Here is a 71,188-nt window from a genome sequence, read left to right as displayed (position 1 = left end):
GGTGGTGTTTCCAAAAGCGTGGCTCCGTGTTGCACTGATTCACCACTGCCCTGCTCCCAAATGCACACAGGCATCTGCGGGAGAGGGGAGACATCCCTCCGGCGCAGGCATCGGCCGGCCGGCTCGCGTGCCTTTGACCAGGGGGAAAGGGATGGAGCATCTCGTGGTGACCGAGAAAGCTTGGGTGGTTCTGCACATAGGAAGCTCCTTTAAATGTGTTTCCTCCCACCGCCTGGCCTTTTGTTTTTCAGCCATGCTCGATGCTGGCGTTGGAAAGCTGAACTCCCCAAAAGCCAACTTCCTTTCCTACTATAAACTGACCCTGGGGAGTTGCTATAGTGACTGCAGAGCAGCTAGTGAGCTGAGTAAACACTCCCTCCCGCTTCCCATCGCCCCGCGCCCCAGAGGAGAGGCCGAGCCACGGGATGTGCGCGGCAACCTGGATTATGCCGGCAGTTGTGAAACGCAAACCCGACCATTTCTCTGCTTCCTCGCCGTTTTCCCCCGCGGGGAGGCAAAGGCAGGAGGCTGGTAGCAGGCACGAACACGCCCGTCCCTGACGAATTCGGGCACACGGCGCGGTACCGCAGAAACCAAACCCAGATGCTCACCTGGGGAGCTTGAGCAAGATGGGGAAATGTATGGTGCAACTGGATCCTCTGCAACACCTGATTCCCGGGGCCTCGCTCGCTGTCGAGCTTCCAGCTGTGCTGGGGGGAGCAGTTTGGTACACACACATTCACAGCTCCTTCCGTGTAATTAACTCAAACCATCAACCCAGAGTGAAATCCGGTGGTGTCTGGGTCCTCTGTTGCTCACTTTGATGTCAGCTCTTCCTCTTTTGTTTTCTTCTTCTTTTTTTTTTTAAAAATGCATTTCATTAAAGTCTGTAGCTGACTCTCTGAGTCACTTTCCAAACGCTGATGCTTGTGTATGACTGTGTCCATCCCTGTGAAACTGGGCAACACACTGAAGCACACAGGGAGGTGTTTCCCGGGTGGAGAGGGGTATGCATCCCCTAGGGCCACTGCAGGTGTTCTTCCAAAACGGCAGGTACTGCTTAGCCAGGGATTTTGTGGGAAGTGAGCAAAAACATCCTGGCAGGAGGAGGTAATCAGCTCTGCTCCAGCCATCTCTCATTTCCAGCACCACCAGACCTTCAGACTGACGCAATCATCAACCTCATCTCATTAACGAGGCCTCCCCTTCACTGCTTTCCCACCATAGAGCTCTGCAGTGCCTGTTCCCCTGCTCTCTGCCTTGGCATTGCCTGGCTGTGGCTCACCTGGAGCCCACTCCGCTCCCTCTCCCCACGCCTGCAGCCAGCTCTGGCATAGGCTGGCAGAAGGAACCTGGCTCCCAGCTGCTGCGCCAAGATGCATCTTGTTGGGTTTATTCGGTGCGAGTGGTGTCTTCAAGAAGTAAGGTTGCTGATCGATGGGTACCTTTGATCGGACACCTGGATATGCAGTCGCAGGCTGTCCTGGGGTTCCCTGAATTTCCATCCTTTCTGCCATGCCTGAGAGCGTACACAACCTCTGTTAGCAAAGATACCGGCAGAGGTGGGAGAGAAGGAGGTTTCTGGAAGAATGCTTGTCTGTAATCCTAAACATGTCCCTGTAATCCCAGCCTGTGACTCAGAGCTGGGGGGATGCAGGGGATCCCTGCATAAGAATAAGTGAGCTGAGTTAGTCGGCGTGAGTACATGGTCTTTCCTGCTCTCGTCAAAGATGCTGCTGGACTCTCCACTGCTGACTCTGAGCATCCCAGCGTCGAGCTGTGCTGCGAGCCTGCCTGTGCTCGATGCGGGCAGTGTGGTGAAACCGGTGACGTGATAATGACACCAATGCTCCCGTTTTCCCTGGAATTAATGTCACAAGAATAAACAGCTTCACATAGGGGCTTAGAAAGTGTAAAGTGGGCCACACGCATTTGTGAGTAGCTGGAGAGGAGACAACAGTGTGGAGAACTGGAGGAAGGGAGGCAGGAGGAAGAACAGGCAAAGCAGATCTGCTTTGGCAATTCTAGGAGCTGAAAGATGGCCAGTCAGGCAAGTTTATCAGTTTTTTTCACAAGAGATCTTAAGCCAGCTTGGCCCTGATGAGAGATGGGACAGCCTCAAAGGATGCGGCATCTGAATTATGTCCATAGTAGCAGTTAACAACCTGGATGCTTTACAAATTATCGAAACCTCTGCAAACCTCAAGAGGCTGGGGCTCTTTTGTGTCATTTTTGGTAGTTCTGCTTGGGAGGCCAAATTTGGGGTCCCCATAGAAAATGGCACTGGTTAGTTCTCCAAGCTCAGCTCCCCAGTGCCAGGGCTGCATCTCGGCCGAACGCCTGGTGTGGCACAGGGGACATGAGCAGGCGCACACTAAGGAAGCCTGAAGGAAGACAGTGCAAGGGAACTTTCGAGCCTTTCCCACATCTGGCTCTGATCCAGCCGCAAACGGTCCAGGGATGCCCTTTCCAGATGTGGACTGACACCGTGGCTGTCCAGGGAAGCTGGAAAGTGCTGGGAGAGGAGGTGTTAATAGCATGGTTCAGCTTAAAAAGAAGAGGAAGTTTGGGAGGCTTCTGCAAGGTCTCCCTGCTGCAGGGAGCATGTTTTCCGAGGCGCCTCCGGCTGCGGATTGCGAGCGGTCCGTCGGCGCTGCGGTCGGCTGCTGCTGCCTCCCAAAGCCGCAGCAGCATTGTCAAGCTGCAGACGTGCAGAACAGCTCACACCAAGGCTGCGCGCTCGCAGGTGATCCTTTGCTCTGTACATTTTCCAGCGGAGCTGGCAGCCGCTCGTGTGGTGTGCACGCTCCGCTGGCTCTCCAAAGAAGGAACTGGGCGGGCGTTGATCCAGTCGAGGCGGTTGCGAGGAGCGAAGGCAGGAAGGAAAATTACCAACTTTGACATATGTTGCTCCCTGCAGGTCTCTCTTATTATAGCCTGGCGGGATGTCAAGGTGCACAGACGCGACCCAGAGCTGTAACACCCGATGGCTGCTTCACCTCCTGTCCCACCCCTTTCACATAGTCAGGAGCAGCAAACCCGTTTCTGGCATACCAGGAAATCCTGGTTCTCACTGTTATCAAGGAGGGAGCGCACACTTGTACAACCTCAGGCTGCCATCAGCAGGACCCACGGGAGGGAGGGGAGGAATAGTTCACTTGGAAAGGAATGCTGCAGTGTAGGGCAGTGGTTTTGACATGCTGGAGTGAAACTTGGCATGGGGGAACAGAGGGAATTCGTTTGCCCGGTAGACGTGGCACTTGAATAAGAGATTAAATGAAATGGCAGTGGAAATCTTGAGAGATGTGAAGAGGCAGCTAGTTAGCATGGGGGATGTGTCTGCAGCCCTTAATGCAGGCTTCATCGTGCTGGGTGTCTGTAGCTTTCTAACAAATATTATTTATCTGACTCTCTAGCACTTTTGTCCTGCCAGCACACATGAGAAGCCAGCTGTGTGCACAGTCCTACCCGGGGCAGGGCCTCCAACTTGACAAGAGGAAATGAAGAGCCAGGGTTCAGCGGCCTGAAGTGTTTGTCAACCTTTTGCGATGATGGCAGAGATCTACTTACTCTTCTGAGAATATTTATCCACTCTAGTGTGCCAGGAATAACGTAGTGTGGCATAGCAGTCATCCAGAATGACGGTGAATATTTGTTCCTGGTAAAAATCTTCTTGCTGCATATCTTAATTTGCAGCGTATCTCCTGTCTTGGAGCAGATGAGGGGGTCTGGGGTGTCCTTCGGTAGTGTCACTCATTAAGGACTGAGTATAAAGACTGCACTTATGTGGGAAGGCTGGGAGAAATACATGTGTGCATCAAGAAACATTAGGTGTGTGTTGGATTAACACCTTTCATCCTCTTTCCTGACAACTGCCTCCCAAGGGCTTGACATCTAAACAAAACATGTTAAACCTTCCTCTTCATGAATTGTATCTTCTGGGGCAAGTTCCCCATCGCTTGCTTTCACGCTGTGCTTTCAGCCGTTGTTTTCATAGTCTGTCAGCACAACCTTGAGAGAAAGGACTTTGGCTGGGAGCTGAACACACAGTACCAGCTGTACTGATTTCCATGTCCTGGTATGTAGCAGTGGACTTTCGCACTGTGCCTTCTTCGCCTCTCCCAGCTAGGCTGAAATCTCTCACCAAAGTTTTTGTTCTCCTGCGCGGCTGAATTGGTTCTGCCACGAGAAACAGTGGGTTTAGGCTCCTGCAGCTCCAGTGCCAGGATGAGAGCCCCTTGGCAGGGCGCAGGCAGCCACGTGGGGTGAGGGGCTGAAGGCATCGGAGGAATGCTGGTGTTCCAACAAACTTCGGGATGAGCGAGGGAAGCTGGAATGCAGGAGTGGATCAGAGAAGTGGAGGAAGCGAGTGGGAAAGGGAGATACCATGTGATAGATGGGAAGGAGAGCAGAAGGGCAGTGTAAAATCATGCAGAAGATGGGCAGGATTTGAAGAATAAGGGTAGCAAAAGATGAGGGGGTGTTATAAGCGCCTAACTCTTTGGGGAGCTGGTAAGAAACTGGACTCCCCTCTCTCCCATCTCTGAGGGGGACCATATTTTGAGAAGAAAAAAAAACCCAAAAGATATTTTAGTGACTGTCTTTTTTTTCATTGTGAAATAGTCAGGTTCTTGCACTATGATTTTATTTCTTCCTCTGATCACGGCAGGGAAGTACACTAAAAAGAAAAGCACTATATTTTGCACTTTTTCACATGCTTCGCTGCCCTGTCCTTTCCTCCTTTCTGTGACTCTGGCAAGGAGAGCCGCAAAGCACAGACTTCTCCTCCTCCTTAGCGGGGGTTTTACACTGACCTCGTCACCGACGTAATGCAATCTTGTTACCTGGCAGTTATGATGCTTTTAAACAAAGGTTCATATGAAACACAGGCTCTTTGTGTGAATAGAGGGAAATAGGGTGAAGAAATCGGGTAATGCCGGAATAGCAGCATGCCTGGAACAAAGGCTCGGAAGGGTGATGTGGGAAGGGGGATGCTCCAGCCTCCTCCACAAACATTCTCAGGGCACTGGGACATGATCCGCAAAGTCCTCATTGTCCTAGTGTCACTCAGCTGTAAGGTCTCTTCATCCTGTCGTGTGGCCTGTGGATACTGGTGACCGCTGACTCCTTTCACCTGCTTCCCATTTGTGTGCCTCAGAAAAGGGTATGAAACCATATTTCTACCCTGGCTTCTCTCTTGCTGCTGATTGTCCTTCCAAAGCTTACCTAGCACACCTATTTTCTCTGGCAGTGCATTGATGAAGTTTTATTTGTATCTCAGGGGACTTGTAAGAACCAGGGTCGGCTTGACTTGAGTGGAGTACTGTACAGAGATGTTTACAGCTGTTTGCGACTCTTGTGTTGAGGACGAGATCAGCAGCAATTAGGATCCAGGCCAGCGCCTTCAGTGAATAATGGTCGTGGTTACTTGGAAATATCAGATGGCTTCAGCTTTATGCAGTTGCTATGAGGAAAAAAAGTTAAGTAAACAAAGAAAAAGAATAAGAGGAGGGAGTTTTTTTATTGGCGTAGTCAAGAAGGGCAGTCAAAAAGAGAGAAAAAAACTGGAAAACAATGCCCTGGATCTTCTCTTGCATCCCATAGCACAGAACAGACATTTTTCTCATGCATCTTGATGTTCAAAATCCTTCTCCATGAGCACTGTTGGTTCCGGTCCCTCAGAGACCTTCCTTGGACATCAATTTCATTATTTGGGTGCCCCACAGTTAAGTTTTTTTCTAATGCCTAACGTACAGTCTTCATCACAACACAGCGCTGAGACCTCAACCCTGTGAAACACCCTCACATCTCATGGCCTCCACAGCAGCTGGTGCTACTCAGCACATCCCAGGGGCCAGCACTTGAAGGTTCTTTTAGGTTGTCCCTCTTCCATGAGGCATGCCTGGCTTCCTCTGGGGTTTGAAGATGGGAGATCTTGAGATGGGAGACAGAGAGATTGTTTCTGGAGGTTTTCCAGAGCTGCTATGTTGCATAGATGCTTTCCTCTCCCATAGATAAGAGAAATGCTTACAGATTCCTTGAAATATTTTACTTTTGTCTTTCCTCAGATAAATAAGATAACCTGAGGGAACTGATTATGTCGTATTTCTTGGTGTCTAGCTGTGGAAACAGGCACTCAGCCACCTTTGCCAGGGTAGTCTTTTATGCATCTTCTGCTGGCTGGCAGTGTAAGTCCTGCCCGGAACCAGGAGTGGTGCAGGTCGCTCCTGTGAGTCCAGGGGCTCCATTTGGGCTCATCTCTCTTTCCTGGTGCAGACTAGCCCTGAGCACAGAGGCAGGCACAAGCCTTCCTCAGCATGCCGCTGTTTAGAAATAAAGTGAGCCCGTTTTTCCACCCTGCAAGAAACCCCCTGAGGACTCTGAGGTGAGGTAGGATTTCTCCTTCTTGCAGCAGGAGCTGCCTACTCTCGTGGCATTTCCCGCGGTGGCCCACATTTCTCCCTGGAGATGCAGCCTGTAATGAGATCAAGATAGAGCAGCAGCCTTTTAGCAACCCTCCGGCCTTCTCTAGCCGTGGAGGAGGGCTGCCAGTGCACCCATCAGCAGGACGAGACACGGGTACTCTTGCCTTCTAGCAACGACGGAGCCGGTCCTCCCAGGGTAGTGTACTCTCGCTTGCGATGACACCAAAAAAGCCTTGGCTCCTTGCAGGCTGCTGGCACGCATGGCTTGCTAGAGACTGGCGAGTTTTTAAGGTTTTGTCAGATGGGAACAGTGGTGGAGAAAAGAAAAGTGAAAGCAGATGTTTTTCCTTACAGTTGCTTCATATTTGTATGCGGGGGGAGAAGACAGGGCATAAAAATGTCATAACCCTTGATCCCTGAGGCTCAGCGTTAAACTCCGCAAAAGCCAGCGCCATAAATCTGCACCTCCACCTCGGCAGCCACGGGTCCTGATGGGGCGAGACCGTTGCGATATGTAGGGGAGGAGAGCTTTTGCATTTGTCAGCATAAACTGGTGGAAAAAGCCTTTTGGAAGTTAACACCGATTGGCCACTTTTATGGAATCAACTATTTTTTCAGATTCCTCTGGGGATGCCTCAGCGCCGAGTCCTGAAGCTGACCGGCAGGCTTAGAAATTTGGGATGTGTCTGTGCTGAAATCAATCTACCCTGCAGGCTGTGCCGACGGAGCGGAGTTAACTTTATCCTCACCAGAGGATATCCTCAGCAGAGCCGGGGCAGTGCAGAGCTTGGGGTGAGGACTCACCACCAAAGTGTTCACCTGACTCTACCGGTGGGGTTTTGCAGCCCTCACTGCACCTTGGGCACCCAGCCTGGGTACCGCCACACCGCAGCACAGCCCTGGCAGCTGTGTAGAAGCAGCCCTGGTCAGAGGGTCTGGCTGGCACCAGAGAAGAGCCACCAGGAAAAGTCTTACTCTTTTTTTCATGTTGGAGAGGCTGCTTGCTGTAGTCAGAAAACAACCGTGAGGAGTGCCAGGAAGCCCACTTCCAGGAAAAGGTGTGCTGTGTGAGCACAGGGACAGAGGAGAGGAATGAAGGCTGGGTACACACGTGGCTCAAGCCAAACAAGGATTTGAACAGGAAGCAGCTAGGCTTTTACTGCCCTGTACAACAAGGACTGTGATTACCGGGTATTTTTCTGGATATTTCTTGATATTTCCATGCTTGGTTTCTGCCTACATGCCAGGAGGAAGGAAAGGCTTTCCCTAATCTGATACAGACTGTATGGATGTGCATCTATCCGCCTTGCAGGGGTTGGGGTGGGAGCCAACCAGCCACCAGCTCGGATTCTTAATCCCAATTTCCCTGCAAAGTCAAAGGTGACTAGGTTTAGCCCTATTTTGGGGCGATAAGCTGTGTTACTTCCAACAGGGTGCGGGTAGGTTGCTGTGCAATGCATAGTTACCGTGCTACTCGTCCTAAAGGGTGAATGGGAACAGGAACAGCATGAATGGTGGGGAGCGTGTGTAGGTTCTGAAGGAGAAGGCAGTGGGCCTGAACTCAGATTTTGGTTTAGATCTCAATTCAGCCAGACTCCTGTGGTTTCTGTGGTCAAATCACATAAACTAGATTTTGAAGCCTTCTGCCCTTTTGCAGAAGAAGTGAGCTGCCCTCCGTAGTCTCACGCTGCTCAGGTATTACAACAGCGTGGCCCAATTGGTTAGAATAATTTTAAAAAGTATTTTTGTATGTGGGATAGTCATCTTGTAAAATAATTTCATGGAATGACTACAGTTTTCTTTGACTTTGCAACACGTTTTACTCATGAAATGACTAAAAGTTTAGATGCGTTGTGACAGGAATTACAGATGTTTTACCTCACTGCTTGATTTCTCTTCTCAATTGACACAACAAGTGATGGAAAGTGGGAGACATTTGCAAGCTGCCTGGCATTGTCATCGCACTACTTGTGTGAAGGCACTCTGGGTATCCTGGTGCACTGTGGCCGCCAAGAAAGGGCTTTTCTGTGGGCGACTGAGCTTCCAGCAACTTTGTATTGACTGGGATGTTCTTGAACAGATGCAGTTCTTCTGGTCCTTCATCACCGACCATGTTTTCTAGACTTCTGGTCTATCTCATTGCTCTCTCTGGACTCTTTCCAGTTGATTGGTGTTGAAGTGTTGTATCCAAAACTGGACGGCAGTCCAGCTCTGGCCTGGCTGGTCCTGGGTGGAAGGATTACTTCACTTGTCCCGAGGGCTTTTCTCCTGTTTATACATCCAGCATGTTGTTTGCCTTTTTCCTAATGGTGTTGCATTGTTGACTGATGTTTGGCATATGACCCTGATCCTCCCCTGCAGAACACGTACCGAGATGGTGGCATCTCCATCCTGGATCTGGGAACTGGTGTATTTCTCCTGGCATATAGTTCCTTGTGCTTGGGCCACTTGAAATGCACTCCCTTTCTCTCTGACCATTTCTTCAGTTTTCCTGTGGTTAATGGAAAGAAACTTTTATGATTGATTCAGACAGTTGATCAATGTTCATTTGGGTGAGGCCAGCTTGGGTGATGGAGTTGTGGCGGGCCAGAGCACCAGGAGACAGAGGCAGATGTTACAGGCAAGACCAAAATGTAATGCCTCATGTTACAACGGTCAGTTGTGAAAATACTAGTTAGTTCTGTCAGGGGATGGGTGTTGCTGACCAGCTTTAGAAGTAATGACAAAAGATTGCCTGGTTGTAGAAACGAACATAAGAATAGTTTTGCATCTCTGAGTTAGGGAGTTAGTAATAGCCAGAGGGTGAGGATTTCATGTGCATACCTATTATCTCCTGGCATTTTGCAAAATGACTGAAAACTTCAGCCGGTTTGTGAAATGACTGGTTTCACAATACGAGAACGTAACGAATGTGCCTTAAAAGGCTCCTGTAACTGAAATGGAGCAGTAACTCAACAGCACCTTTGAGTCTTTGGTGAGGGATGAAATTTGTCTGAGGAGAGAGGAGTCTGCTCCCTCTATCAGATATTCTCCCTGTCCCTGTTACAGCTGAGCACTTTGAGGCCATTAGAAAGGAAAGAATGGCCTTTAGAATTGTTAGCCCAGAAACTCCCCTAGTACTGAATTTTTTTTGCTGTTGTCGAAAAACTCTTCCCCTCGCACCCAGCTGCTTCTCCCTGCTCCTTTTCCTTTAGTTCTGCGCAGCACAACTTCCCTGGGATTAAAAACTGCTGCTTCTGCTGTGCAAGTGTTGGGAGAGGAGAGTGATTGCTGGGCAACTGATGAGCTGGGGTGAAACAGTGTTGGGAAAGAGAGCACAATGTTCTTTTCTTTTTATGGAAAGTGATATATTACTATAGACCACAGTAATCCAAGGTCTTCTCTTAGCTACTTCACGATTAGCGAACAGGCCCCGCTTGTGCTGTACCGACCATTTGTGCAGCTGTGGTAGGCACGAGGGTGTCAATTAATCTTGATTTGTACTATAGGATTACTTCATATGAGAGGAAATTTATCATGGGGTTTGGTTTCAGTGTACGTAGATGGACATCACGCTATCTTTGCCGGGAAAGCACAGGGCTCCGCTGTGCCAGGCGAGTCACTGGTCCTCGCTGGAACTTCCCTGGCAAATTCCCTCTCTTCTTGGGAGCCTTAACTCAGTCTAAAAGATGGAGCAATCAGCACACAGTACAACATGTTTCGCAAACTTTGCCCAGTCTGTCCCTGTGTCACACCCATTGTAGGGAAAAGGAAAATAAGGCTTTTGCTCAGCCATATAAATAGTTGCAATTATTATTTGCTCAGCAGCTCAAACTTTGTGAGATGCAGGGTAAACACAGAAACAGGTGAAGCCCTGGTTCTGCATCAGAGAGCACAAAGTCTGCATAGATAAAAAACTCAAAAAGATAAAAAAGATGTAGGCAAGCACGCCCTCTGAGAACAGGCATGTGTTGTCTTATAATACGCCTTCTACCACCATCCTGAATCAGAGAAAATTGAATCTACCTTCAAAATAGCAAGGCTTAGAGAAATAAATAAATAGCAAACCACAAACATGGTATTCTTCTTATTGGCTTCTTTTGCAAGGTGATGTTTGTGCTGAAGAATGAAGCTCTTGTCTCCATGATGTGATGAAAAAATACGGGATAATGTGACTTGTGACAAAATCAAGAGACCTACAAAACTTTCTCAGTCTGGTGCCCAAGGCTGCCTGTTCTCCTTCTCTATGCAACGTGCCAGCCCCTGCTGCACGAAGCCAGCCTGCCCAGGGACCAGACTGCTCTGAAATGGGTGCAAGGCAGCACATGCCGGCTGATCTAGTCGGTACAGGTCAAAGCAGGGAAGAGGGAGCAGCATGGCCTTCAGCAAAAAACAGTTCAGGGACCTGGAGAACTGGCTGCCTTTGTGAGCTGGGGCTGAAGTCCTCACTGCTGTGCCTCTGCTGTGATTGCTCCCTGCCTGACCTCGCTCGGCTGCAGCTAGCTCAAGTATGGGCTGCAGCTAGCTCAAGTATGCCAGCCACACTGATTGTAGCGTGGAGATCACTGTGTGCAGCCAGAGGAGAAAATAGCTGGGCAGATGGTGCTATATTAAGGAGAGCGTCTCAGAATTGTCTGCTGGGATTCTTCGGGGGCAAGGGCCCGTCTTGGCCTCACTTGCTCTCTGCCTCCTCCTCTTCTGCCCCTTTTTCTCCCTTACGGATCCTCCCTCGCAGAGGAAGCCGTGGGGTGATGCACAGTCCAAGGGGTGCTTCCTCCAGATGGAATTTAGGGGAAGATGAAACCTGGGTGTACAAAGCCTGTGCCCCATCTGTGTTCAAGCAAGCTGGAGGTCCCTCTGTTCCCACGCCCTGGTCCGGGTCTCTGCTCTGCCACAGGTCTCAGGGCAGGACCCAGGCGGCAGTTTTCTGCAGGGATGGGCTGGCACAGGCGAGGGAGGGCCTCCTAATCTCCTTGTCAGCGATGAGCTCGCTTCTCTCCGGGCTCCATGGGGGAAGGACTTGCAGCAGCATGTTTTTCTTCTTCCCCTCCCAACCTCAGCTCCTCTCCTTTCCCCCCCTCCCACTGCTCCCAGCCAGTACCAGCCCTGCTCCTCATCGCTGCCAGTTGTCTCTGCCTCCCTCCCGGCTCTCCCCTCCGGTTCCCAGCTAAGCTCCAGCAAGCAGGGCAGCAGACAAGCGGGAGGGGAGGATGGTGACAAGACACAGCTGCTGGCTGCTCTCGCAGCTCTGAGAGTGGCCCTTGGTGAGCAGCAGCAGGGCAAGCTGGGCACGGCTGCCGCATGGCAGCACGGAGGGCACTCGCGTCCCCTCGGTAGGTCAGCACTGACACCCCCAGTGTCACCTTTTGTAAACAAACAAGACCCGTTTAGTACAGAAAACAAATGGGAGAAGAAAGACGCTGGGGTTGATGATGCAATCGAAGGGCCTGAAGATTTGTGGCTTTGCACTATTACTCTAATACTTTTTTGGTGGCACCAAGACCATTTCCTAGTGCAGGGAGGTATCAAGGAGGCTGGGCAGAAGAAGTTCCCTTGCCCCATCTCCTTCCCAGCTCTGCTGGAAAACAGAGCCCACATGCTGGGGGCCCAACCCTTTGAAACATCTTAAAGGATGTTATGAAGAAGGTAGCCGAAAGCACACGGAACGGTCATCATCCTTTATCAGTGCAGGCATCTGGTGTTTGGAGGGCTCGGAAAGGAGCAGAGCTGTCTGGTCAGATGTGATATGAGCTCTAGTGCAGTATGTCTGGGCTGTGGCTGGGATCCCTAGCTGGACACCGCAGAAAACTGGAGTGCAGAGAAGCCCAGGAACTGCTCTAAGTAATGGATGTTCAGGATCCTACATGTACAAGGAGAAAAACCGCCTCCTTTTACCAGTCAGTGTGGAAGGATCGAAGACAGAAATACTGGGATTGATCGTGGTGGATGCCGAAAGAGATGCTGGAAGATAAAAAAGCACAGCAACCGCACGTGAAGAGTAATGCAGTCACTCAGAGATGCTGCAAAAGGCATGTGGGACAGTGGCCATCATTTGCTCTTTATAGCAGACATCTTACTTTGTTAGCTCTTCTGTTGCAAGAATAATTTTACTGTCTGTGAACAGTTTTCATGACTCTCCTTTTCCACACAGCCCTTTCACAATGTTTTTTCCATATTAAACTTGACACATTTTTAAGTGCGAGATTGCCGCAGAAAAAGAATTTTCATTTTTCTGGTTCTTGAACAAGACTTCTGTCTTGTCCACAGCATTGCTCCCAAATAATTTTTTTTTTTTCAGTTGTTAAAATATGATGCCTCTGGGTTTATATCGTGCGCTTCTTCCTATCACTGTTAACGAGTGGTATTTTACACCTGCACATCATGGTCCACTCAGGACCTAGGTTTGATTCCAAGTCTGCAAGGAACGAGGCAGGTGAGGTCCCCGGCTCCCTGACGCGAAGTGCCGATGCTTTAGAGCGGGAAATACTAATTCCGTTGGAGAAAGCGATGTGACGTGCTGTCTGCACAACGCGGGGCAGTTATGGTTGTTCACGTTCAGAAAAGATTGGTTCACGCTGGAACAGGTGCAAAGAAAGGCAGCGGGAGGGTTAGGGCGTTGAGGAGCTGAGGTTATGACAGTAGACTAAAAAAGCTTGGCTTGTTTAGCCCAGCACCACGAAGGCTGAGAGAGGGATATGATCACCCTCCATAAATACATCCTGGAGGTTAACGCTAAGGAGGAAGAGGAGCTATTTCAGTTAAAGGACAATGCTGACACAAAAGCAAACGGGTATCGTAAACCTGGCGTGCAGAAAACGAGGTGGTTTCTGCCACTGAGACAGGGCCAGTGGTGCCCGCTTTGTTTCGTGGCCGGGAAAGGAGAGGTTTCCCTGGAATGGCTTGGAACGGAGGATTTTAGCGTGTGGAAGGAGGCGGATGCCCTGGGCTGCGCCTGGCCATGAGGCCGGGGCCCGGGAGCGCAGCTGGCTCCCCAGGGCTGGTGCTGCAGCAGCGCGGGGCATCCCCAGGAGACCGTGAACATTCTGTTCCTGGCACGGAGTGCGGTCGGCTGCTGGAGTTAGCCCATGGCCGAGAAGCTCTCTCTGGGTGTGTCTGTCGCTCAAAATCACTCGCATCGTGTTGTGCTTCAAACCTCTGACTTGGGTTTCAGATGTCGCTGCCTAAAAGTGTCGGCAACGTGAGCGGACGAGTGAGTTGCTCTGGGTGATGGGAGCTGAGTGTCTGCTGGTTTGCCAGTCTGGTTTTATTGCCACCCCGTGCCATATGCTCTCTGAGAGACTTCACCTTCGGATCAGTGGGGTGGAGAGGAGCTGCGGGTGAAACTGTGCCTCCTGCTGGAGCGCGCTCGGACAGGGCAGGAGCCCTGCCTTTCCTTCCCAGGAAGATGCTGCTGCTTGCTCTCAGGATGCTCTGCTGGTACAGTGCTCCGAGCACACCTTGCCTCTGGTGGCCAGGCCACCTGTCTGAGGACCCGGTGACGTAAAGTGATGGACACCATACCTCGCTGGCAGGGTCAGCTTTTATTGCTCTTTGCAAAATAAATAACATCACAGTCACAAGTATCCCAGCTTGTGTGCTTCAGGGTTTCCCCTCCTTTTCTATTTTAATTGTTTGAGGCTGAGGACAGCCCACGGATGAATATTTCAGTCCGGACTTCCATTCAGCTGTTAAGTCAGGATGTTTGCCAGAAATTTAATTCTTTCTTGTATCTCGGGGATAATAGCTGGGCAGGATGGCGGATGGCTCATTCAGGATGAGACATTACAACACTTTTATTCCTGGCATAGGATGGTATGTGGCTGTACCGCCTGTGGGTAGGTTCTTAGCTAACAGTGCTTCTTTAAGGAGAGATTTTTTTTTTTTTTTAATTAAATACCTGTTCTCTTGCTTTGCCGAGTGAGTTCTGCTGGTTGGAACATCCTGTGTCAGAAAGGGATCCGTCAGTGCATGTGTTAGATACCTGCTGCCCTCTAGAGGCTGCCTGTCCCTGCAAGCCTTGGGACAGCACAGGATTTATGCATTCGGTGGAAGAAATCTGCTTAGCTCAGAGCTTTTTTCAGCAATTTCCTAGCATGGGACAAAGAGCATGGAGAGATCTCTTCGTTACTCTTCATGGTAGAACATGCCTCTTCCTTCCTGCTGTGCTACTTTTGCTCCTTGCTTCTGCCGCATCCCATCCTACTTTGATTCCTGTTAGGGAAGTACTTGCCTTTCCTAACAGCTTGAGATGCGGTTTAGAGAGTGGACAAAGAAGGAAAACAACAGCGCAGCCCTTGAACTCCATCAGCTTCCTGCGGACCACAGGAGACTTGCAGAACATGTTCGGAGAGACACTGCTCTGGACTTGCAGAACACTTGGAGAGAGTTCAGACAGCTCTATTTGTGAAACGCTTTACTGTGGTAACGGAGACACATAATGTCAACTTCTGGTAGTTCACTACCAGAAGTGTAATAATGTCTGCTCTGTTCTGAGAAAGCTATCGGTGCCCTGCCTGCCTTGTTGGCTCAGAGGGATTGCATTTCTTACCAAGCGGGACCATGCAGTTTCCTGCTGAATGGCTTGCTGCTGCTTATCTACGGGCAAGGTACAGCGTGCTGCTCCCTCAAGAGCATTTCCTGAACCAGCACGGGCTCCCTGGAAAGCCTGGTGCTCACTGTGTCTTGTGAAGTTCTTCCGGTTTTCTCCTCAAAACCAAAATCTTTAAGACTGTCTGGAGGTACGCTGCTGTATTGGAGCAGCACAAGGGAAGCAGTAAGATACCTGGAAGGAATTTTGCAGATGAGTTAATGATCAGTGGAGTATGAAGAATGGTACCGACACAGCCTGCATCTCTTTGCCAAGGAATCTAGCATCCTGCTGAGGACTGGAGGCCGTAAACGACAGGGGAAAAGGAAAGATTAATTGCAGTTAGGCAGACAAACAAGCACTCTGAGAGCTCTTGGAGGAAAGTTCCAGGGGCTGGAGCCTAACTTCATTCACAGCTTTCTTCCTCTTTTCACTTAACTACTTTTGCTAATTTTGATAGCAATCTCAGTGAGAACACAGGATCACGACTGTTGTTCCATCACAGTTAGCCAGCCTCAGTGAAAGTTTAATGAAAACAGCAAGGCTGCAACCTTTGACGTTCCCTCTTCTATCCAGCCTGGAGAGAACAGTTTTAGTGCTCTATTTATAAAATGTACTTTAAATCTGGGTTTGTACATTTTGGAAGGTGGGAGGTGAAAGCCTGGCTTCATTCAAATCAGTGGGAGTTTTGCCACGATTTGCATGGGCCAGAATTTCATCCTTGTTTATGTAGTTTTGCAGCCAGGCTGAAGAACTATTAGGATGCCTGGGCCAGAAAAAAAGGAATCTTGAATCTCAGCACTGCTGCAAACAGTTCGGGTAAAAACGCTGGGAAAGTCCCAAGGAAATTGAGCTGGCACAGAAGTTATGCGTTTAGCTGGCTGGTTTAGATGCCTTTTTTTTTTTTTTTTTTTTTTTTTTTTTTTTGTGCTCTCCATCTCCTCTCTCACTGCCTGAACTGAGAATGATGTTCTACAGCCCAACCTCATCTGCAGAGAGCTGCAATTCTGACATGCAGCCATCTGCAATACCTTCATGGGCAGAGGAATGCCGGGTAGCTTTTTAAGATCAGATAATAGACAAGTGCAAGACAACGAGAAGTCTGAACATACTTAGTAAGCAATGTTCCTGACTAATGTAGGCAGCAGTCGGTTTAATAGCAATCCTCATTTGGTAGCCAAGGCACTACGGGATGTGCTGGGATCAGGTTTGGGCACGCAGCAGGTTAAAAAACTGCTCTGTTAGATGGGTTGCTTTTTCTAAGCTGCCATTATAGGTCAGTGCAACACACTGAACTAGGAGCCACGTGTGAAAAATATTTCTAGGACACATCTCTGTGGCTGTGAATTTGCACCCGTGGGGTTTTCAGGTGGTCGTTCTATATCTAGTAGCACTCATCAGCTTCTAAATTCCCCAGTCTGTGTCTGCGCAGCAAAGAGCATGTGCAGCTGTTCTTTTCATTTGACAAATCCTACACCTCATATTCCAGAATAACAGTCAACATACTTAAAATTTCTATTTTGGGTAAAACAGTGAAACCAATAATTTGTGGTGTAGTTTTTACCCCAGAAGCTGCACTGATTTTAAAAGTGGCTGCATCTGTGCAGATTCTTCCACTAAAACACTGGGATGCAGGGTGCCCTACAAACTAACCCGAACATCCACACACGTCTGCAACACTTTAAAGTGGTTGTATGATTTTAAACTCATTTAGTTCAATATTGTACCACCCAAGCATAGCTCCTTGAATAGGGGAAGTTTCATGGGTACCACCAAGGGCTGTGCTGGATTGTTAGAAGAGGCAACTCTTAAGGTAGAGCTTTGAACTAAAAATAAGTCACTCAGTCCAAGTGTCCACATAAGGTTGTGCTATGCTCCGTGGCTTATCTGGTAGCAGTGACTTCAGAGGAACTACATTGAAGAATGCAGGAAGAAAATCTGGTCCCAGGGTGTCATCTCAGAACCTCCTGTAGGCCCCAGAAGCACATAAAGGAAACACTGATGCTAGTTTGGTGCAACATTGTGCCTTCTTTCCACAGAATTTGCCTCAGAAGAATGAGGATCTGGTCAAGCACAGACTAATCCCAGACCCAAGCATGATGGCTGAAGAGTTGCTGGACTGGATCCTACAGGCCTTGTTTAAAACAAAACAAAACAAAACAAAAAACACAAACCCAACAGTCCTGCTGACACAGGTTGGACTTTTGCCTGAGGGAGACCTACTAGGTTTGACACTTGTTGAATGAAAAGTTAAATTTTTGGGGTGAGTTTCCCATTTTCTTCAAATAAACACACCAACACTCCCATCAAAAGCAACGCTACACGCAGAACCAGTTTGGCTTCCTCTCCTAGGCAGGACCCACCAGAGAGAATTTCATCGAATCTTGCCAAGATGCTGGTGGCTGTAATAAGCTGGATATAAGCAGGGCAAAGGGACAGCCCGCAGGCCTTCCCTTGCCCCTACCCAGTGGAAGAGGGATGGGTGAGATGTCCCTGCTGTTGTCCAGCTGTTGGTTAACAGAAGAAGCTGTTTTCTGTTTGGGCTTAAGCTGGTTGAGCAGCCCCGTCTGCAGCTGTATTGTGTTACACACTGTTATGCAACCCCATCCTCTCTTGCAAACAATGACAGGAGCAACCTAAATCATGAAACATAAAGACTGTAATTAAAGAGGGGAAAGTGCTTATTTTGCATTCGGATACCCACAGCCAATTCAGATTAGCTGAACTAGCAAATCGCTTGGCACAGGCTTAATGAGGATAACATTTGCACTGGACTAAATGATGGTTGTTTTACCCCACTGTTGGCCAAGACAGTAGTGTAACCTGGCTAACACTGCCATGGCTTGGGCAGCTCGCTCTCTTCTTAACAGACAGTGAGATTTACACCACGAACAGGAGGGTGCCCTGCAGTCAAAGGCTCTGCCTGGGGTTCTGAAACCATCAGCACCTGGAGGAGCTCTGGTCCAGGATGATGCTTCAGGTCTGTTTCTTGTGATTAGAAGTTTGCAGGTCTACAAATCTGACAGCACCTGCTCAGACTGTGCCCTATGTTTCCCTGCTGGGCGTACCCTCTTCATGCCAGTTGGGGGGTTTATGAATCCATGCAGCTTGCTGTGAAAAGTGGAAACCTTCAGCCAGGAGCTCTAAATTTAAATGGAGTCTGCAACCGTGCAATGCCTCTGAAAGCTTTGGAAAGGAAAGTGAACCCCTACTCCCTCCCTCCCACATCTTAAAGAAAAAAGAGCCACAGTTTTTAAGATCTGATATTTATTTCAAATTTTTCTTGCTGGAGGTCTTCCTTGGGGAACCCAGATTAGTAGCTTACGCAGGCATTAATGGAACAGCAGCTGTTTAATGTTAAACAAAGAGAGATTTTCATCCAACTGATTGCTAGATATTTGAGTTAAATAAGAATTAATTAAGAATAAAGGCCCTACTTCCCTTTTAGCTTCCAACTTTTACTCTGGTGAACATCTCCGAGGGACTCGGTCGAGTTTTCTGATTTGTGCCACAGTCATCAGGACTCCGAAAGTTCTAAGTAAGCTGAAAAAAAAGGTGAATGTTTTTATGCTGCTGCCTTGAGGACTATGAAACTATATATCTGCTGGATCTTCAGTTGACCCTAGGGATATCTAGCGGGAGGAGGAAAAGAGTTGAAAGTGTAACGTATGGAGAAGATGAGTCAGCATAATTTTGGTGCTGGTGGCTCCACCCACCTGTTTTAATCATGCATCTTCCCCTTTTTCCTGCTGTAATCATTCTCTGCATGTAGTTAGAATTATTTTACAGATCACTGAACGCCAGAAATGATGCAAGTTACACTGTCCCAGTATCAGTGACACCCACATCTTGCTAATTTGTGTTGGATATGAAGATAATTACCCGTGACTTTGGGCAAGTAGGTCAACAGTTTAGTTTACGGAGATTTCTGCAGAACACTGATGACAAAACACTCTAGCATCTGTACCGCTGGTTGCATAGCAAACACTTTCTTGTCCCACTGCTGTCCAAACTCCTGCATTATCCCTTCCCACAGCCATCCCATCTCAGCCAAAAGCTTATCTATCTGAATAGTCAGGCAGCTCTTTGAATGGGAAGACGTTGCATGATATTGAATAACAACTCTGTTTTCCATACGCGTACATTTTTCACAGTTAATCTCTCATTCCTTTGCCTCGGTTTCTGAGTCAAAAAGTTCAGGCATCTTAGCTTTGAAAATAGCTCTGTGTTGCCCAGACAGTTAGCTAAATTTGGGATGCAACAGGTTATTCCACAGAGGCATCGTTAAGGCTGGGGACTGTGTCAGCAGGGCACAATATCTCGTTTTACTGACATGAGACACCGCCTCTGCCAACACAGCGAGCCAGTTCTCCAGCCCAGGTGTGCCTATACCCCAGCTTCCTCTCAGAGCCCCACATCCAGGCACACTTCTTAACCTCCCCCAGGTTTTAGGCCTCTCATTTTTTTGTACATCCTGGGATAAGAACATCAGCAGCCCTGGACTAGCCTAGCTCTCCTTCTGCTTAGCTTTGCTATGGGCTTTGGGTGGGAACCATGCTAACAAGCCCTTAATTGCACCTGCATTTAGATGCCTCCTCCTCTTAGCTTAGCTGAGGTGAGGTCACAGCATGTGGTTCATCATGTGCCTGAATGTATAGCAGGTGACTGGTCTTACATGCTGATAGAGAGGAGCTTATTTACAGCTGAGATCATTTCCAAGCTATAAGGCCCAACAGAGCCTGGGCTGGAGGTTTGTTTGTGGAGATTGGGGGGGATTTGCAAAGTGGAGTTAACAGGGTTAATTCAGTACTCCCTTCCCTGTAGGGCTATCCCAAGTTGCTCACCTGCTTTTAGTCAAGTGGTGAAGCAGCAGCAGCTGGTGCAACCCACCATTTTCATCACCTTTATATTTGGCCCTCCAGCAAGCAAGAAAGAGAGTTTGGATTTGGCCTTGCTAGCAGTTCTTGCTTTCGCTTTAGGAAGGATGGTGGTGGGAGATGAAGTGGCTAGAAACATTGCTTATAGTGAAGGCTCCTGCCCTCTCCATCATAGACAGACAAGCTGACCTGATATTCCCTCTACCTACAGGAGCTTCTCTGACTCTGAAGGTACTGTTGCCAGGCAACTTTTAAAGAAATGTATTGTTTGTTTTAAATTCTGTAAATATAGGTTTAAGTTCATAGACAATTATGCTTTTTACTGATTTTTTTTGTTTAAAAAAAAAGTACTTTGGTGGTACTTAAACCTAGGCTGATGCTTAGTATCGGGACTTGGCTGTCCTTGATGCTGCAAGGAGCATATGGAGAAACAGCTGCCTATGGACTGCAAAAGAAAGGCTCTGTAGTAGCCAATGGTGTCACCCCTGCAAAGATCCTGGGAAAAACTGTTTCTGTGGATCACAGTGCTTTGTTGGATGAAGGAGCAGTTGGGTATTTGATACTTTATTAGAAGTCAAGCATTTACAAAGTCAGATGCTGCATCAAACACTTGGTAACTTAAGAAGGTAGAATTGTATGTTATGTTGGTGTATTCTTCTTTTTCCTCCTCCTTGCCTTCCTCTAGACTACCAGTCTGTTTTCTACTTTAACTCTGTAATGCTAAAAGCTATTTGAAACAGGTTGTTCATTTTTTCAGCTTTCAGTAACTCTAGTCAAATTCAAAGAGTTAATCTCTTCTACATATGTTAAACACAAAGGCTCTCCTCTGGCTTGAGTGCTGCTTTGCTGAAGTCTGTCCTTTCTTTTCTCTCTATATTTTTTTGGAATCAAATTTATGGTTGCCTTTCCACAGAGCATGAAAGTTTCTTTTTATTATTATTTTAAGTAAGAAATATAACTGCTGTGGTGTCCCACTTCCTGGATGACATTGGCAACTTTATGTGTGGCTACTGACATTTCAAGAGAACCATCTTATACAGGCAGTCTGTGTTTGGCTAAATTTAGCAAGCCACGGATCAAGTGGCAAGTATGTTCCACCCTGAAACCTATTTTAGGGAGGAACTCAGCATAGACACCAAGAGGTTAAAAAGCTGTGTGGGGGAGAATAAAAAAAAAAAAGACAAGAAGCAAAATATTTTGCAAGAATCGTTGCTATGTTCCGAGCTTCAGCTCTTGAACACTGTGGCTCTGAATCACGTTCACTGGGGAAACAGCTGCAGCTGTTTAAGATGCTACTGCTCCTCAGCTGTCTGTTACCTTCCCTTTGCAGGCTGGGTTCTGAGCACAAACCTTCAGCAGCAGCTTAGGCTTAATGTACTGGCTTCTGACCTGAAGCAAATAAGACCCAGGCATGCACCCCTTTCCCCCAGCATCACTGGGATGCACAGCAGCCCCTGCAAGAGGGCTGGGGTGGGCATGGGTATTGTAAACAGCCCCAGCAAGTTTCTGTGATGGGTTTGGAAGGGCTGCGTTTGCATGCACCATGTGCCTGAGAGTTCCGACTGTGCTCTGCTGTCCCAGATCATGGAATATGTTTCTGCATATTTGGTTGTGCCTGGGTTAGGCAAAAATTGTTTTGGAAAATTGACTTGGCTAAATCACAGAGAAACCACGGTGTGGCCATGCTGGTCTGTAATTAATTGATGAGCGCTAACCAGATAAAAACCAGTTGTCAGCTCACATAAGTGTACTCATATGGGCTTGTGCGTGTGTAGCCAAACGGTTCAAACCCTGTTTTGATTCAACTGCTTCTAAACACTGTTTATACCTCCCTGTAAAAGTGTACAATAGCACAAAGGAAGTGTAATGCTGTCCTGGAATGGAGGCGTAGCACTGTGTGCGCCCATCCTCTCCCTGCTGCCAGGGCTGCCCTGCGATGGAAGATGCAAAGCAGACTGCCTGGCTGGAGCCTCGCCAGCTGCTGACTCAAGGCGAAGTATCTTGGGGACTGGCTGTAATGGATGAGAGCCGCACCCGGGCTGGTTAAGCAGCACACCTGGTGCTGTCTGCTCTGGCAGTGATTGGGAAAGACGTCGGTGTTGGCTGGCGTGGCCCCCTGACAGTGTGCCCGTGGCTCACCTGGGCTTCAGCTGCAAGTGAGCCCATGAGCTTGCACAGCTATGAGGGCTCCTGTTGCCCCATCCTGTGCAGGTGGGGAGCTGGCACAGCTCCTCTCCTTCCCTGCTGCAGGAGGGAGATGGATGAAACTAGGCTGGGGGCAGCTGAGTCACAGGCTGGCTCGTTGCTTACTCTTGGGGCAACTTCTTGATTGAGGATCCAGAGGTATGTTAGAAACAGGAGAGGGACAGCTAGATTCTAGTGGGGGTGCTGGGCTGGGAGTCTGGAAGTGTAGGAGATTCCCAGCTGTGCTACTGGTCTCAGCTTCTCCTAGAAACAAAATAGGGCTAGGAACTACTCTATCATGAAGGTCAAGCACTGGAATATTCAACATTACTTAAGGGAACATTCATGAAATTGTTACTTGTTTTGTGTTTTTATTAGCAACACTGGCACTTATTAAAATAGGAATAATCTGGAGTTCTAACAAGCTTTTCATTGTGTAGCTTGCTTATTCTTTTACTGAGCTCAAGCCAATTCACAAGATAGTTCAGGGTCTTCTGCATCAGCTGTTAGTGCAGTGTTAAGATTAAGATTTTTTTTGTTTGTTTAAAGTTTTCATACCATAGTTGTAGGAAAAAAGGTGTTCCCTTTTCTCTTAGGATGCATTAAACAGGTCCTTATTATTATTAAATCTTAACACAGAGGTTTTGACCAGCCTGAAAGGCATCTTGGCAATGAGGAAATGAACGTAAGTGCTTTTGGTGCCGAGTGTTTGGGAGAGATGCTTTCCTGAGCATTCAGTACTCCCCCCCCAAAAGTAATGAGAGCACTCAGTACTCAGCCCTAAAAAACCTCTTGATCTCTACAAAACCAGAGAAGGCCATGTTTAGCTAGCTTTCTTGGTATTCCTAAATCTGGATGGGAGGAAGGAGGGGGGTGGGGGAGGAAATCTCACCCCAGACCTGAAAGGAATCACACTTAATTTCTCTCCCTCGTGGGAAAAGATCAAGTATTTCTCAAGCCCCAAGAAACTCCCCTGAAAAAGAGCAGAAAACAAATTTAATAATGATGTTTTTGCAAGCAGCCTTAAAATTGCAACAGAAGAAGACAGAATTAAATCTCTTAAAAACATCACCTTGACCTTATTTGGGGCAACACAGGTTGGAATATAGTTTTTCAGATCTGACTCACTCTGCCCCGTTTTCATTTCTGTGAAAGTGAGCAGAAGTAGAAGGGGGGGTTCCTTTCAGCCCTTGCTTGCTGGCTGCTGAAGAGCAGAGCAATACTTCAAGCTGCTTGGAAAGAGAAGAGATTTAATTCCCACCTTAATTGGTGAAATGGACTCTTTCCTATCGATTTCAGTGAGGGCTGCTGCAGGCACTAATAGACTGAGGTGAAATTGCAAATAGGCTAAACCTTGCTGAAACTGGTGGTGGAGGGAGAATCTCTGCCCCTCCCTGTTTATGGTAGGAGTAGGAAACAGTATGTCCCTAATAGAACTTGAAAGGTAAAATACTGGAGCCCCTGCCCCAAAAGTGCACTTGTGACAGGTGGCAGGAGCTTGAGAAAGAGCAGGGAAAAATGATGGTGTCCTTTTAATTACAGAGGAAGGCTATTCTAATGTCTAACTGCTGCTGAACACACTGTCCAGCTCTCCCCTTTCCTCTGTTCTTCCTCCCTGACTCTGGAGCAAGCTACTTGGGGAGATGCAAACAAACCCAGCATGCTGCCTCCTCCCAACAGCGATTTTTAATATTTTTTTTTTCCCTAGTAGGATCAGCTTGCTGTGGGATGGCAGGGATGGTCATGCTGGCCTGAGGGAGAAGCACAGCTGTAGATGGGGGTTGAGAGAAGGTAAGAGGCAATGATTCTTGGGGGGGGTGGGAGGGAAATCTGCTGAGTCTTGTGTTGGCAGCTGAAGCTGTTAATGAACTGGCTGTGGATCTGCTGCAGGGGATGTGCAGCTGTATTAATGCCTAGTATTGACAAGTTTTCTAATGCACTAGCCTGTTATTGGAGCTGGCTTGGGAAGCAGGTACGTGCTGTGCTTGGCTGTCCCCTCTGCAGGGCAGTCATCCCTGGCAAGGAAGGGTTTGGTGACCCACAACTGGTAGTGTCCTCGAGTCCTGCAGCAGGAGTAGCCAGAGCTGCTGTCAAGGTTTGAAGAGGCTTTTAAACAGAGTATGAGTTTCAAAAGAGGACACGAGAACGTGAGCAAATACATTGCTTTGCGTTATTTGATCTCTCCTGCACTCACAGGGGGAGAGAAAAAGAATTTGTGCATTCTTTCTAAGGGATGGAGGGAACACCTTATTCAGCTAACAAATCTGCTTGTAACGGGAACTTGCCGCTCCCTGCATTTTTGACTGGCTGCTGAGGTCAGAAGGGATAACAGTAACACTGTGCTGGGATTAGCCTTGCTCCAGTTAGGAGGAGGGAGCTCTGTCTTGTCAACATAGGCTGAAATCATCTCATAAAATCATCTCATAGTATGGACACAGATGATATTTAAGTCATTAACACTTCAGTGATAAATATCTCCTCACATGATAAAGTCCTAGGAAAGTAGCTTTGATAAAAATCAAGAGGATTGCTTAAGTGGAAACTTTCTACATTTATGGCACTTGCACTGTGTCGGTGTATGACACTAGACATGATCCAACAAGTAAGGGCCCAACAGGACAATTCATAAGGCTTGTTGCCTTTTTGGAGGGCCTTTCAAAGCAGATAGTAGGCCACTCTTACTGTGCTGGTGATGGCAGAGGTAGGAGCTGAGGCACTGCAGCTCCATCTGTGTCTCATGATGGTCCTTCCTGGATCAGGAGGCCAGGTATGAGCTCTCCCTATGGGAGAGGAAGGGCTGCCAGGTCCTCAGGAAAGCTGGTAATTGAGTTGGTTTACAGAAAATCAGTGCTTGTGGGTAGCTCCTCTAATGAATCCCAGGAACTCTTGGAAAAGGGTTTGCTCTGGTATCACCAGCTGAGGACCATCCTCCTGATGGCCTTGGTGGGAAGCAGAGTGGGTACAGGCTTGTGTGAATGCCTGCAGCAAAAGCAATGCTTCAGAGAGGTGTTGAGCTGACTGCATGTACACAGGTCAGCTCTTCCACCCTGTGATGTTCAAGGATGATCAGGTGTGTAGTACTTGTGATGAGAAGAATTTGTGGCCTGTCTAGTTAGAAATTTGGGCACTGCTGTCCCTGAGCACATAGCTTGCAAAGCCTCATTTGCTGATAGTTTCTGCAATTGTGGTAGAGAAGGGCCAAGTTTCAGGGAGGAAAAAAGTGGCCATGAGAACTTTTACATCACTAAAAAAAGACACAGACACTGCTATCTTTGCTATGACTCATCTGGGCTGTTATTTGAAAAAGGCAGGCTGAGCAGTTGTGGACCTCCTTGCCCAAGGGAGCAGCACTCATTTGTGAACTTGCTGAAGCCCTGAAAGCACAGTTGGTGTAGGTGAGTGGTTCCCATGCTGAGCCTCTGACCACTGATTTCCTTCTAACTGTGGCCAGATGCAGCTTAGGGAGAGCTAGCAGGTCATGGCTGGCTAGTTTCTTCCCACCTGTTGTTTCCACTGCCTCTAGACAAGCTTGAGAAGTAAAAAATCCAGCAAATACATTCTCATTGTCATCTTTCCTCCTGCAAACAAACAATGAAATAGTTACAGGAATATCAGTAATTCCTGGATAAAATGGGGCTTTGCACTGCTGTGAGTGGTGCAAATGGGAGGTGGGGGATGCCTATGAAGAAAGCTGGTGTCTGCATTATGGAAGTGTGAGTGGAGATAATTTCAAGATGTTTTGGGAGCGTTTTTCCCGCTTTGAACTTTATTCCAAACTCACGAAGAGTCAAAGCGCTGCTGTGAACTGCAGCAGCTTGTTCAGCCACCTTCCTTGGGTGCACAACCTGTGCTCCTGTGGGGCCTTGCTGGGACATGAAAGTGCCGACAGATGAATTCTGGCCAACCTTGTGGCGTCGCCTCTTCCCTGGGGATTAGGGACCCGTCGAGTCCCAGCAGGAGAGAGGATGTCCCCTCAGCTCAGCAAATCTTGGTGCAAACTGCTGAAGGGGGTATGTCTGTGCCATTTCACTGTCTGGCAGCCCGGGCACCGGGCAGAGGAGCCCTGCTGTCTCCAGCCACGGCCGCTGTTTGCTCAGGGAGAGGGAGTCGGGGTGATAACGTGTCCCTCGTGATAAAGCACTTTTGTTGTTTGCCTGCTCGCTCAGAGCTAGGTAGGTGTTCCGCGTCGCTGTGTGTTAAGGGTGTAGGCTGTTTAAAAGAAATTAAAAAAGGAACTTTGAATGGGCTGGGTCCAGGTGCCAGGGGTTAAAACTGAACAGTTCTGGCAGTCGCTGGAGGGAGAAAGGTGTAAAAAATTCACCTTATGCCAAGTAAACGTCTCCATCTTAGCTAGCCAGCTCTTTAAAATCTTGATGTGGGAGAGGAACACTCGTGCAGTCATAAAACCATCGTCTGTTTAAGGCGCTTTTATTTTTTTCAGCCAAGTTTTTGCAATGGTGTATCGCCATCCTCAAGGCAGGAAAAAAGATTTCTGGGGGGAAGGAAGAGGATGGGGGGGAAGCCAGCCCGAGGACTGGCGGCAGGGCTCAGCAGGTTAAGAGTGCCACCTCCTGGATGGTCGCTCGGGGCGGGGATGTCCCAGCTTCGCACTGACGTGTCCCACGCTCACCAGTGACCAGCAGCAGCTTTGAAGTTCCACACGAGGACTTCTCGCCAAGTGCTGGATGGTGTGGGGCTGTGAAGGGGAGGATCAGCTGCAGCTTATACCCGGTCAGTGCAGCAGCCGGGAATGGTTTTTGGTGTGCAAAGGCTGGCCCAGGCAGGGTTTTTCCACTTCATGCAAAACCCATATATTTTCATCTGCATGGGATGAAAAGAAGTCCTGATCTCCCCTCCTTTCCCACGTGTGGGTGGGATGCAGAAAATAAAATGTTTGGATTCCTAGCGGGGCAGGACAGGTCCCCTTTGGTAAGGTCGGATCAATTGTCCACATGCTGATGTTTAAATTTCATGAAATGTTAATTAAAGGGAACAGTTAGAAAGGTATTTTGAAATGAAAAGCCCCTCTACAGCACTGGTGTAAAGCTTTCTCCTTAGGAACAGGCCAGGATTTCCTGGTGTGAGGGGGTATCTGTTGCCCCATCCTCTAGGCCCCTGATCTCCCTGTTAACAGTAATTGGCACAGGACGTGGCAGCATGGATGGTAGCCAGGCAGCTGTGCTGGGGCTGCACTGGGTGCTGCTGCAAATGCCTCCACAGCCAGGATGATGCGAGAGTGACGTGGCTGGAAGGCTCCTGGAGATGGAGTGTCAGCTGGAGAGTGAGGACTCACCTGGATCTGAGAAGCTGAAGCTTGGGGTGCTGTGGAAAAGACTGTCCCTAGGGATGCCAGCAGAATAGGTTCTCAGCTTTGCAGGAAACCTTGGTTTCCCTAAAGGGTTGGGTTCGCAGCCTTATTTTTACTGCTGTGCTTGAGTTTCCATGAAGCTGAGCAGGATCCAGGACCGCCTTGCATGTGGGTGGCAGTCCCACAGCAGTTTAGGCAGCTCTTGCCTTGTTTCCCCGCTCTCTTTTGCGAACAGACATGCAGCAGAGCAGGGTGAACCTAGTGTGGGTGTGCTAGTGTGGGTGTGAGGGAGGGGACAGGAGCACGTAGCCATGGTGGCAAGGGCATGAGCACAGCCTCAGCAGTGTTGGTGCTTTGCTCTGTGTCCTTGTGCTTTGCTCTGTCCTGGATGCTGTGCTTGTGATGGCCCTTGGTGCAGCCTGGGCAGGTCTACAGTGGCAGGGTATGCTTCCTGAGGAACGCTAGCTGCTTTGACACACTCTCAAGAGCACTTAGAGATGCTCAGGGCCTCATAGGCAGTATTTTCCCTCTCTAAGGAAATAATTTATCTTTGTAGAAGTTCCAGTAACAGCATAGGGTGATTTATTTTCTTGTTTTTCTTCTCTATATGGTACAAAAAAATATACTCACTTATGCAATACAGCAGATCAGCATTCTAATCTTCCCTCTGTTGTACCACTTTGGCAAGTTCTTCAGGTTTATATCTGTATTTCACGGTGTTCCCCATCCTCCTCACTTTCATCTCATCCTACAGTGTTTCCTGTGGGCGTAGTTACTACTGAGGAAGCAGGAGTGGCAGGAACATCTTGAAATGGCTGTGATGGAAAAACCTGGTGGTGTGGCAGTGCCTCCTGAGTGGCACTTCAGCCCATGACGGGGCAATGCAGAAACCTCTGTAATGCTTTTGACATGAGGAATGCTGCATCCTGGGACCTCGACTCTTCAGCAGGGCTGAAAGATTTGTGGTATGAGCCAGGCTAGAGAAGTAGCTGAGACTGAAATAAGTAAATAAAGCTACAGCATAAGTCTAGTGTGTAGACACAACTGGGAATTCCTTCAGCCAGTTTTGCTGCTGAAGCCCCCATATCATCAAGGTACAATTTAAGTTTTGGACATTCTTCCAAATCACTCATGAGTGAGTCGTCTTTCTACTGGCCCTTTCTGCTGTGTGACTCTAGTCTGTGTCTGGGAAGTTGTCTGTTTAATCAGTCCTTTAGCCACCACCCTTTCCAGATGAATGGCTTTGCTTGATCTGTCTGCTTCCCCTGAAACTGAGCAGATCATCTTCAAACCTTAATGTTTGTCTGCTAGCTCTGCCTCACCCATGTTTGGGGTTTCATCCCAAGTGGGAGGTAAAAAAAAAAAATTTGCCAAGAAAATGCCTTTCAGTCCTGATGGTGGTATCAGTTATGTGAAGGCTTGCACAGAAATTGTGGTTTCCAAGCCAATGTAGAAAACTTTCCTTGAATTTTCACAGATGGACTGGGATTTTTCTTTTCACCTCAGGATACTCTGGTGTAGTTAAACCCCGAGGTAACTACAAGTTTACTGGAGACTAAGTTTCTTACCTCAGCTGTACTTGGGTTTTGTGTCCGTGTTGCTCTCTTTTGCTGGCCAGTAAATACTGGAGTGAGAGCAGCTTGCTGTTGGAGACACAATTATGTGAGAGATCTGTGTGAGCAAGCAGCAGTGACTTGGAGGTGAAAAACTCCTGCGGTGTTTGCTTGCTGCCTTCTGCAACTGCAGTACTAAAGCTCACAGCAGTAGTGGCTCTAGGCCTGTTTGTTTATTTCTACTCATCATCCACAAGGTCCTGATACATTTTTGAACTCTTGTCTCTCTTATGTGTTTACCGTTGGAGATGTTGATAAAAGAATTAGGGATGGAAAAGCATTGTGTATTCCTGATCTGGATCTGCAGTTCCCTGACATCCAGGGAGACCTTGAATTTGATGCTACTTCCTGCTTCTTAGGGAACAAACCAAGCTATGAATAATAAATACAAGCTCTGGGGCAAAACTATTTTCCATTCATAAAATTCAACAGTAAAGACTGAGTAGTAATCTCTCAGCCTGCTGCAAAGCAATAGGAACTCCATGTTGGGACTAGAAAGCTACCAACAGCTTCTTCAGCTTTTGCGGTGCCGCAGTTAATAAGTTGGTTCAGCTTTGATTTTTATCTACATACAACAAACGTGTCTCCAGCAAGTGATGCAGATTGGGAGCTATACTAATCTGAGGAGTTTGAACATGAAAAAATAAAGGTAGAGCAAACCCCTTCTTCCTTGGCTTTCAGAATGGGAAATAGCTGGGGCATAACTTGACTAACTGAAGTAGGAAGAACAGATGAAAGTTATGGCATTGTGTTTTAGGCTGAATTGAAACCTATTGTGCAGACACTGAAGTTTCTGCTTCAGTGATGATGGGATGAGAAGAAAAGTTATTTGCATCTCATGATACGATGTGATCCTGATCCTGCAGTTATCTGTTTCAGCACCCAAAGAGTCCTGTGGAAGCTCAGGCTCCCTGCTGGGAGGGAGGCAGGGAGAAGGGGGTAAATCACTGCCAGCACAGTGGTGCAAAGGTTGAGGATCCTTCGTTTGGGTGCCCTGGTAGAGAGCATCTCAAGCATTCAGTAGGGAAACCTGATTATGACTCACTCTCCTCCTGCCCTGGAGCAGCCTGTTGTTTTCCAAACTGATGTTTGTCAGGTGGTAGAAGGAGATGACGTTTTGCAAGGGGCAAGAGAGCATCCTGGATCAAAGTATTTGGCTTTTCAAGGTAAAGCTGTGTTAAATTGGGGAGAAGCAAATCAGCAAGAGTGAAGAATAATGTGAGCGTTTTATCACTCTGCTAACCCCAGCTGTAAAGCTTACCATAGGAAAGCTAATAAAATGGGAGCCACACAAGCAAACAGAGGGCACGGGACTATTGGCAAACATTTATTTTGGCTCTGGTGGAGCCACTCTCCTGATCAAAGCGGATGGAGTTTGAACCTCTTAAGTTGTTCCCTGCTTAGTCTGGGAGTGCCCTGCTCTTGCATTGAGGGCATCAGTATTCCCTGTGCAGCTGGGTGGAAGGAGGAAAGTGTACGTGAGGCTGCTTCACTGCGGTGTGAGACAACAGTAGCTTATTTTAGCTTTGCCAGCCGCTGCCTGGTTTAGGAAAACAACCTAAGGCTTATTGTATAACTAGATAGAACAGGCATTATCACAGGGCCAGCAGGGAATGCTTTACCACCTTGCAGGCTCATGCCTGGCAGACAGAGTAGCTCTGCAACCCTTATCAACAAAGTACCCTGCTGGCAGAAATCCCCTTGAGCCTCAGGCTGGGCCCTTTGGGGAGCCTCTTGTGTCTGATCTTTTTGTTCAGGGTTCCCCTCTTCTCCCCCAACTAGAAATGCTTGAATCTCTCTTGGCAATTAGTCTCCTGGCTGAGATGAATTGCTCCTCTCTGATCCTCTCAGGCTCCATGGTTGGTGTCTGGCAGGGGTGCTCACTTGGTGAGTATGGTGTTCTTGCTCTGTCCCGCTGCCTGGGGAAATACTTGAAGAGCTTCTGGGAGGAGAGAACATGGGTGAGGAACGCAGGAGTGCCATGGAGAGGCAGAGGGAGGAGAAAGTTTTAAGGCCTCGTGAGCAGGATCTTTCTATGCAAACATCTTGCATCTCACTTTGTGTTAAGAGCAGAACAAAGGCAGCTTTATTTCTGACTTTCTTTCCATTGTTACTTTTCTCACCATTCTTTCTTCTGTATTTTTTTTAATTTTTTACTCCATTGAGGAGATTGTTGTAGACAGCAGTGTGTTGAGTTTGCATCCAGTTTACAGCCACCTCCTAATGTGTTTAAACTAGAGAGGCCTGAGAGAAAGGAGGGAGCTGGGCTTGAATGTACCTGCTAATACCATGGCTCTCCTTGCTGGGTCAGGACAGTGCTGAAGAACCACAGTGTCCCTGCCTCTAAGAGGCCAGGCTGAGCAGCAAGGGAAGAGAGCAGACAGTGAGAAGTTAACCCTGTGGGTGTTAGTCTGTGGAGGCTTGCTTCATAATACATTTTTTTACAATTCTCATTTTTAAATGGTTCTGCATTATCTGGCTAGAGTACTTGTTTTTGGGGCCCTCCCTGGAGGACGTGGGTATTGAGGAACAATCTGGAAGGCTGGCGGAACAATTCAAGCAAGACTTTCCCCTTGCTGTCCCAGGGGACCATATGTGACTTTCTGCCCTCGTATCTGTGGCAGTCAGCTCTCTTGTGCTCTGTGAGGAAGGCACTGCATCCATCATGTGAGGTCCAGGAAGGCTTTCCTGTTCTCGGCTGGTTGCACACTGTGGCATGTGCCACATGAGTCTGAGAGCTGTCCTCCAGCAGAGTCCCCTCCTTCTGCTGCACAGAAACGAGGGTCTCTGCAGTGTACAGCCATGTGAAGAGGCTGGGTGGGTGAGAACTAGATTTGTGGGTGGACCTTCATGCTCATCTACGGATGTGCTGGTGTAAAGGAGTGGTGGGAGCTCAGTTCGTGTCTGGCAATTTTGGACTTTGCCTGCTGAGATACCGAAGTCTCTGACTGGGCTGTGTGTGACTTGGTAGAAACATTGTAGTAACTGTTTTGTCTCAGCTTTAACTGATTATTGAGTGTATTTGTAGCACACTGATCATTGAGTTTGCCTGAGCCCTGTGGGAGCTCCTGGGGACCAGGCTCCCATCCCATCTGTCTCACCAAGGTGTTTGTTAGTCCAGAGAAGGTTAGTTCAGAATAATCCACAAAGGAGACTGGGGTCTATATTCTAGGCAGATACTTTGTCATACTCCATAGCATGAGAGCTGAGGGTAAAGATAGATTCATGCTTTACCTTCCCCGTGTTCTCTGGGACAAAAAACTTGATTTTTGTTGGAATAACATTCTTTAGATGTCCTGTTCCCCTCACTCCTCTTTCTCAGGCTGCAGACTACTATCAAAAGAATAAAAAGGAGCTACTCTGGGATTATTTTAGGGCTACACTGGAGAGTGTATAAGATGGTGTGTGAGAAATTTAGACAATGGGTCTTTATGGAAAGAGTAGCATCTTTCAGCATAACAGAAGTAACAGCATAAAGACACTTCCAATTTAGGCAAGCTTGCCAGCAAGGGCTAAGAGCCCAGAGTCTGGCTGTGGGATTCACTTGTGCCTCATCCCCCTGACTTCAAGGAATGCTGGCTGGAAACATGTAGATCCTTGTTTCAGCAAAACCCAACAGCTTCCTTGCTCAGGCTGCAAATCCCTGGAGGATATTGATCTCACCCTTGCACAGCTGAGCTATGTTCAGAGCCTGGATGTTGCTACACTGCCCTTACTAAACTTTTTCAGAAAGACACCTGCAGTAGCTACCAAATGTTTTTGAGTTCTGGTGTAATGGTGTGAATACACCACAGACCACCTGGGACAGAAAGAGATTCATTAGCTGTGCTGGGATCAATGAAGCTGAGCCCTGTGGGCGTTGCTTGATCATGCACAATGGTGTCTGATTAGAAACAGGAATTCACAGAAGAAATGGAGTCGTTTCTTAGGTTGAAGGAGCAGAGCTCTTTTCAGAGAGCTGCTGAGGCCTTAAGCTGCTAAGCCCTGAATGATTTTTGGACAAGGAAGCTCTGTGGTATGGCAAACATAACTTTCTCCTGCTATGGAGAAATCTGCAGTATAAGCCTTGGAGTGTGGGTTTAAGAATTAGTCTTGGTTCTTCAGCTTAATGCCAAGAGAGAAAGGGCAGGCAATTTTTGCAACAGGAAGCCAAATGTTGTTCAGCTGGTGCTGGGAGTGAGGCTCTGCAATGTCTGTGTGTGAGTTGGGCAGTGATGAAGATCCTGAGGGCCAGAAGTCTGATGCTTTAGAGATTAAATTCCCTCTATTTGGGCAGCTGAGACCTCTTGCAGCAGCTTCTGCTACAGATGCTCTAGAGGAGCCCTCCCTGCACCATGTGGAGATAAAGCCTGGCTTGTTTGCTGTGGTGGGGCTGGGGGCCCCTCCAGGTGTGCTCCAGGGCGTAAGGAGCCTGGCAAATTAAGAGGATCTTGGCTATTATAGAATCAGTTCCAAGCAGAAGTGCTTAAACTAGTGCTGCATTTGTTTTTCATCTGATAACAGACCAAGAAGCTTGGTGGAAGGAATTTGGGTTTTAGTCATGCTTTTGTTGTGTGGCTGTGGTGGAATGGAGCTTAACAAGTGGACTCTTGTGCAAGTGCTGCTGCTGAATGCAGTTTTCTTATCTTATGCTCAGGGTCTGGCTCTTCTGATATCTTATGGAAATCACAGGAGAGAGGTGAATCTAAAGAGCTACTGACGTGAGGAGAAAAAACTGAGCTTGTGTCTATATTGTGATACTCTTTTATTAGTTACGAAGACCTAAAACACAGCAATGGTGGTGACTTGAATTACTTCCAATACAGCATCAGCACTTTAGAGTTGAACTCTGATCTGGGGAGTGGTGGCCAAAGCTGTGATGAACCCCCCTAGACTTAATTTCTTTTTTTTTTTCCAAATCAGGGTGTAATAGAAATGGGCTGAAACTGCAGTGTATTAAATGTGCTCTATCCCATTTTATGGTGCTTGCTGGTTCATGTGGTAAGCCTCCCTAATGCGAGTCAGGCCTCAAAGAGTTGCTCACCTTTGCTGGGATGACAGGTGAGAATTTCACTGCATGGGAGGGAAGCAAGGGGCTATCCCTTGCCGCTAGCTCTTGGCTGCTCTGCAGTGTTGGCCATCTGTGCAGCAGGGATGTTTTTGCTGTTCAGGAATTTGTTTGAGCTGCAGCATATGGATGTGTAGGATGAAGGCTGTGTGTCAGCTCCTGTGTGGCCAGCTGTGAGCCACAGCTGCCCTAGCCATACATGCTGAACCTCTCCAAGATGAGGCATGCAGCCCAATGCCTTGCTACCATCCTTCGTAAGCCTGTGCTCAGCCCCAGGACCTTCCTGTGGCTCTGATTCCTGCCCATACCTTTTCAAATCGCAACTCAACCCTACTCCTGATTCTTCCCCTACACTTCCAGTCCCCCAAACAGGACTCCACACTCCCAACCCAAGATCCTAATCCTATGTGCTGCGCTGTGCTTGATTATCTACCTACCCATCAGCTATGCCAGCTGCAAAGGCTACTGGAATGAGAGAGTTTGGGGATGTGATGCACCTGGGAGTGTAATTTGTGCTCACTTCTGAGGTTTCATGCTGAAAGCAAGGAACAGTTTGTCCTCTGCTAACATAAAATGTATGTCAACATGACTGATAATTCATATTTTTTTAAAAAAAGTGCTCATTTAACTTGTTTCCCTCAATCTTTTTCCCCTTTCCTTTTTTCCTCTCTTTAAGCTTTGGAAATATCCTAGAATCATGAGGAAAGATGAGAAAAAAATATTATTTCATTATGAATTTATTGAGAAGCAAGAAGAGCACATAGCTTAGAGAATGATTCACATATCACTTAAAAGACATTAAAGGAAAAAAAACCTCCAGGTAGACTCCAGAAGACTTGGGTGATATGAATCCAGTGACAGGGCATGGATCACTGGAAAATAGGCATGTTCATCCAATTTGGTCTTTGTTCTGTGGTTATAACAAAATCTATACTAGTGGAGGCTTCAGATAGGCCCCAGGGAAGACTGAAAATGTTGAATACTGTAACTGCATAATATATGATACATATGAAATCCTTCTTTAGCCTGTGTTAATGATTGATACCTCCATAACTTACTGCAAAAAAAAGTTAAGGCTCTCACCTGTTCTTCATCATGCTAATTTCATCTTAAGATGAGAATGTTGGTATCAGATACTTTCTACTTGCAGCTGTATATGTTAGAAGCAAGAAGTGGGCTATGGTGGGCATTTAGAGATAAAATTACCACTAGAGGGTCTAGTGACTTCTTGAAAATAGTGAATTATAAAGAGGAACAGCATCAGAATCGTTGTAGCATGCAAGCAGCTAGCTTAGCTTGAATAGCTTTGGTAGTCTGTAGCTTTCATGAAATTGGTTTGTTGCTAATAATACTCTAGATAATTTTTCACGGTGAAATCGGCACAAGCGACAATGACGTGGTCTTCGTTAGTCAGCTTTGCTGAAATGGTGTAATCTCCCTGTACGAGACAAATAAAGCAAGAGATTAGCCCATCAGTGATATATGGCTGCTTCTGTTTCTATGAGGGAGTCCTCTTTCTAGAAACAGTATAACACATTTCCCATCAAGTTCCTCCAAACCCTTTCCTGTCCCAATGCGATTCCGAACTGGTAAAGGACTTGCCTATATTTTCTGCCAAAATAATCTCATCAGGGATATCAGTGCTGACAGCACAAGTTCAAAATTAAAACAGTGCAAGGAGAACAAAATGTTTTGATGCATAAAAATTCCTTTCAAACCTGTGTAACTTCTCATAAGCAAGCACAGTATGGCCTGAGCTGTTTAGTAACTGGAAAGGGAAGAGGTGCTCAGTTGTCTGGCACTTCTCTTCCTTGGATCTCATTGTTCAGTGTGAATACTGCTATGGATATGACTTTTTATAAAAAGAGAGCACCTTGGGGGATGTTTGTGTATAGATGACTCAATATGTGATGAATTCCTATATAATAAAACAAGAGGCAGTTTAATTTCAAATTGTGTAGTTAAACCTACTAATAATTCAGGCTTTGGAGAGAACTTTTATCATTACAGTGTGAAAAATCTCAACCTTAAAGAAGCCACGGCTTTTTTTTGTATCGGTCAAAACTGTTCTCTCAAGACACTTGGAGAAGGAGAAGCACTGGGCAAGGGAGGTAAAAAGGCTCATTTAAAAATTTGGAGAAATAGGTGAACTAGATTTAATTCAATCTAGATTGCTAGCCTGGCAGTATTTATTTCTGTCTTTGGAGTGCGGAGGGGGAGCAAAACCTGGGATAGCAGAACTTGGCAGCAGTGGCCTCCTGGCCTTGAACTGTAGAATGCTCTTGGCCTGCTCGGAACTCTTCTGATTGTGGAGTAGAAGGAAGCACAGACAGAATGAGTCAGGCTTCTTGGTGTTTGTCTTTTACCATAGGATTTCTAAAGCAATAACTGGCCTGTGTCCTCACAGAGAGGTTCAAGCTGAGTGTAACTTCCAGATTTAGAGACCCACCGGCAACGTGCTCCTGAGAATACAGCCTTGCTGTAACTGCTGTGCAGACTGCACAGATGTCCTTTGGGCTGCTCAGATGAGACTATTCTTTGTGATGGGAAGATGCCGATTGCTGCGTGGAATAACTCCTTGTTGCCAGCATGGAAGGATGGTGTTATTTGATTAATTAACAGAAAAGGCTTCTTACTGCCTTTCTCATAAGCATTTTATTCTTCAAAAGCTTATTGCTTCATTCATGGAAAGCAGTTTATAACTCATTTACATTGCTTGCTGGTGATTAGATTTATTCTTCCTCTAGAATAACTTTTGCTCATGGGTAAAAACTCTTATTAAAAGAGGTTTGTGAACAGTCTTAGAACTTCTGGCTCTAATTCCAAGCAAATTAGCTGAATTTGGAGTTTAACTGGTCTGTGTGGATGTTTCTAGGGTTTCCTCTTGGTCTAAAGACCTATTATTCAGTTTGTCTAGAGCCTGTGCTACAGAAGTGTCTTCAGTATGTTGGTAAAGCTGCTCCTGGAGGAGGATGCTGACTAATATGAGCTTGGGCACTCCAGTGTGAGGGATTGAGGCACTGCTCAACACAGCATCTGTAGGCGTATCCTTTAGGGAAGCAGGCTGGTAAGGGTGGGATAACAGCCTGCATAAGGGGGCCCAGCTCCCTGTGTGAAAGCCTTGGAAAATGAAGGTTGTAGTTTCTGCTATCACCAAGGGGAGACTGAGACATATGAGATGGTAGCTGTTGTAGAGGCTCGATCCTCCCCAAACCCAGCTGTTCTTGTTACCACCTTTGCAGGTCTTGGGAAGCCCAGCTCTCTGGGACTCACATTCTTGTTCTGTATCCCTGTTCTGATCTTGTTTTCTCCTTTTCCTGCACCTGGACCAATCCAATGCTGAGCAGGCCCCAGACTTCATCTTTGAGGCTGTGACTTAAATTCTATCTGCTGCTGAAGAACTGAGAGCTCATGCTGTGCTTACTTGATGATCCGGATCTTGCCTTTTCACCCTTCAATTAATCTCTTTGTGTATGTGACTAAAATTCCTTTGTTATTTACTGGTAAACTGTAGATTCATATTGTGCCTGGTTAAGAGACACTATGGTACATTCAGCATTTGAGACCTGTCTTGCTTTGCAATGTGATTTTTGTGGACCTTTAAGAAGGACACTTAGCTGAATGTGGAGAAAGCTTGCTTGTAAAAAGCATCTGTAACGGATGAACAGGAAATTTGGAACAGTGTCTGGAGTACTGCCTGTTTTCTCACCTAAGAAATTATTTTCTTGTTTTAAGACTCCATAAGTCCAGAGAAAGTGTTCCTAGCCCAATAACTTGCACTTTCAGTTGCAGCCTAGAAGACCTCTGTCTTTATATCTAACACTGTATATGTACACTGGAACACATAATTTAGATAACAATTGCAATTTTGCCTTGATAGTCAGAGAGGATGAATATGCTTCTCCAAATTGCTCAGCCCACGAAAGAGTTGAGTTGCAGCCTTGGTCTCTTAGGAGTCCCTTGGAGATGCTTCTTTTGTTGCCGTTTTAAGAGTAATAGATGGGGAGCCTTCTAAAGAACTGTATGGCTGCATGACTTAGTGCTGGTGGAGGAGATCTGCTATCCTAAGAAAACCTGTCTGTCTCTGGATACTGGTGGTTCTTTAATGCCTTAAGCAAAGCCACTTAATTTCACATCAAAAAGGATTAGTCATGTAAACATGATCAGATCCAGTGTGCCAGCTAGGAGAGCTTGGAATATGCTGACATGACTGCTGGTAGTGCTCTGACCATACCTCATTCAGAAAACCCTTCTGCTTGGGAGCACAGCTGTGACCATCTTACCTGTGGGATTTCTTTTATTCCCAGTGTGACTGGTCCCTCATAGTAGAGGTGTTCTGAAAAGCAAAAATGGTGGTGTGTGGTTAGACATGCAGCACATGAAGGAAACAAGCAACTGATTGTAGGTGGTTTTTTTTTCTAATAGCACTTCAAAGTGCTCCAGTGACAAGTGTTGTGGAACTGCAAAGAGCTCTATACAGTCTTGCAACAGGTGCCTGAGAAGTGCCAGGAAGTGTACTGCTATATGGGGAAGGCAGGGCAGAGCCTGGGCTCAAGCAGGACCTGCAGTCCCTGCCTGAGTGGAGGAGGGAGGTATGGCTTTGCACAGCTAGGTGGGTGTTTCTGTGTCAGTGTTGTCCTGCAATGGGGAAATGAAAGGAGAGAGGAATTGCTAAACACAAGTCCTTTAGCATGATATGTTAAACATCTGCAGCTACAGTAGTTGAACTATACTGTTTTGGTAACTCTGGAAAAAAAACCCAAAACAATCTGAGCTGAGTGTTTCTGTAGGTGTGGACTTCTGACTGCTTGCTGAACATGACCTTAAAGGAATAAGAATATTTATCTCACTGCTGAGGGGAGCATCACCAAGAAGTTACATGATGTGCTAAAGCCATCACAAGTTGTGTTGGTGACTGGAATCGAGCCCAGGAGTTCCACCTTCCAATCCTCATCTCCCTAATGGTGAGGCACACTTGCTCTTTGCTGTGGAAGAAAGGGCAACTTTGGCACTAATGGACAGAATTAGCAAGCTGTTCTGCAGTTCCTCCTACTTTTTTCATAGCTTACTGGGGCAAACCGTGCAGACTTGACTGAAAATAAAATTTGTAGATGTTTTGATATTTCAGAATTTCTTGCACAACTTGCCCTCTACAAGTCATGGAAAAGTCTAAGAACTGTTTAAGGATTCTCTTTTGTAGGTGTCATGAAATATTCTTTACTTTGACAGTGACAGAGGAGTAAGTGTTTCATCATATTTATGAGTATGTGCTGGCATCTTGATGCTTGTCACTTCTAGAGAGTTTTTAGTCCAGTCTCACTGTGCTGGTTTAAACTGTTTCTTGTGAAATGTTGGACAAAAGGTTTGTGACATGTTTATGCAGTATGGTCCATCTCACTATGCAGTAGGTATCTGACTTAGAAAGAGTCCACAGAAGGTCTTCTCCATGCATGCTACAAAATGTTAGTCAATCCCTTGTAACAAACTTACATGAAAGAATCGTGACTATAAGATTAACTAGGAAAAGAGTAGGAGAAACCTGAGACATCATCAATGTTCTACACCTTTGCATTAATGAGGAATTTGTTAAATGTAATCCCCTAATGATCCTGGGAGGTGGAGAAGATGCAGAACTTCTCATTGTTGCCCTGAAAAACCTGATACCAAACCAGAGAATAGAATAAGTATGTTTTGGCTTGTCACTCAAACTGATCAACTGTGCTGCAGCACTCTGCTGTACTCATTCACCTCTGCATCCCTAGCTACCTCACCTGCACACAAAGAAGTCTTCTCCTTTTCACAGAGCAGTCACCATTGCTGCTTGCTTCTGTGCATGAAGCAAGAGCCCTGGAGTCTGACACATCTCTGCCGCAGAGAGCGGTGACTCAAGAAGTTTAAAAATACGGTACAGCCCACTTCTCAGCTCACAACTTTGAGAGTCTAAATGGAAGTTAAAGGCACTGCAGAATGCATGACTTGAGTGATGAGTGACTCCCTTGAGACTTGAGCTGTATGTGTGCTAAGCCATGTTGTGAGCTGCCCCCTCAGAGTGGTGTGGATCATGCAATGGTGTGGCTCGTGGTTTGTGTGTCCTTTTGTTTGGTAGAAAGCCTTCAGTCAACCTTGAGCCTAGCAAATTCGTGGATGGCAGCAGGGGAGAGTGGACAGGAAACTGGACTGTGAACAATCACCCTTCCCCAAAGTCTGTCTCCACAGGGACATGGAAACTCCTCTTGGATCACGTGGCTCATTAGGGTCTCACCTAGACTGTCAAAGCCGTCCAGAGTCTAAACATATAGATGGAGCATTCAAGCTCTGCAAAGCCTGTAATTTAGAATGAAGTAAGAGTCATCAGGTCATAAATTTGCCTCTGAAATGATGATGCTGCTTCTCTCTCCTTCGGTGTAGGTAGAAGTTATTCCCTTCCACCTTTTGCTGTGACAAAGTAATGATTACATCAGAGCTAGAGGAATGCAGTCTTAGGGCTCTGCATTAGCTCTTTCTGAGAAGTTTTCCGTGATTGCTCTCATTTGTGGTAGCTATGCCTTTGCTCAGTAATCAATGGAGTCACTCTCATGGGCTGTCCTGTCTTTTAAGGAGCCTCAAACTGTTGAGCTAGGTGCTGCGTGTCCAGTTTGAGGTCCATGTTTACTGCTTTGTGCTTCAGCATTGCCCTTATTTAGCCCTTTCTAACCAGGGGTCGTGTGGTGGTCCACAGCTGTTAGCCATACGGAGCTACTGGAGAGGGTCCAGTGAAGGGCCACTGAGAGCATCAAGGACTGGAATATCTCTCCAGTAAGGAGAGGCTAAGGTAGCTGGAACTGTTCAGCCTAGAGAATAGAAAGATTATGGGAGAACACATAAGTATCTACAAGTACCTGAAGGGAAGGTGTAAAGAGGGCAGAGCCAGCCTTTTTCCAGTGGTGCCCAATGACAGGACAAGAGGCAGTGGGCACAAACTGAAACATTAGATGTTTCTCCTTTAACATCAGGAAAGACTTTTTTTTTTACTGTGAGGTTGACAGCTCTGGCAGAGGTTGCTCAGAGAGGTTGTAGAGTCTCCATCCTTGGATATATTAAAAAATCCCAACTGAACATGGTCGTGGGCAACCTGCTCTAGGTGGTCTTGCTTGAGTGTGTGGGAATTGGACTAAGTGATCTTCAGAGGTCTCTTCAACCTCAACCATTCTGTGGTTCTCTAACCAGGCCTCTAGAAAACTCTTGTGACCTTTGTTGCTTATACATTGCAGGGGTAAAAAGGACTATACTGTTTTGAAAGTACAATCTGATAGGAAAGCACGGGCGGTTTTAATTTTCAGCTAAGAAAGACCGGCCAGGATATAATATGGACTCATAGATCTGCTGGGTTTTGTCACTCATGCTCACTTTGGACTGTGACAACCTCCTCAGTGCCTATGCTGGCTGGATGAGGCTTTTCAAAGCCCATTCAATGTTCCTCTCACATGAGGATTTCTGCTATAATTTCAGAAGTGTAAACATCCTCCAAGGCTTTAAGGACTGTAGTTTATCACAGCATCCTTCATATACATTTTTCTCCATATATTCATACATTTTTGCATTCCTCCATTGAAAGAGGATGAACACATCTGCTGCAGGAAGTCTAACTGTCACAAACGCTGAGCCTAGCTCACTGAAAGAATTGTGTGGTCTTTTTGGAGCAAGCCCAGATGTAGTTGCAAAATTGTACGAACATTTGGAACAGCAGAAATTGGAGTGCACCCTTTCCATTAAAAATTCCCCAGTGTCTTTATTGGTTGTCTGGTAAGCTATGGTGTCTGTCAAGCATGCTGCCATCAGTGATGTGCTTTCAGTCTACCTTCCATGTTCAGCCTGTTTTTCTTAAAGACTTAACTGGAAGGTGACTTCTGCAAAGCATCCTGGAAAACGTTTCTAATGTACCACTGATTCAAGGTGATACCATTGCATTTGTTGTCACAGTTTTTCACTCTTTTTTTCTGCCAAAAGTAACTTAATCATTTTCCCTGCCAGTGAGCAGGCCCCTAGCAGCTTTCGGTCTGAAGCACAGCTTTCAAATATGTAAGTAAGAACTTTGAGGATTACTTGGAGTTACTAGTTCTCGTTTATCATGAAGATGCCTCTCATCCCTGATGGAACACCTATAATGAAATTCTCACTCCTCTTTCTCAAATCTTGCTTGCACTGAAAATCTTTAAACATTCTCACACTCTTGTGCTATATAAAGGCCCTGTACATCTGCACCCACCTCTTCCTTTTTCTGTTTTAAATCTTTTTAGAACTTAAATGCTCCATGTTGGAGCTCTTCTAGGACACGATCTTGCACCCATGCAACTGACACACAACTTCTGTGAGTTTTAGGGATGCAGGAATGATCTGAATAACTGCCAGCTAGAGATGTATAGTTGAGTGAGAAAAACGTATATAAATACATAGCTGGGTGAGAACCATCCACTTTCTTTACTGAGGAGGAAAAAGTGAGATGAAGGGGCTAAGCAAGACAGCATTGTATATCAGCCCAATGACTGAACCTTGTGGTGTGGCTGCTTTCTCAGAAATGTGTATGTAAACTCTCAATGTGATACTCAGGTCTGTAACTCATGCCATGCTCTCTATTTTTATTCACAAATGCTGTTTTAGAAACTTGCTCACTGTAACCTACCAAAAGAGGCAATAATGTAAAGAATGGAGGTCTGAAGCAGGGGGTGGATTTTCTCTATGGTTTAGGAGTATGCCCAAGGGAATTGTGCAGGTTCTCTGATGGTGCCTTTATCAGTTGGGATTGAAAGAAAACTTGCAGAGGATGCGACTGTCTTTTGCCAGGAAGTTTTGTTTAAGCCTGCAAATTGCGGTTGGCACATCGCTAAATATTACCCTGGTAGATCTCTTTCTCTGATTTTTAGTTACTGCATTGGGAAATCTGTTAGATCTTATGTAACTATTTTCTTTGGAGAAAATGGGGAATAACCAGCACTTCCTACTAAAAAAAGAGGAAGAGCTAAGTTCATGTTATGCCACAAAGAATTTAGCAGTTTTTGTTGTTATTGTTGCAAGGAAATGGGCCACTGTCCGTTTAAGAACAACCTTAGAGCTAGCAACTTCACAACAGTCGTATACCTCAAAGAAAAATATCTTGGAATCCTATTTAGGAGTCCCAGTGAGTAGCACCAGATGTGACCTTCTCAACATAAATAGTAAATACTATATGATTATGATGAACATGAAACCTCCAGCTATATTAAGTCTCCTTAAGTATTTCCAGTCATGGCAAAACTGTAGCATTATAGGAGAGCAAAGGGGGGAAAAAAAAAATACACCACCAAATACCCAAGACTTTGCCACATCTGACTCTTAAGTCTCTCTTCCTTGTAATTTCTGCTCCACTCATCCACAGGAGTGAGTGGACCAGCAAAACCTGTAGCAGAACTACATTCTGTCTCCTTTTAGGAAAGGGAAGAACAGGCAATTTTTGGCTGCCTTGTGGAAGGCAAACAAATTTTGTGTGGAACTGTGTTTAAACTCAGGTCAGGTCTGGCCAGATGTTGGAAATATTGCCTGTGCAACAGGAAAAAAGGAGCTCTGCAGGAAACACTTCAGTTGAAAGGGCTGTGTGCTCCTCTGTACTTTCGCTAGGCTGCATGCTTGGCCATTCATGATGTTGTCCCTTCTGCATAGGTAATAGGTCAGACTTACAGCTGTGCTAATATGGTAAATTAGGGCTGTGCTGAGTCACTTCAAACTGGTCTTCAGCTCACTTCTGTGTCCTAAAACATGGGTTAGAATCAAATGTCAACTAATTAAGGAATACCACGTTTTCAGTTTGAACCTTAGTCTGAGAAAGTTCACTTCTTTCCCACTGTGATGTTAATTACTAAATAAAACCAGCTACTGAATAAGAGTGTGTGTATTAAAAAGTGTGTGGCAGAAGTCCTAACTTAGGGATGTTTCTAAATGAAGATATATATATGTATCTCTAGAGTGTTATTTAAACTATGGTTTCATATCATAATATACTTCAATTAGTAGAAGCAATCACCTGTGTAAGGGACTTGGAAACCCCAGGAGGTTTTGTCTTTGTGGCTTAATGTATGAATAGAATTTTTTGCTCAGCTCAGGACTGACTCCACTTCTCCTTAATGTATTCTCTAAAGGATGTTATTTAGTACTTCAGCAGAATAAGATAGTTTTTTGGTAGGTCTGTGGGTGGTTTTTCCCCCCCTTATAATTCAATACAGAATTGAAGAAACCTCTGAATTTAATTTTTTTATCTATCTAGCTTACAGGATTTACATAATTGGTTGTTCATGCAGCATTTCTGTATTATTCTTTGATATTTCTATGCTGTGTGAAATGTCTTAGTAATTTTTCAGGGGCTGTCTTAGCTGTAGTGCTGTGTATGGTCTTTAAACTCATAGCCCTTGCACATGAATTATTGCAGCATTATCGAGATGGAGATGCAAGTGAATAGAAGGAATGCAGAGCTTCTGAAACTAACTGGTGCCCTCACAACTCTGAAACTTCCTGCAGCTCTACCTGTTTATTTTAAAATCAGCCTAAAGACATGATCATGGTGTAAGAGGGATTTCAAGATAACCGTTTAAGATGTGAGGATATGACAGTCCAGAGGCATCACCATAGTTCTTCTGGACGCACCATGGCTAACTTTGCGCTACCTGGCCTGCGTAATGGCAGAAGGGACCTTGAGGTGCCCAGGCTCACCTGGGACTAAAGATACCTGCTTTCTAGGAGCAGCTGATGCCACTGTAAACCAACTAGTGCAAGTCTGCACCGATTGACAGTTTGGCACGAACTGAAATCTTCTGACTGCCATATAGGCACATGTTGAGCAGAAACAAGATGCAAAGCATAGATGATATTCAATAGTATCTTGGTCCTAATATCCTTATTCAAACATAATTCCTCTTAAAGTGACTTAAGAACTGCCTTTAAGGACAGGAAGTGTTACTTGCTTAATAGTGAAGAACATGTTCAGAATGGTTGGTTTGTTTGCTCAGCTATTTCTTTGACAAAAATAAAGGCCAGTTCTGCAATACTTCTTGTTCACACGACAACCATGTGGCTATAAATAGGGCTTATGAGCCTCTCTGCTGTTGAATGGGTCACATTACCACAGTTATTTTTTTATGGACTTGAAATCCCATGTGTGTGCAATGTTATGTGATTCAAAGAAAAGCAAGCAAACAGGTTAGGGGGAAAAGCAGCCTTTTGAAATTAAAACATCTCTGCCCTACTGTGTTTCTGTCATCCATTAACATGCTGTCGAAGTAAACAGAACACTACGATGTATTGGTGCGTTCAACAGCACAGCAGGTGCATCCTGCTTGGAGTATTCATTCAGTAGCTGACAAACGTTTAGTGTGCTACCTAAATTACCTCCTTTCTTCTTTCCGCAGAAAATCAGCTTAGAGTGACCTGGCTCACAAAGCGTCTCCGAGTAGGTTAAGATGGTCTTCCCATTTATGATCAGGTCTAACTTGACGTACAGTTCCTTGATGCTGTGTCCTACATGCAAAGCAGAAGGATAGCTCAGAGAAAGTGCAAGGGTGAACAAGTTTATTACTTTATTTTTAAAAAGATGCTGTTTTTTTCCTCTGGTATTTAAGCCATTGAATATTTTTTTCTTCACTGAGAACTCCTGATACACAGAAATCTGTGCTGCAGGAACTGGTCTCTGGACCTTATATACCCTTCCAGTATATAACAGGGGAAATAATAGTGGATATCTTTATTGTTAAGTAAACGATGCCCATGACCACTCTCTGACCCTGAGGCCAACTGGCATAGTAAAGCTTGTGTCTAAGCACCTAAACTTTCTTCCCTACTGTCCCTAGTAGAGGGACCATATCCAATGGGCCCCTGGGAGCAGCCTAGTACCTGTACTTGCTGTCTAGGAAAACAGTAGCTAGCCTGGGCCAAACCTGTGCCAGGGATGAGCATGGCAGCTTGGCAGTGCTGGGAGGTTGCCTGCTTGTGCCTGGCTTGCTGATGTAGATATGGCTAGTGTGAGGCTATTGGATTTAGAGGGAGGTCCTGTACTCTGAGTTGTTGGAAAAGTATTTGCTATAGCCTGTAATGTGAGTTTGCAGTAACTTTGCAGCCACCTGGAAACTGGTGGTCCGTGGGCAAAAGGACAGCATATCTCACAGGAGGGAGACCTTTTGCATGCAAGGAAGCATTCCCAAATGCTAAAAGACACTTGGCACACGTTTTCAGCACTAGGACCATACAGCAGTGCTCTCATATTTATGCTCTAGTAGTAGAGGTTCTAGGTGAGCTTGGGGCCAACAGGGTTGCAAGAGAGTGACTTTCCTGTGCAAAGATCACAAGTGAAACTGTGGCTAATATTAACTTGTGCGCCCAGCCCATTAGCTCAAATGCAGTTCTGCTTTTGACCTTTTATTGCTGATCAGTCAAGTGCTGGAGGGTATAATTTCAGCTAGCACAGATGGTGAGCTGGTGATGTGACTATTGCCCCAGGGTAGCACTCCTGCAGTGCTCTGGATCCCCAGCACTCCCTGACATGCTTCTTTGCATGCCCAAGAGGGGCAGGGATGTGCCCCCACCCTACTCTGAGGGCATTCCTTAGTTCAGTTTCCCACCTGCAAGGGTCAGCCTTGGTGATCTGGTAAGCACTGCTGGTGCTGGCAGAAGAGTGGAGCTGCTGTAGTGGTTTCATTCAACAAGACTCTCTCCAGAAGACTTAGCTATGAAAACAAGCTCTAGAGTGACCCCCACCTTGGCTATCCATACGTACAAATGAAGGGTAGGAGAGGAACAGAGGCTGATGGCTGATATGACCTGCTTAGGGTGACATATGTAGTCTAAGGCAGAGCTGATAACAGAACTGATGTTTCTGGAGCCCACACAGGTTTTAAAATATGAATGGGCTTAATTTCTGAGAAACTTCATAGGAGGCTATCGCCCTTGCTTACTACTTAATACTCACACATGAGCACTTGCACATGAATTACCTGTTTGTGGTGTAAGAAGTTAGCAATTCACTTACTTAGGACAATTGCAGCTCTGATGTTAAAGGTGTGGGTTGTGATATCAGAACAACGGTCAATGCTGAGAGCAAAATCTTGCTGGGGATCTGTTTGGAGACAGAAAGCAGCAATGGGTAGAAAACTTTATTTTTAATGAGATGCTGTATAGAAGAAAACAATAAAATATATGAATGTTATAAATACCATTACATGTTCCTTAGAATTTCTCCAAGATGTGCTCAAAGTTCCCGTACCCTGTGTTTAATAGCTACTTCAATCTGGAGCATGTTTAGGTCATAGCCTATATGTGGCTAAAACCTACTGTGGGGGAAAACAAGTCAAGTTCAGGGAAAGCAAGTTCCCCACAGTGGTGGGTAGTCAATACTTGTTCAACAGTGAAGTCTTAGCACAGCTGCTGCTCTTCCCAGTGCATTGCCATTCCTTCCTCAGCACTGGCAAGCAACTGGTTATGATGATGTTTTTTAATTAATTTGTATCACAAGACGGCTTGGTGAGGCTGATTGGGAGCCTGAATCCTGAAGAGTGACGAAACGTCCAAAAATGAAAGTAAAATAGTGTAACTGAGATCCTGCAGTGTTTCATGCTGGGTCCACCATCATGTGCTATTTCTAACCCAGGGGAATATTCTGCATTTCCTTCTCTCTGGGAGTTTTTAGCAGAGCTGGGTTTAAAGGGAGTCTTACAGCTGATGATGGACATGAACGTGGCTCCTGCAGTGTCTGTTTCTCAGCATGAAGTTCCAAAACTCTTGTAGAAACGCAACTGTTTTCCCCCTACTTTCACATTCTTTCTTTATAGCCTCCTTGAGACTCTGTGCTACTCCTGAAGGCTTGCCAACGTGTCACTCCCTGGTGACAGCCGGCAGTAACAACTGACAGCTCAGCTGCCACAACCAACAGCATATGCAAGTATTTTCCAGAGCTGTGGCTGGAGGTGAAAGATTTGGCCAGTTTGGCAGCATATCATCTTGAGCCTCAAGCCTTGCTTTAGGCATAGGTCTGTCCCTCATGGTGGCTTTCCAGCCAGCCTGTGCACCCAACTTCCTTCTCTGTGGAAACCAGAGAAGTGACTGCGATACGTGCAGAAGCAGCTGTAGGCTCCTCTGTTTACATGGAGCTGATGGTGACAAAATATAGATTTGGGAATTGAATTCTGTTTCTAAGTTATTGTTGCTTTCAACTTTCACTGAATTGAAAATAACAGGTTGGCAGAATTTTCCTTTGATGCTGTGGTGGAACATGAGTCACAAGTGTCCTCTGTGAGGCTGAGCTAGCATCTCCATAGTCTGACCCTATTTTTGCAGCGGTGCCCTACAGCTGTAGCAGCTGGCAGGGAGCAAGCCTGGGTGACCAAAGCCTGATTGCCTAGAGAGGAGCCTGAAAAGAATGAAAGGGCTAGGAGGAGTTGGGGGCTCTGACGAAGCCAGGCTCTGCAGCACATGGTTTCTCAGTGTGGTCCAAAAGGAGCTCCTAAGTTCTGGTAAACTAAAATAACCCCTTAAAGGAGGGAGATAAGTCACTGGTATTTCCTGGAACTCTGCATCCCTGTGCTGGATTTTGTCCTCCACACCACTAAAGCAGTCTCTGCAATTGCATGATCTGCTTGGGACAAAATTTGGTGCCTGTAGTTGTTTATAGCCTACTCAAGTGTGACAAGAGTCAGAGGGTTTTCTTTCCTCTTTCATTTTTCCTGCCAGTTCTGGCTTTGTTATTGCAGCTTCAGAAGCTGTTGCGATTGGGTGGGAGAGCAGTTTCCTGCTCCAGCTGGAAAGCATGTCAAACTTCTCTTTTCTCCAGGACCGTTACGCCTGCTTCCCCTCTGGTCTCTGCCACCTCTCAAGGGCTTGGTTTCCGCTTTCCTCTGGGCTTTTGCAAGATCCTCTCTTGTTCCTGTTTTGCGTGTGGTGTGATGATAAGGTTCAGGAAGCAGCTGCTCAGATTCAGAGCAACGTGGGCATTGATGCCGGCAAGCAGTGCTGGTTGTCAAATGACTGAAACTGTCAGCTCTGTAATTTCCAGAGGGATCTATGGTCAAAAATGGCATTGCAATGTACATGTTGCTCTTCTCTTTTCAAAGAGACTAGGCTGTGCTTTAGTCAACAAATTAAATCATGGTATTGGGACTAGAAGTTGAAACTTTAGTTTAAAATTTCTCATCGATAACTGTTTGGATGGAAACAGGATGTTCATGAAACAAGCTTCTCTGGAAAGCATGGGCTTCTTAAGATGAACCTGACCTCAGGGTTGTTTTAATTTGGATGTCTCACACCTATTTGTGTGGGGTGGTTTGGGTTTTTTTTGTTTGTTTGTTTTTCCCCTATGGGTTGAGCTCTTCTGATAGATGACACATTTCATGGTGCATCAGAGCCATGGGTGTCATCTACTGCACTGCTACTGACACAGCACAGAACTCCTGTATCCAGAGAAATGTTGTCTGGTCCCCAGAGAGGAAGAGAGTGTGGAAGCACTTACATGAGAAATTCCAGCAAAATTTGTGAATTAGAGCACTTGGATTTTTGTGTTGTTGCTCTGTTGCTGAGAAATGTAAACTTTTTCACTGGCAAAATAAACCCAATCAATTTTCTGACCATCTCCCTGTGGAAATTCAGGCTAGGACTTTGCAATCCAACATCTTAGATATCGTAGTGGGCATGAGGGTCTCCTGCTGAAATCAACTGAAGGGATAGCTGTGGTGGCCAAGGAAGTCTGTATTCCAAAACACGTAGGCAGAAAGGTTGCTGCTAAAAGGAAATTAAAGAAAATAGTGGGTTTTAACCCTTTAAGTGAAGATGTCTGTAAACTCAACTATGTGCTATGAACTAAGGTATTGTGCCATACCCCTCTTTAAATCTTGAGGAGTCCCTCGTGTGGCAAAGGCAACTTGAAACACAAAAATGGCAATTGCCTCATCTCAGATGCACAACTATGAGTCACTGTGTGTCTGTTATGGAGGCTTAATACTTATTCTTCCTTGTTTGCCTCAATATGAAGTGAGCTGGTTAGACTGGAAAAAAAGAAAACATGTTATGTCTTTCACATGTTCAGAGCAATAACATTTACCATTAAATCTCTAAAATACGTGGGGCTGCCCTCCAGCCTTCCACTTCCCTGCAACATTTCATAGTGCACAGTACGGTATGTTCCCAGACTTCCCTCCACCCACTCCCTTCAATCTGCTCCCTCTTCCATAATTAAAGCTAGAAACTCTTCGACGGATTGCAGAGTTTTGCTTTTCTAGTTCAGCTGTGATATATTACCAACACTTAAATCGTGGCTGGAAATTTTGCAAACATGTCGAGGTTTATCAGTGAAAAACTGCTTGTTGGGGGGGGGAAAAGGGCGGGTTTTGTGTCTCTGTGTATCTATGTGAGAAGGGCTTGGGCTGCAACAGCTTTGCAACTAGCATGAAGGTGCCTGGGAGCAGGATTTTGACTGAAGTTTCTCTCTAGACAGTTCTAAATCTTTCAGGCAACGGCTGTGAGAAAGAGGCAAGTCTTTGGCTTTTGTAAACAATCAATGAGCTGTAAGATCTCTTAGATCTGTTGTTTGAACTTGATGCTGTGGCTGATGCTGAGCTCTCAACTGTGTCTAGCACTAACTGTACAGCTCTCGCTGAAGATGGGCTTCTGTAGTACAATCCTGCTTTGAGAGGTAAATTTGGGATGTACCTGGCATCTTGCTACTGATCACATCTTACGTGGCATAGTGCCAGCTGACCCCATGCATCCCACCTCCTGTTTCACCCTCACCCAAGTACCCTGGTGTGGAGATATATCACTATATCACCTTGGTATGTGGTTTTTCTTCTGTAGCAGCATCATAGTGCAAGATTGCAGCCTGGCTTACTATTGTGAGGTGCTCACAGTGATGAATTTGGCTGGGTTTTTCCAGAAGACTGAACAGACGTGTGTAGTACAGCCTTCTTCCTAGTTTTCCTGCACTTGTTCTTGGCAGAAGGTTCGTAGGTAAATGAGATCAGACATCTTTACAGTGGTGTATCTGTGTGACTCTCCTGGCTGCAAGCCTTGTACCTTTGATGGAGATTATTACCCCAGTGACAGCAGATGGGAACACACTTTTGTGCCTCACTTATTGAAATTGTAGGGCCACCAGCTCACGCTCCTACTGATCACAAGTGTGCTGTGAGCTGGGGCTTCCCCCACACCCCATGTGTCCATTCAGCCTCCTGTGCTCTGGGAGCTGATCTCCAGCAGGAAGATGAAGCAGACAGCTGGGAATGATAATGTGCTAACCTGCTATGGCTATATCCCTTGGAGCCTGAGCTGCTAGATGACTAACTGGGCATTACAGAAAATGCATGGCCAGATGGGAAGCACCTGTCATAGGAGTTTTGCTGGGCTGGTACAACAGCCTCCGTCTTTTATTCTTCTCTCTTCCTCCCCCCATCTTGATAACTATCCTCTACTGGCTTTACTCTCATCTGAATCTGCTCTAAAAATCACATTGTTTCCATATGAGCATGAAAATCAGTGGTACAAGTGAATAGGAGCAGCAAGCAGGCAAGTTTTGCTTATGAGAGTCCACATCTCTAAGTTTTGCAGTGGTGAGAAGACTCTCCAAGTTGGTAAGCTTTGGGTGTTTCAAAATAACACTTTTTAGGAGCAGATATGCCACATAATTGAATAGAATGACATAGCTGCACGTGGGTAGGGTCATACAAGGACATACTGGTGCTAGAGGAGCTGGAAATTAGCACAAGGAAGAAACATATCTAGTAATTACCCAACACTCCTCACCTTCAAAGCTCTTAATAAAATTAAATCATTAGTCCTTATAACACTCAAGGTGATGAAAGGAGAGGGAAAGAATGAGGAACTGTTTGGGACCTCAGACTTTATGTATTCACTCAACATTTTCCCTTTAATGTCTATTTAAATGAATTAACCTGAATGCTCAAGGTTATATTTGACACTGGAATCTACTTATAAAGTACTGAGGAAGAAGCATCAGCTGAATTAGCAGCTCTCCAGTTGTGCATCTAGATTTCCCTGAGCGCCTTCAGTTTAATGAGCTTCCCTTTTTGGCCTGCCTTTCCTGCATGCTGCTGCCATGTCCAGACATGGCTGGGAGAAGCAGAGAGACCCTCTGATCAGAGGGGAGCTGAACAAATTGCAGGACTCATGTTGACTGTGGCCAGTTTATCATAAGTGTGCTTCATCCTAAGATGCTGACCTCAGACATGACCAGCTCTGGGCTTTTGCCTAGTTTGGACAGGCACTCTGGCCTCCTTTGCAGAAGTCGTGGTAAGTTTTATCTCCTGTATCTTTCTGGCTTGCTTAGGCAACACGGAGGTGAAGGAATAGGGAAGATTATAGTTCATGTATCCTTAACATCCTGGGGGTACAGAGTGGGGGAATTTCCCTTTGCAAATAGAACTATCAACTTGTGGTCTCTGAGGTTTGCTTAAACCTGAAGCTCTTAGAGATGGGTGCTGGAGTGAGTAACTGTCTCTTTTATGATAAAACTTACATGGCCGTAGAGGGAAGCCTGAAGATTTGGTGTCAGTATAATCTACAAACTAAAAAACCCCGGAACAGTAGCAAGACAAACATAAAATAGGGTTTAAAAAAAAAAAGTGTTCATGCAAAACTTAAAGCATTTCCACTCCTCTCTCAAGAACACTGAACACTGGTAGTGCAAAGAGCAATGATATACAGTTTGACTAGATTAAGGCACAGGCATTACTGGCCTGTGTTTATGGCCCTAGTTTTGGAGCAAAGCAATTCCAGCGTCTCACAAAATTAGTTTAAATAAAGGACGACAACTCTGTCTCTTACTATTTCAAATAAAACTCATTGCTGAGTATAACTGCTGTCCAAATTTGCAAACATTCAGAAACAGTGACTCAGAAGGCCGGTAGCTTCTCCAGACATGCTGGGGCACTGACCGCAATAGTAGCAGCATTTGGGGTGTGAGGAACAGATGCAGGATGGAGGGCTCATCCCATGAGCAAAGAGCTCAAAGTGTGGCAGATGGAGAAGAGAGGAAGAGATTTGCCCAGTACCAAGCTGGGGTCACCCAGCTGCCACCTGTGGCCATGGAGCTGCTGGTGGCTTGGATGAGGAGTTGTGAGATGGGCTGGAGGGAAGCCCCTGTAAAGACAGCAGGTGCCAGGGGCTCTCTGCAGCTGGAGGGCTGTGTTTGAGGATGGAGGTGTCACCACCATGCATAAAGCAGCCTTGCCAAAGACTTGACCTGAGTCTCCATGCCTTTTCCTGCCCAAACCAGCTTTCTTGACAGCAGGCTTGTTAGAGCTGTTTGCCAGGGCTTGAAGGGAGGCCTGATGTCTGAAGGTTCATGGAGACTTTCCTTCCTTTTGCCAGCGGTGGTATTTGGAAAGGGGGGTTTCTGTACTTTGTGGTACGACAAAGTCTTGTCTAAACCTGTTTGAGAAGACAAAGCTGAAAGATGCCACCTCTGAGAGACGGCACGTACAGATCTGTATTTGTAGTTGATAATCCTGATTCGTCCTAGTTAGCTTAGGAGAGAAAAGGAGGCAGGGCAGGCTTCAGCTACAGCAGTGTAACAAGAAAATGCTGCATTAATTTGGGCTCAGCAGGGGATGTATTGGAGTGAGAAAGTCTTTGTTCTTCTTTTCTGTGGGTAAGAAAACACCATGCACTGCATGAGTAAGATGCATACAGTAACTGCCTGTATTCCTAATCAGATCTGTCTCGTCTCTCCATGTGTTTTTTTATCTACTTGAGACAGATCTCTGGGCATCAGTGCTTGCCAGTATGATGGGGGATTCACAAGAGACTTAGAGACTTCTATCAGAAATAGAACTAAACTTTGCTAGAAACTGCCCTGCTGTTAGACACATGCCATGCTCTGGGATAGCAGGCTTTGCCACTGATTGTACAGAACAGTAATCAGCAGCATATAAATGGGCTAAATGTTCCCATTTTCCCAGGATGGGTTCAAATCCACAGCAGGAGCGTGGCAATAAGCTGTAATTGGAATGGCATGCTTCCTCTTCTGAGGAAGCTACCTGGGTTCCTACCCGCCCGAGCACAATCACGACTGGATCATTTGACAGAAGCCATCCATCTTCAGGTGAAGAGGAAACTGGTGCATTGAATTAATTTGTGGTAGTTTTCAAGATCCTAGCTTTTGGCAACTGGAAGCTCTCCTGAGCCTAAAAGCAGCATCTGGTACAGATCAAAGGTTTTGGGTTTGGTACGTGGTGGTTCTGTACAGGGTATTTGGACATCTTTTCCCTGGTGGCCACTGTTCCTCTCTAGTTTTAGGTTGCCTTAAGCCTCCTTGAAGCTGGTGCAGTGACACCAACACACAATAACGCTGAAGTCCTTTTTGCATTTTTCTGAGGTGTTTTAAATTTTCTTAGTTTATTCTGGATATTTTTGCTGATGGATGTTAAAATGCTGCAAACCTGGTCTCCTGCCTCTCTTTTCTTTCGTGAAGTGTAAGCGTTGTAGGGTCCAGAGCTATTCTGAGGCCTTGATGACAGCTCTAGATGAGATGATGTGGCAATCTCAAGAAAGCCTAGCAATGCTTCATATGCTTACACGGAAATTTTTACACTGGAGCACTTATGAGCAACTGTGGTTTGTTCTTGCTCCTGATTTCATGGAGTGAATGTGCCTTTTGATAACTTCTATTTTATGTAATACAGGAGCTAATCTGAAACTTTTATCAAACTGTTAATATAGCTGTGACTCACCTGTTTAGTATATTAGACTGCTCCCTCTGTAAAGACTCAAATTCAGTATGCAGCAGCAAATTACAGTTCTGCCTTGCCCACAGTACTTCTGGACTGTGATGCAATACACAGTTTTCTAGGTATGGCTTTCCTATTTGTTTCTAAAGGGGAGAATGCATTTTGCTATGGCTTGCCTTGCAGGCTGTTACCCCTCCTGCTTGCGATACCTTAGTGAGTCAGTGACTTTACAACAACCAAAGACATGGCAAAAGTCAATAGGCGGAAAACATGTCTACTAGTTTAAATTTAGCAGCTGGAGATAAGCAGGAGGGTCTGTCACACATAAACAACCCTCTTTTGCAGTCTGTGATGCAGGACATTCATTGATTTGGTGAAGAAGGGGGCACTGGGAGGAAACTTCTGAGAGCTAAATTAGATGGGAAAATTTAAAATGTGGTGGGAAAAGTTCATCTGAGGTTAATTCTCTCCACTACAAGTCTCAGTGAAAGCATTAATATTGATTTTTCTAAATGGTTCAAAGTCTAGATGCTGAACATAATGTTTTTGCCAGAGTACCTTGGAGGTGTGAAATTGTCTCCTGCGCCTCCTTACCATTTACTGTTTAAAACTTACTAAATACACTCCCCTCTCTGAAAGAAGAGGTAGAATGAAATCAGAACCACCTTAAGAGGTCACATAGGAAAAGAAAGTTTTAATCCTCTCTAATGAAGCGGAGGATGAAATAGATGAAGTAGTCTTAATTCATGGAGGGAGCAAAATTTTACAAGATGATTTGCATGTGCGCTCATATCTATGCTACCTTGATTCTGGTGATAGCTTCACTTTGTTAACATCTGCTGCCAGAAATGTGCGTGTCAACATCTGGCCTTTCCACTGGAATAAGTAAGCGATACCAGATGAGTATAGCAGCAAGGCTGCGACACTAAGATGGCTTGGACAGAGCAAACAAACAAAATGTTTTCAAGTGAAATTCTGAAGTTCTTTGATTGTTTGCCCATTAGCTATCTATGCAACAAAAGATCAGAGGGGAGTTGGTGTCATGTGGCTTTAAATAATTTACAAGCAGAAGCAATTGCTGGAGACTACTTGAGGGAAATAAATAAGTCCAAGAGAAGCATCTGGCTCAATCCGTCTGCCAAAGAATAATGGAAAAAGAACCTTATTTTACCAAGTGTCTAGAAGAACATTTGCCCTGAAGATGCATGAGGGGAGAATTTTTTTGCTGAGTTTTCTTTGCCAGCTGAAGCTACTGACTTGCTTATATCCTTTAACTAAAGGAAATAAGGGAGGAAAAGGCACTGGTAACATTGGTTGACATAGAAAACAGTGATGTGCTGTGAAATTAGTGCTGCAATGATAACAATTTAGCAGGATTGTTTACAAGTTGGTATTGCTGTTTGAGCAGGTCTGTTTTTAAATAGGAAGAAGAGGATTTTAACAGAAGTAGTACATTCAATTTCTTAGTATGTAGGATAATGAGTATGATGGGCTGAGTGTGTGAGGGGGACCCTAGTAAGACTGAAACTATTCAGCATGGGGAGACAAATCATCAGAAAATTGTAATCCAACCAGTCTGTCTACCCTTTTTTCTTTTTTTTATAAGCACTGAAAAGTTCCCTAAAAGCAGAGTTTAACAGGAGGATGTCTATACTGCACTGTCTGACCAGAGCAGGATCTACACCAGAATAACCCTGTTGACTTCAAGGGGCTGTGTTAACAGAGATCCAAATTGGAGCTCACAAGTTTAAAGAAAAGCCATACAAATGAGTTTTTCCTGTCTGTATATGCAGTCTAGTGCAAGCTTGTACTGAAGTGGGCAGTGCTGCGCTCTCCTGGTGTACCAGTTCAGGACAGGAAAAAGCTTTATAGAAATGACCCTGCTTGAAGTGTGTCAGAGCTATGTAGGCAGTCACAGGGCTCAGGGGACGTAAGTTCAGTCTGACTTTGCTCTGTTTAGGAAGAGGCATTGACGTGTAAAAATAATTCTCTAGATGACCAGAGGGTGCTGTTTCTTTGTCTAGCAGAAGACATTAATTAAAGCAAATGGTTATCCATATCCCTAAATATGTCTTATTTTTACATCTGTGGATATGAAACTTGTAAAGGGCACAACTAGTTTCATACTTACGTTTTGGAGGTTGAAATGAATACTGATTGATTGCTTCTTCTCCTGAAACTTCAGTGAATGGCTATTAACTTTGCTTCAGATGGAAAAAGAAGAAAAAGCAAACAAAGTCGGACCTGAATTGGGAAATGTGTTTTGACAGTAAAAAAAAATCCCATGTGGTCTGAACAGTGTTTTATAAAGCCTAGGGAATATTTCTCAAAATGTCATCTTCAGATTCTAATACTTTGACTCTCCTGAAGATCTCCCTGAAATTCCTTCTTATTTCCTCCTGTGCACAGGAAAAAAAAAAAGTCCTTAATGATTGATTTTCTCCAGACCCCTTTAAGAACCTTCTGCTTTGTCAGTAACCTCTTCTGCACTGTCAAGAAATCTACAGTCTCAGGCAGCTCTGAAATCTCCTAGGTCCTAATCTAAATGTAGAACTTTATTAACCACTGAGCATACTGGTCTGGGTTTGCTGGTCAAAACAAACCAGGCATTCTGAGACACTGACTTGTCGACTCAGGCCCAACTAACATTTCAAGAGAGCGCTGGAAAAATAGTTGAGAAATGTGTGGGTTTTTTTGTCTGCAGCAGCAGCACCTGCTTTACCTTATGAAGAGGGCCCCCATTTGAACATTACATTGTAAGAGTATTTTCATGGTTAATTAAAAAACAATTAGGCTTACATGAATGGTCTAGAAGCAGGTGCTGGTAGACATATTGAGGAGCTATATTTTGTAGTCTCCGACTACTTTACACTTTCAGGTGGATGCTTGACACTTAAATAGCACTGGAATCTGCTTGGGGCATTTTGCTACCGTTGCCTTCCCACCTTTTCCTTCCCAGACAATTGCCTTTTAAAATGTAGCTGGAAAGATCAAAGAGTAGTTATTGTAAAAAATCACTGTGAAATTAAAAGGGATAGGAATCAGCCATTTGTGTAGCAGGTTCTTTTCATGTCTCTGCATAGACTTGCCAATTACAGTTCTCTTTTCTCAGTTGGAGATGTTAACCTGTGCTGCTTTTATCTTGGGATTCCTGCCCAGGTTTCTAAAGCGATTTGTGGTCATTTGAGATCTTCCTTTGTTTTTGTCACTTCTTCCTGGGAGGAAGAGTGGCACTGATGAGAAATGTCTTCCCATTTATAGACTGTCTCGGTGTTGTCTCCTGTGGTTATACAGAGGAGGCAGCATACTCTCTATTTACTTTACTTTTAGACCACCTGTCTCTCAGGCTGAGAGATTCTCACCATGGACCTGCTGCTGAGAATACTTGTTTGATTTCTTTTAGATTACTTTTTTTTTTACAAGTGTGTTGTATTGATCACTAGGGTCTCGTTTAGCCCTTTCTTTTGATGCATGCCTTGAGGTCCTGGTTACTGAACATTTAGTCTGATACATGGCTGGATGGGAATGGAGATCTGTTCTGTTGGATTCACATCAAGCCCCCAGCCTCACTCTGTGTTTTATCTTACCCATTATAGATGTAGGATGAAGCTAGGGCAAGTGCCTATTGCAGGGAATTGGGACTTGCTCCTGGGTACAGAAGATTGCTATACCTTCTCTCTGTTTTCAGTTATCCACCTAAGTTTCTCTGCTACGTTTTTCACAGTTATATTAGCTCATATTTTTGGCTTCAGTAAAATTTTTACAGCGTTATAGGAGAGGATCTGATAAACTGCAATGTAAAAATGAACACTTAGCTCCTTCTTAAATGCTCAGACTCAACTCTATTAATCTGTTGACAGAGGGCATTCAGCTCCAGAAATAAAGTTGTGAAGTACTTGGCTAAAATTCTCTCGACTTCCTTAGATTTTTACTTGATTCAACTCTGATTCATTGATAACATCCTAGAGTTTATTGTAACAACAACAGAGGTGAAATGCTGACCCTCTTGAAGCCAACAGGGAATCTTTTATCCAAGATTTCATACTAGACACCTCACTGTGGCCACTGTATCCCAAAAATGTGTCATCTTCTGGCATGTTCAGTGGAGCAGGAAATACCATGGGGATTTCTCAGACTGGAGGGACATGTGGGGCAGTCTTTCCCTGAAATAGCTACAGAGTATGGGCAGTTGCCTAGCATTGACTCTGTGCTTGCTGACATTACAAAGTTGTCCTGAGAAGGTTTGTTGGGAAAGGGGCCTGTCAAACTGATGCACCAGCATGTCTATTCTCTTCTGGGTGAGAACAACTGGCAAGACACAACTAAAGAATGAAGTTATGTTCTATCCACCTAGCTGAGGTTTACAGTGTGGTGACAAAGCTTCCCCTCTCCTGAAAGTGTGAATGGCACCTTTGGCACCGTTGTGAGCTTGCCCGTGAACACAGTAAGAGCAGTGCCTTCTCTGCAGGGAATGTAGAGTAGTGTATTTGGATTAATCCTCCCCACCTGTAGAATTCTGGGCTTAGCCCAATGTTTTTCTGCTTTGTGCAAACTACTAGACAATGAACTGGGTCAGCAGAGATGCAGATGATGCATGCAGCCTGGTCTGATGCTACAGGTGTGGTAGCCTCTGGAAAAAGGCAGGGCAGAACACTGTGACAGCAGCTGTGAGTGTTGCCACAACTGAACCTGCCAGAGCTCTAAGGGAGCAAGGATTTGGGCTTCAAACTAGGAATCTGATTTAATTTTGGGGTTGCTTCCACATCTGTGTAATCTTATCTCCCATAGCTGTGCCTGGGAGAAGGGAAAACCACTCTGTGTTGGGACCTGACCTGTATGATCTCTGGCTTGTGCTTCTGAAGCTGTGAATACCTCCTGAATGAATGTACCTCTTACCTTTCTGTGTGTGGCAGACCAAAACAAGAGGCACATAAGCTCTAAACAAATGCATTTTGTTAGCTAGATCAGTGGTGTGCACAGTAAGAAGCAATGCCTGACACATGCCCAGCAGACACATTTCATCATTGTCTGAATGGACTCAAACTGTAGCCTGTGCCTCTGTGTTATGGCATCTCATGCTAACTGTGCCCTGTTGTGGGAGCAGAATTAACTTGTACAACAAATTCTTACTAAAATAAAAACAATGCCAAAGTTTTTATTCAATATCTAATTAAATGTTTTCCTAATACACTGTATCCATTTATAATATGTGAAGCCTGACTTTAGTCTCCTGGGAGCAGGCCAGTAAAGAATAGCATTACAAATATTTATTTACTTCTCTTGTCCCTCACTGGCTTTATTTTAATGGGTGTGCAAAACAGCATGAAAGCTACAGGGGAGAAAAAGCCCCCTGGGAAATCCTTTGTATCAGGATGAATTGGAAAAACAAACTCTAGGGTGCTCGTTTGCCATGAATCGCTTTCCACATCACGTGCGGAAAATGAATGAGGCGTCTGTGAATCTAATTCCCTTTGTCCCAGTTGTAAAGCAGATCAGCACAATAGGAGAGGCACAAGGCCAGCAAAGCAAGAGGTGGAAAGCAGGCACCATTCAGTGAATTCATTTTCAGTCATTCCAGTGCCACTTGCTCCTTTTCTTCACGATGGATTTAAAGAACAAACCAACCCCTATGGTCCCTGGAAAATGCCTCTGTTAGGGAGAGTTTAGCAGCAGCCCTTAAGTGCAGTGGCAGTGAACAGGAATCCTTCCTGCTGTCACGCTGGGTCCCTTGTCACTCCAAGTGGGAGGACAGAAAGCACATCACCACAACCTTGCTGCACATTAGGAAAAGAGCAGATCAGTGCATTGAAGAGTCTGTCGTCCCAGGGGTAAAAGAGATAAATATCTAGGGCCTTCCTCTTTTTTTTTTTTAATTAACCTAACTTCAAGATAAAAATCCGAAGTCATCTCTTTAATGCTGAACTGGATTTTTGAGAACAGTTTATTATTCTGAATTAGGTTACATTATTTCCTCTTTATCTTCTATCTAAATAGTTAGATTTATGTGTGTGTGTCAACCAAACCAGCTATATTTGAAAGACTAAAAATATTCTAGCTGTGAAACCCAGTGCTGGTTGGGAATGTTACCCTTCCATTCACTGCCTGGCTTATAAGCCTCTCTCACTGCATAAGAACAACTTTGTTGCCTGGCTAAAAGGAAAATGGAAATTAAAAAAAAAATAAAATCTCACCACAGCTTTTGTAATATATTTCCAAGTTGTCCTCTTTGCAGACCGTGTGCGTAGGCCATTCTGTGCTGGCATTGATGTAAAGCAGGACTAAGATGAGAACAGGAACAGCTGATGTCTTCATGGCGGTGGTGGTAGTTTGCAGGATTACTTCTCTCTGTTGCTAACCCTCTGGGGAGGGAGGTGTTCCTTCCCTTCTCCAAGGGAGATGGGAGTTACTACATTCATGCCTGCAGAAGGGTTAAGTGAGCCAATGCAGCCTGAGCTTACCACAATGTGGTATAAACAAGAGGCTAATCAGAATTAGAGGGTGCAGTTTCCGTGTGCTTTAGACTTCTGCTTCGTGCTGGTTTAAACTAATGACAGATGAGCTAATGGCACCTACTCGCTGCATGGCATAGCACTGCCTCGGTGCCTGCCCAAACAGTGCAGCAAACTGTTTAGTTTTTGCTCTCGCTGCCAGTTTCTTCTCTTGAAGTCAAAGCTTTTAGGTCAAGGCTTCAGACGGGTTTATTCAGCCCTTCTGGTCACAAAACGTGGTGATCTGAATCGCTCCGTCTTAATCACGCGAAGTCAGACCAAATTTTGCAAGGCAGGCAGTTTGGTTTCGGTGTTCTTCTTAATAACAAATCTGTCTGCTAGAGGGAAGGGAGGTGTGTCTGAAGCTGACACCAAATAAGCCTTGAAACTTTTAGGAATGAATCTTATCTGCTTGACTATGCTAAATACTGTGTTTATGTTCATCTTATTTAATGGTTCTTAGGAACGTACTATTTCACAGTATTCCCAATCAGGTAAACCTAGACTTAATTTTTTTCCTTCTGACATCCCAGTTAGTTAACTTCCCACTAGTGACACTGTGCAGTGGTTGTCTGCACTAGGTTTTTTAAAGCTGTGCTTTATGCAAAAATTAGTGGCTGCTGCAGATAGCAGGGAATGATCAGTAAGGAAAGGAGGGAGAGTTGCTGCATCTCTAGTAAACTTCTCCAATGCAGTTTAAGATCCAGGATTGAAACAGAATTTCAAACTGCAGTTGCCAAAAAAGGTCTTTCCTGGACAGAGCACCAACCAGAAGAAAGCTACAAGCTAAATTGAACCCTAAAGCAAACATCTGCAATAGTCTCCTCTGAGCTGGAGACAAGGAGAAATTGGCTCTGTAGCATGACAGAGTTGGATAAAAGATCACTTTGGGTCATCTCAGTCTTTCTTGCTCTGGAGGCTGAGAGTATCGTTTGCTCTGCCCACTGAATGAAGTTGAAGAGGGGAAAGCCTACATACTTTAGCAAACAGGAGAGCATCTAGCAAGATAGTTATGAAATAATGCTAAACAGTAGAGCTGTTCCTCAGGCAAAATCCTGGCCTGAACAAAGGTAATAAAAGTAATCCCATAGTTTAAGGAGGGGGCCAAAATTTCAACTATGATGTATTAAGTTTAAAAGCCAATTTGATGCAATCCAGGAGATCTTGCTTTGAATAACGAGGCTGAGGCCTGCTTTCGTGGTTTTGGATACTATCATAACGGTAAATTTTATGTCCAGGGCCAGGGTGAGAATCCAGGCAGCTGTCCTTAGGCATGGATCACATACGAGTCATGTAAAGAGACTTGGGTTACAGAGCTGTCTGGTTGTACCCCGCTGGTAGTTGATGAAAGCAAGCGCAATTGCAGAGGGAATGGTAAGGAGAGACAATGTCTAGGGTTGCTGTAATACATTTAAACTACAATCACGTAAAAGTCCCTTCCCACTGAGGTCTACAAAGAGTGCAAATTGGATATAGCAATTTATTACAAATTGCAAAGTACTCAAGATTAGGATTGTGAGAAAATAACCTCTAGATTTTACTATTTTTTTAGGAATGACATCATCATGATCCCTAATTTAAAACATCAGCTTAATGCTTAATAACAATGAACAAAGAAAATCAAATGATAGCACAAATGCTTCAAAGAGAGACCCACTGGGGATCACTAAATAAACAAAATCAGGTTCAAGACCTCTCCTGAGATGAAAATTATTGGAAGCTGGGAAAATATGTGGGAGAAATACCATATATGCTTGCCCTGCTCTCACTCTTCTCTGCATGCCTGCTTGTCTGCGCTGCTGGGAACAGGTTATGGGGTTAAATAGAGCCTTGGTTTGGACTAGGACAGTTTACCTGGACACTGGGCTTGTTCTTTACCTCCCCTTTCCTCTCCTACTCTCTGCCTACCTTATCCTGTTGGAACAGTGCTGCTGGCACTCGTGGCTTTTGAATTGCTGACTCAAAGCAGTCTTTTGTCTTTGCAGAATCCCTGAGGTAGCTGCTCTGCAAATATCCAGGAGTCTGGGCTTTGCCTTGCAGTGATTTCAGTCTATGCACAAGCAGACAGCTCAGGAAAGTGGAACAACACTGGACTTGCGGGATACAAGTCTTCCTGCTTCACTGGAAGCAGAATGGTTGAGGCAGACCTAGCAGAAACCAAATTTGATTTTGTAGATGAGCTTAGGAGCTCTGCTGTACACAGGCGAGTGCCTGCACCATTTCCCCACCTGGTGCATAGATGCCCTCTTGCTCTTTTTGAGACAGCTACTTCATCCCTTTTTTTGGCAGTGCTCCTGACACTGGCTCAAAATGACAAGTCACAAGATTCGTGTGTGTGTGGGTTTTTTTTTTGTGGTGTGAGGTTGGAACGTGTGTCTCGAGTTGTTTTTGGGTAGCCAATGTTCTGAGGGGAAACAGCCACGATAGCTAATGTTTTGGAAAGCTGCACTGTCACTTCCACTTTTCACCACCATGTTGTTCTCAGTGGGAAGCGAATTTTACTTTGAGTGTTTCACGTTTACAATGTGTTCTCCAGACACTGTTTCACCATTTCATTCCCTGTGTAATCCTTGTATCTCCTAGAAAGAGCTTTATTACCAGCTCCATCTGTTCCGAGAACTGCTTTCCCTTCAAACAGCCGAAGCCTGTGGGATGAGAAACTGCATCTAAACGAAGTGGTATCAGTGCTGGCAGTGGGAATTCTGTTTTGGCAGGTTGCTTAGCTGGCCAACAAGAGTGTTTCTTTATCTGTCTGATTGAAGGCTTTGACCATGGAGATAAGCAGCACAAAAATGCCTGTAAAGAAAGCTCTTTACTTAAAGAGGGGTGGTGACTTCATAAGCTGAAGCACTCTTCACCTGGTTTGGATGCTTTTGCAGCATTGAAGAGTGGAAAAGCCTCTTGTTCCTTATCAAGAAGGTTGCTATATCTGTAATGTAATTGGGAAGAGTAAAAGATACAAAGATAGCAGACTAGTCAGCAGATAGATGTTACATCAATGTCTGTAACTTCTTGGGTTGGCTGATACAAGACTGCTGATATAACTGTATCAGCAAATCACCACCCACCTCCCCCAAGTAGTTTATACCACTAGCCTCTCATACCAATAGCCAGTACCAGCTTCTTGGAGGAAGGATAGCAATAAAGAGGTTTTTTGGTGTGTGGTGGTGTTGTTCCTTGTTACTTTAGAGTCCAATCCTCCCCTTTTAGATTGCAGTCAATATGGAGTCAAACTGATTTAATAGACAGTAACATCTATTGATCAAACAACATACTATTTAGTAGCCTAATTATAGATATACTATTAATAGGTACGGTTACCATTAATTTACAATTGCATCATTTTGCACAGTTACAACCAAGCATAAAACTATTCCTGATTCTCAGATCTTATAAATCATACCCAACTATTTTATTATAACTCTGCCACCCTTCCCACCTGACATGACTTTGTGCCAGAGTGCGAGTTTGTCGCTCTTTACTCACTCCACTGAGTCTTTCAGGCACGAACCTGATGGAGAGTCATGTGGGTTATCCACAGAGGTTACCTTCAGTGTCCTGGTGGGCTTGGGTGCACAGGTAGCTCCAGTGCTGTTTGTAGGTGCCTGTACTCCTACTGTCAGAAGACCCCACTCTTTTTTTCCTTTACAGAATTTTATGTCTTATTCCCCTTTTTTCTGTTGCACAACTCATCCTTTTTTTTTCCTGCCTTTGCCACCTCCCTTTCTTTACCCTAACCCTTTGCAAACAAGAATTCACATAATCTTTTTTTTGGTGTGGTTTTTTTTTTCCTTCCTCCTTGCTGGTGTCAATTCTGCTACATCTGTGCTCAAATTTGTTGTTTCCAACACCTTTCATCAGGCAATGTTGGCCTTAACAGGGTATTACTGATATAGTTGCTGAGGTATAGGCAGCTTCCTAAGGCTACATCCCAAAACTCCCTTACAATTATCTGGTTCATACTGGAAATGCGTTTTTCTTGTGATTTCATACGCTTACTACAGTAAATTATTCTACCTTAGCCTTCATTCCTCTACCTATCTCCAATTAATGCAAGTAGTTTCATATCGGAGGCAGAGCCTGCATACCAGAGCAACAAAGCTACGTGTTTCTCGTGCTCTGCTTTGTGCTCACACAGCATCCTTACCCTTGAATTGTTTTAATTGCTCTCTCGGTTCCCTGCAGAGGTTTAGCTAGTCCTGAGGACCGGCACTCCAGCGGGGCATCTTGCTTGCGTTTGTATGACTGCACCTACACTATGACTTTTGCCAAAATAGTTATGGGTATGTTGTTTTTTCTATGCTCCTAGCCAAGTAGTTATGTTTGCAAAACTTTTTCAAACGTAGACCTTGATAGTGCTTCACCTGACCTCAGCAATGGGGTTTCCTCTTCAGAGTTTCTTCTATTTAAAGAGTATTTTTTCCCCTCTATTGTGCAAGTCCAGTATAAGCTGAGTCCTACCCAAAGTTTAAGTTTGCTCTTTCAAGCCAAGATCTTTTTTTCTTGCCTTTGACATCCTTGTGTATGACTGTATCGTACAATGAAACGTTTCCACAGGGAAAGCTTCACATGAAAAGCTTCGCTGATTTCTCTTCCTTTTTCTTCCAATTCTCTCTGAACAAAAGCTTTCTGCTTCATATTTCTCAGCGTGGGTGTCCTGCTAGTGGAAGACAGTGAAAATTTCTCAGCAAATAGATGAGACTTTTCAGAGGAGATACCTTCACTCTCCATAAAAGTCCACTTTTCTTACTGTGCTTGTAATAGAATATTTAATATTTGAGTTAAAAAACAAGGCCTAGAAATGTAGTACAAGCTAATGTGCCACCACCACCTCTTTCCAGCTGAACCTGAGAGAAGGCGAGTTCTGTTTTCTGAGATTCCTGCAGTGCTGGAGGTGCTGGAAGCGCTGTGCTGCCAGCAGCATGCCTGACGGGGCTTGTGCACAGCATAAGCCCTGCAGGAGCAGACACCAGCAGGTCCTTGAGTTCCCGAGGCTTTCTTTTGCGGGGTGGCAAAGTTTTTGGGGCCCACCAGCCCTGTTGGCTGCCGACACAGCACCAGCTTGGTGGACGCTCAGCTCCTGCAATAACCCTTTGTCCCTGCAAGCACTCCAGGACCAACCTGAGAGCTGGGGCTGAGACTGCTGCAGAGTGACAAAATTTTGACACAAGCAGGACTTGGGGCCAGGGTTGCTCTTTAGTGCTCTCTCTGAGCACCGTAAAGCTGAACTTTGCCGAGCCCTGGCATGCTCTCAGCAGAAGCCCTTTGTGGCTGCCTGGGGTCGGACTGCTGCTCAGGAGATCCTCGTGAAATACTGATGCTGTTTGTATATAACATGAGCCTACATGATTTTTATACAGGTCAGGTTTCAATTCCTTTGACACCTGATATAGTAGCAGACTACTATGTTAGCTGCCATGCTGATTTTAATTGCTCTTTTAAAAATTAAAGCATTCAGGAAAAAGGAGCAGTCAGTGGCATGTAGAAAAGAAAAGAACTTTCTCCTGTTTATCATTTACAGTAAATGTTCCAAAAACTAAGTTTGTATGTCACAACTTTTCAGGACTGCACCTGGAGTCTACAGCCTGTGAGACAGACTAAAGGTTCCTGATTCACCTGCTACCAAGTGAGAAGGTGTGTGTTTGCATCAACATGCACACCTTAGACCATGCAGTTTTAATACATATGTGCAAAAGTGAAGCCTTGTACAGCTTCCTTCTGGTTGCAAACTAGCCTTTTTCTGGAGGAAAGTGGTGGACAGTCATGGAGAAATGGCAAAATTAAGCTGTTGTCATGAAGCAAGCATTGTCTTCGGGTCTAGAGGAAGGCCACAAAAACGATCAGAGGGCTGGAGCACCTTTCCTATGAGGAAAGGCTGAGAGAGTTGGGGTTGTTCAGACTGGAGAAGAGAAGGCTCTGGGGGGGGCACCCTATTGTGACTTTTCAGTATTTAAAGGCACCTGTAAGAAAGATGGGGACAGACCATAGCGCCTGTAGTAACAGGACAAAGGGTAATGGTTTTAAACTAAAAGAGGGTAGGTTCACACTAGATAAAAGGAAGAAATTTTTTGCAATGAGGGTGGTGAAACACTGGAACAGGTTGCCCAGAGAGGCTGTAAATCTCTCATCCCTGGAAACATTCAAGGTCAGGCTAGATGGAGCTCTGAGCAACCTGATCTAGTAGATGTCCCTGCTTATTGCAGGAGGGTTGGACTAGATGATCTTTAAAGGTCACCCAAACCATCTTATGAATCTATGAATACTTCTAGGTTTTAACATTTGAATTTTTACATTTATAGTGTCTGATATTTCAGACTTCTATGGAATTTCTGTCCTCTGACTATATAGCATCTTCTTTCCATAGGGTGGAAAAAGTATAAGAGAGACAGAAAACATTTGATAATGGTAGGTTTGGAGCAGGAAGGTGATTTTTACATACTATCCCTCTGCCGTTTGTTTGCATGCAGGAAGAAAATGTAGGATGAATTTGTTCTGGTGCTCTCTGAAGAGAATAGCCATACTTGTGATGTGGCTAAGGTGACATATGTCCATGTGTGGAGCGAGTGACTGAGAGTTTGGGATGCTGTTCTTGGACAAGCGTTGCCGTGTTTGCCAGCTTGCCTGCAGTGTGCACTTTTGAATAAGGGAATGGGAAGGAGGAAAGCAGACTTAGCACCACTAAGAGGTGGTACCATTGCAGATGCAATGAAACGAGCGTATGTTTGTTTGTGGCTGGTATTGCATGTTCACGATGCAAATGTGCACAAGCCCAAGGGCACAAAGAAACTCTGGCCTTGGGAGTCATGTGGCCTTTCAAACTACATTAGGAGTGGAAGCAGCAAAACCAGCTGTGGTGCAAAGAGAAAAGCATTCATCTGCTTCTGCATCTCCCCTTCTCGGTTCCACCAACCAATCTCAATAGCTGCATGGAGTTATTACTGTGGCAGTCAGCTTTTGAGGTGGGTGAGAATTTTCTAATGAATATTGTTCTCGGAAAAAACCACTTCACTGATTCCAAAGCTGCTTATGGAAATGCATATATATGTGGTGGGAATGCATGCGCCAGCAGGGCTTTTCTCAGCACCAGGAGCAAGACCTGCAGTTAGCAAAAAGCTCCCTTTCCAGAATAGCCTGTATAGGTTGAGGAACTTTTTTACGTCTTGCGAGGCTGGAGTTCAAAGCAGGGACTTGTATGGGGACTTCTCCTGGGCTAACAGACTCTGAGCTGCCATGGGGGTGGCCTCCTTTTGTTTAGATGAAGCTAAGAACAGGAGAAACTTTGTGTCCTGGTTTGGGCTGGGAACAGAGTTAATTTTCTTCTAAGTAGCTAGAATAGTGCTGTGTTTTGGATTGAGTATGGGCTTTAGTATGAGAAGAATGTTGATGGTACGCTGGTTTTAGTTGTTGCTAACAAATGAAGGACTTTTCAACTTCCCATGCTTTTCCAGTTTGCAGGTGCAAGAGAAGCTGGAAGGGAACATAGCCAGAGCAGCTGATTTAAATCAGTCAATGGATGCCACGCAATGTCCTGCTCAATATATAAATGAGGGTTGGCCAGGAAGTTCTCTCTCTCTCTCTCTCTCTCTCTCTCTCCACCTCCTGCCCCATTCCCCCAGGACTGCAATTTTGGAATTTCTTTTCTCTGGGATCACTATCTGAGGACGGGCTGGGCATTGGTCAGTGTGTGGTAAGCAATTGTACTGTGCATCACTCATTTGCATATTTTATTATTTTGCTTCAATTATTAAATTATTTTTATCTGAACCCATGAGTCGTCTTACATTTACCCCTTTGTTTCTCACCCCCATCCTACCAGGGGTGGAGGAGCGAATGGCTGCATGATGTTTGGCTGCCTGCTGAGGTTTCAAAGTGAACACTTTGAAACCTCAAGTTTCAAAAGGATGAGAAAGGGTGTTTCAGGCTGCTGTGCTGTCCATTTGGTGGACTGTCTCGCAGTGCGTGACAGTGGCAGCAACATGGTGAGGAACTGCTTTGATGAGCAACCTTTAATTAGCTAAGGAAGCAGCCTCTGGCTGAGTGTGAACTTGGTTGGTCTCATGTCAGGAGTCAATCTCTCCCGTGTTGTTTCATGGCTGCGCTCGTGAGCAGCTCTTTGGCCAGGCAATATGTTTAAGTTGGTGTTGAATCAGGATCACAGTGGATCAATGGCATCTATTAAAACCCTGTGGCCCTCCTGGATGGATTGAATTTGTTTGCCAACATTCTGGTGCTGGTGTGCAACTTTGGGTTGATGCAGATCGGTGCTGATTAGGCAGCAAGGAACAGCACACCCTGGCAGTTGAACTGAGACATGGTGTCAGCTTTTGTAACTCTGGTGGAAACGGATGTTTCTGCATTCCAACTAATAGACTTTCCTCCGTGTTCATGGGGAAGTGACTCTCTGTAGAATAAGTGCAGTTTGCTGCCTGGGAAATGCTCGGTGGTGTCCAGGTTCTCCTTTCATAATATGCCCTGGGACCTTGTAATGGAGCAGATTTGGCACAGGACTAGTTAATGTTTGACGTAAGGAATAGAGCTTCTAGCCCTACAGACAAGTTCTGTTTACAGGTGACTCAACAGGGCAGGAAGTGACATCTATAGATATCAAGTATCTATAGCCAAATGCACACAGTAGAATGGTGTAAAATTTTGTAGTCATGTAAGTGTTGTGTTGGGGAACTTGGCAACTCAGCAGGGTTTTGGATTGAATAATCATCCAGAAGCAGGGATGAATGTTCAAAATAGCCGCCCTTGTGCTTCTGGATCACCTGGCACTGATAGTCTTTTTCCCCTAAAATGATCCATTTCACTTCCACACAGACCTAGAATGAAATCTTTAAAAATGTTCTCATGATCATGTGCTGACAAGTGTGTAAAGAAGCGTCTGTTCACTAAGAGCACTGTAAAAGGGAGACCAATTGAAAGTGGAGGTCTCTTACCAGTAACAGGCATTGTGAACAAGCAGCTTGGCCCTTCCAGGCAAGAAAGCAGGGCTTAAATTAGGCAAGAATTTTGGATTTCATTGACCTACTTTGCCATTTGGTACCGTTTTGGTACCTGAGTGATCCCTAACCTATATTTCTCTCCTTTCTGACTGATGGGTGGTGAAGTTGGATTTGCTTGGAGGCGTGGAAAAAAAGGAGGCAAAGGAACTACAGCTGAAGGAATTCTAAGTTTAAACTGGGTTCTGATGGATCTTAAGAGTGAATTTCAGACTGGTCAGCTTACTGCCAAAAAGTTGTGAGTCTGATGCAAATGAATTTCATAGCTGCTGCTGACGTTCCTCCAGCAGAAGCGTGTCTGCTAAGGGAGTTTGCAGTCGCTCCCGGTGAAGCTATTCCTGAGTTTATCCTGCTGTTCTCAGACTGTAGAAACACAGGGTTTCTGAGTGTAGCCTTGTCATCAGCACGAAGCCGACAACGAGAACAGAGGGAGGTGGCTTTCTTGGTGACTTGTACTGTTGTTTCAAATGCTACTTTGATGGAAGATATTGCTTCCTCTGTGTCAAGTGTTATCGTAGTTGTGCAGGGAGAGCCTGGCTGCTGCAGCCAAATCTAAATCTGACAGGAGGGAGCAGAGCGTGGTACCGTCTTCTCTTTCCTAGGTGGGGAGAAGGACATGCTATATCCATCCCTTCCCTAGGCCCTGAGGAGACAGAGTCGGTACAGGGATGGCTTCAGCTGATATGGGGTCTTCAGACTTGCTGAAATAAGAGTTCCTACTCAGTTTCCCAAGGGTGCCAGTGCAATGAGCTGTTCTCCGTCCTGCTACGTCAGCCAGGTGCTCCAGCAGGCACAGGTTGGTGTGGATTGCATCTGATGTGAGGGTGGCATACAGCTGAGTGCAATCTGTGATGGGAATTTACCAGCAAGGCAGCAATTGTAGATATGGGATTATATGTGTGAAGGGCCATTGCTGCTTCTCTAACATTTCTAGAGAGAATGACAGGAGCTG

The 71,188-nt window shown here is 45.5% G+C and overlaps 1 protein-coding gene across 1 annotated transcript; it reads right to left on the bottom strand.

Annotated features, from left to right (window-relative positions):
• Window positions 1-34,765: 34,765 nt before the first annotated feature.
• LY86 (lymphocyte antigen 86) lies at window positions 34,766-61,157 on the bottom strand. Its single transcript, XM_009984726.2, has 5 exons — window positions 60,938-61,157; window positions 47,045-47,131; window positions 45,412-45,540; window positions 38,304-38,356; window positions 34,766-35,458 (listed from the first exon to the last, which is right to left on the bottom strand). Exons 1-5 carry the CDS (start codon window positions 61,056-61,058, stop codon window positions 35,363-35,365), a joined length of 486 nt encoding a protein of 161 aa, XP_009983028.2. The 5' UTR covers window positions 61,059-61,157; the 3' UTR covers window positions 34,766-35,362.
• Between the last annotated feature and the right edge of the window lie 10,031 nt (window positions 61,158-71,188).

The sequence above is a fragment of the Tauraco erythrolophus genome, chromosome 3 (genome assembly GCF_009769465.1).
Source record: "Tauraco erythrolophus isolate bTauEry1 chromosome 3, bTauEry1.pri, whole genome shotgun sequence".
NCBI classification, from domain to species: Eukaryota; Metazoa; Chordata; class Aves; order Musophagiformes; family Musophagidae; genus Tauraco; species Tauraco erythrolophus.
The sequence above is the reverse complement of the archived record's forward strand: the minus strand, read 5'-3'. Positions and strand labels throughout refer to the sequence as shown.

Coding starts and splice junctions, on each gene's coding strand:
- LY86 (XM_009984726.2), bottom strand. CDS start 61,058: ATGAAGACATCAGCTGTTCCTGTTCTCATCTTAGTCCTGCTTTACATC. Junction 45,541..47,044: donor CAGAGCTGCAATTGTCCTAA/GTAAGTGAATTG, acceptor CTTTGCATGTAG/GACACAGCATCAAGGAACTG. Junction 38,357..45,411: donor CTGCGGAAAGAAGAAAGGAG/GTAATTTAGGTA, acceptor TTTGCTTTTCAG/AACACCTCTACTATGAGGGA.